The sequence below is a fragment of the Oncorhynchus tshawytscha genome, linkage group LG02 (genome assembly GCF_018296145.1).
Source record: "Oncorhynchus tshawytscha isolate Ot180627B linkage group LG02, Otsh_v2.0, whole genome shotgun sequence".
Taxonomy (NCBI): Eukaryota; Metazoa; Chordata; class Actinopteri; order Salmoniformes; family Salmonidae; genus Oncorhynchus; species Oncorhynchus tshawytscha.
In genome coordinates this window covers 33,396,305-33,455,317 of record NC_056430.1, presented here as the reverse complement: position 1 = coordinate 33,455,317, position 59,013 = coordinate 33,396,305, and the positions used below count along the sequence as shown (strand labels likewise).

Genomic DNA, 59,013 nt, shown 5'->3' with positions numbered 1-59,013 from the left:
TAAGGAAAAGACTGTGTGAGAGAGAGACAGACAGAGAGGGGAGGGGGGATAGAGTGGAGGACAGCTCTTGAACCCCATCAATAAAACTACCCTTTATTACAAAGCCTTGTTCTCCTGGTAATAATGGAAGGGACCTACTGACCCCACCAAATGGCATTTATTTGTCCACAATATGTTACCAGGGGATTTTAACATTACATTGATGGTTTTGAGTTGTTCTCTTTCAGAGCAGGAAATACTTACAATGAACCAGCCTTATAGAACAATTACGCGGGATGATTTTACAATAATCACCCTCTTGTAGGAACAGGTGTTATTTAGAGCCACTGAAAAACAATGAGAGCACAGTCCAACCAAGAGCCAGCAAAATCACTCCTTCACAGTTGGATTTCAGGCCATGCATCGAAGAGGCATATGAGCACGATGCTTGGTGTTCTGGCTTAGCTTAATCATACTATGCACAATGGTCTGATGCTGAAGTATTTCAGAGCTAACATATATGATAAAGTGGGGGAATCCCTCCACTGTGTGTGTGTGTATGTCTCCCTCAGCACTACACTCCATTGGCTGTCTGTCACCTTTCTGCATCACGCCATATTTTTTATTATTATTATTTATTTTTGTACCTTTATTTAACTAGGCAAGTCAGTTATTTTCAATGACGGCCTAGGAACAGTGGGTTAACTGCCTGTTCAGGGGCAGAATGACAGATTTGTACCTTGTCAGCTCAGGGATTTGAACTTGCAACCTTTCAGTTACTTGGCCAATGCTCTAACTACTAGGCTAGAAGAGGGAGAGGGTGCATACCTCTTCTTTCTCCTGCTCTGAGAGAAAACAATAACAATGTGTCTTAAAAAAAGAACTCCCTCTTGATATACTCTTTCCTGTGACTCTTTTCACATCTATCAGAAAAAAATGGCCAAGGATTGAGAGAGTGTACGGATTCCAAACTTGTAAACATATTTTCTTTATCTCTTCTTTCTCTTTTCATCTGAAACAATAGCTTTTGTACGTGTGATAGTTCTGGCCAGAGCAGTAATGTATTGGGTCCCTCAGTCTATGATATTACATATTAATTTCTAAATATTTGAAGTGTCACAAAGAAGTGCTAGTTATAAAAGAAAGATAACATCATGTACAGTGCTAACAACAAACTACTTCTGTTAAAAACCCTCTGACAAGTAGTTGATGTGGATTACACCAGCCCGTGATTCAACAGTAACTGTTTTGCAGGTGGGGACAAAAGTGTGTCAAGGGGTTGAAGTGTGTTCCTGTAAATACGCTTTTATCTGTCATCATATCTATTGTGTGAGCCTGGGAGTCTATTCAAATATTTTCCCACTGGGCCATGCTAACCATAAAATACAGTCACACTTTCGCAGTATTGAAAATGACAGAAAATATTTATGTAACAATGTAAGCAAACACTCATGCTCACACATAAATACAGACACCCACACAAACTGAATGAAAACATGTTTGTTCTACTTGAACTGTGCTCTTGGCTGGCACAGCTATGCTGAGTGTAGCATGGATGTGTGTCCTGTCAGGTTTACAGTGGGAATAGAAATGGTAGCATGGATGTGTGTCCTGTCAGGTTTACAGTGGGAATAGAAATGGTAGCATGGATGTGTGTCCTGTCAGGTTTACAGTGGGAATAGAAATGGTAGCATGGATGCGTGTCCTGTCAGGTTTACAGTGGGAATAGAAATGGTAGCATGGATGCGTGTCCTGTCAGGTTTACAGTGGGAATAGAAATGGTAGCATGGATGTCTGTCCTGTCAGGTTTACAGTGGGAATAGAAATGGTAGCATGGATGTCTGTCCTGTCAGGTTTACAGTGGGAATAGAAATGGTAGCATGGATATCTGTCCTGTCAGGTTTACAGTGGGAATAGAAATGGTAGCATGGATATCTGTCCTGTCAGGTTTACAGTGGGAATAGAAATGGTAGCATGGATGTCTGTCCTGTCAGCTTTACAGTGGGAATAGAAATGGTAGCATGGATATCTGTCCTGTCAGGTTTACAGTGGGAATAGAAATGGTAGCATGGATGTCTGTCCTGTCAGCTTTACAGTGGGAATAGAAATGGTAGCATGGATATCTGTCCTGTCAGGTTTACAGTGGGAATAGTAATGGTAGCATGGATATCTGTCCTGTCAGGTTTACAGTGGGAATAGAAATGGTAGCATGGATGTCTGTCCTGTCAGGTTTACAGTGGGAATAGAAATGGTAGCATGGATGTCTGTCCTGTCAGCTTTACAGTGGGAATAGAAATGGTAGCATGGATGTCTGTCCTGTCAGCTTTACAGTGGGAATAGAAATGGTAGCATGGATGTCTGTCCTGTCAGCTTTACAGTGGGAATAGAAATGGTAGCATGGATATCTGTCCTGTCAGGTTTACAGTGGGAATAGAAATGGTAGCATGGATGTCTGTCCTGTCAGCTTTACAGTGGGAATAGAAATGGTAGCATGGATATCTGTCCTGTCAGGTTTACAGTGGGAATAGTAATGGTAGCATGGATATCTGTCCTGTCAGGTTTACAGTGGGAATAGAAATGGTAGCATGGATGTCTGTCCTGTCAGCTTTACAGTGGGAATAGAAATGGTAGCATGGATGTCTGTCCTGTCAGCTTTACAGTGGGAATAGAAATGGTAGCATGGATGTCTGTCCTGTCAGCTTTACAGTGGGAATAGAAATGGTAGCATGGATGTCTGTCCTGTCAGGTTTACAGTGGGAATAGAAATGGTAGCATGGATGTCAGTCCTGTCAGCTTTACAGTGGGAATAGAAATGGTAGCATGGATGTCAGTCCTGTCAGCTTTACAGTGGGAATAGAAATGGTAGCATGGATGTCAGTCCTGTCAGCTTTACAGTGGGAATAGAAATGGTAGCATGGATGTCAGTCCTGTCAGCTGTGGGGAGAGTAAAGGGGTGCTGACTGAACTTCTAGTTGTGTCATGGTGGGCTAAATATAATTTCACATCACATCACAGGAAAATAAGGAAGAAAACACAGCTGGGTTGTTGTTGTTGTACTTCTGTAATACCTTCCTGACCTTCGTACAATGACCATGGGACATTCCCTTGCTCTCTTTCCTCTCTTTCTCTCTGGATTTTTCAGCAAATATGTCTTTTTTAATGTTCTGATTAAGCTACTGGTGAGAAAAACAGCTGCCTCAGAATAGTTTTTGATAAATATAACTTCATTGAATTACAGTGGACCCACTGACACATGGGTAAAAGGTATCAGGATTAGGTATCTTATCACAGATGAGAATGACACTTGATTTGAAGGGGCTTTGTTAAAGAAACAAGAAACCTTACAGAGACAATTTCCTGACCTATTAACATTGCTTACCCTCATAAATGACGATTATGGTGAAAACATACACATATGTCTGTCAGGCGCATTCTTCGAATTGCAAATTAATGTTAATTTTAAAGCTGTTTTAAAACGCTCCTGCACTAAATCATGGAAGGCAAACCAAATAGCATCAGGACAAGTAAAGTACAAAAATAGCAACCACAAAACAGCATGGTGTGCATGCAATTTCAACCCCTGAACAATAAACAATGGACTAAGAAAGGTCAAACTGTCTCTGTGTGTGTGTGTGTGTGTGGGGGGGGATGGAATGGTTTCTGTACTTGACCTGTCCTCTCATAACTGTTGTACAGGACCTGTCCTCTCATAAATGTTGTACAGGACCTGTCCTCTCATAAGTGTTGTACTGGACCTGTCCTCTCATAAGTGTTGTACTGGACCTGTCCTCTCATAAGTGTTGTACTGGACCTGTCCTCTCATAAGTGTTGTACTGGACCTGTCCTCTCATAAGTGTTGTACTGGACCTGTCCTCTCATATCATAAGTGTTGTACTGGACCTGTCCTCATAAGTGTTGTACTGGACCTGTCCTCTCATAAGTGTTGTACTGGACCTGTCCTCTCATAAGTGTTGTACTGGACCTGTCCTCTCATAAGTGTTGTACTGGACCTGTCCTCTCATAAGTGTTGTACTGGACCTGTCCTCTCATAAGTGTTGTACAGGACCTGTCCTCTCATAAGTGTTGTGGACCTGTCCTCTCATAAGTGTTGTAGGACCTGTCCTCTCATAAGTGTTGTACTGGACCTGTCCTCTCATAAGTGTTGTACTGGACCTGTCCTCTCATAAGTGTTGTACAGGACCTGTCCTCTCATAAGTGTTGTACTGGACCTGTCCTCTCATAAGTGTTGTACAGGACCTGTACTCTCATAAGTGTTGTACTGGACCTGTCCTCTCATAAGTGTTGTACAGGACCTGTACTCTCATAAGTGTTGTACTGGACCTGTCCTCTCATATCATAAGTGTTGTACTGGACCTGTCCTCTCATAAGTGTTGTACTGGACCTGTCCTCTCATAAGTGTTGTACTGGACCTGTCCTCTCATAAGTGTTGTACAGGACCTGTCCTCTCATAAGTGTTGTACTGGACCTGTCCTCTCATAAGTGCTGTACTGGACCTGTCCTGTCCCCTCATATCATAAGTGTTGTACTGGACCTGTCCTCTCATAAGTGTTATAGAGGACCTGTCCTCTCATAAGTGTTGTACAGGACCTGTCCTCTCATGAGTGTTGTACTGGACCTGTCCTCTCATAAGTGTTGTACTGGACCTGTCCTCTCATAAGTGTTGTACTGGACCTGTCCTCTCATAAGTGTTGTACTGGACCTGTGTACTGGACCCTCTCATAAGTGTTGTACTGGACCTGTCCCTCATATCATAAGTGTTGTACTGGACCTGTCCTCTCATAAGTGTTGTACAGGACCTGTCCTCTCATAAGTGTTGTATTGGACCTGTCCTCTCATAAGTGTTGTACTGGACCTGTCCTCTAAGTGTTGTACTGGATGTGTTGTACTGGACCTGTCCTCTCATAAGTGTTGTATTGGACCTGTCTCTCATAAGTGTTGTACTGGACCTGTCCTCTCATAAGTGTTGTACTGGACCTGTCCTCTCTGGACCTGTCCTCTCATAAGTGTTGTCATCCTCTCATAAGTGTTGTACTGGACCTGTCCTCTCATAAGTGTTGTACTGGACCTGTCCTCTCATAAGTGTTGTACTGGACCTGTCCTCTCATAAGTGTTGTACTGGACCTGTCCTCTCATAAGTGTTGTACTGGACCTGTCCTCTCATAAGTGTTGTACTGGACCTGTCCTCTCATATCATAAGTGTTGTACTGGACCTGTCCTCTCATAAGTGTTGTACTGGACCTGTCCTCTCATAAGTGTTGTACTGGACCTGTCCTCTCATAAGTGTTGTACTGGACCTGTCCTCTCATAAGTGTTGTACTGGACCTGTCCCTCTCATAAGTGTTGTACTGGACCTGTCCTCTCATAAGTGTTGTACTGGACCTGTCCTCTCATAAGTGTTGTACTGGACCTGTCCTCTCATAAGTGTTGTACATAAGTGTTGGACCTGTCCTCTCATAAGTGTTGTACTGGACCTGTCCTCTCATAAGTGTTGTACTGGACCTGTCCTCTCATATCATAGTGTTGTACTGGACCTGTCCTCTCATAAGTGTTGTACAGGACCTGTCCTCTCATAAGTGTTGTACTGGACCTGTCCTCTCATATCATAAGTGTTGTACTGGACCTGTCCTCTCATAAGTGTTGTACTGGACCTGTCCTCTCATAAGTGTTGTACTGGACCTGTCCTCTCATGTTGTACTGGACCTGTCCTCTCATAAGTGTTGTACTGGACCTGTCCTCTCATAAGTGTTGTACTGGACCTGTCCTCTCATACCTGTCCTCTCAGTGTTGTACTCATAAGTGTTGTACTGGACCTGTCCTCTCATAAGTGTTGTACTGGACCTGTCCTCTCATAAGTGTTGTACTGGACCTGTCCTCTCATAAGTGTTGTACTGGACCTGTCCTCTCATAAGTGTTGTACTGGACCTGTCCTCTCATAAGTGTTGTACTGGACCTGTCCTCTCATCAAGTGTTGTACTGGACCTGTCCTCTCATAGTCATAAGTGTTGTACTGGACCTGTCCTCTCATAAGTGTTGTACAGGACCTGTCCTCTCATAAGTGTTGTACAGGACCTGTCCTCTCATAAGTGTGTACTGGACCTGTCCTCTCATATCATAAGTGTTGTACTGGACCTGTCCTACTGGACCTCATATCATAAGTGTTGTACTGGACCTGTCCTCTCATAAGTGTTGTACAGGACCTGTCCTCTCATAAGTGTTGTACTGGACCTGTCCTCTCATAAGTGTTGTACTGGACCTGTCCTCTCATAAGTGTTGTACTGGACCTGTCCTCTCATAAGTGTTGTACTGGACCTGTCCCTGTGTTGTACAGGACCTGTCCTCTCATAAGTGTTGTACTGGACCTGTCCTCTCATAAGTGTTGTACTGGACCTGTCCTCTCATATCATATGTGTTGTACTGGACCTGTCCTCTCATAAGTGTTGTACAGGACCTGTCCTCTCATAAGTGTTGTACTGGACCTGTCCTCTCATAAGTGTTGTACAGGACCTGTCCTCTCATAAGTGTTGTACTGGACCTGTCCTCTCATAAGTGTTGTACTGAACCTGTCCTCTCATATCATAAGTGTTGTACTGGACCTGTCCTCTCATAAGTGTTGTACTGCCTGTCCTCTCTCATAGGTGTTGTACTGGACCTGTCCTCTCATAAGTGTTGTACTGGACCTGTCCTCTCATAACTGTTGTACAGGACCTGTCCTCTCATAAGTGTTGTACTGGACCTGTCCTCTCATAAGTGTTGTACTGGACCTGTCCTCTCATAAGTGTTGTACTGGACCTGTCCTCTCATAAGTGTTGTACTGGACCTGTCCTCTCATATCATAAGTGTTGTACTGGACCTGTCCTCTCATAAGTGTTGTACTGGACCTGTCCTTCTCATAAGTGTTGTACTGGACCTGTCCTCTCATAAGTGTTGTACTGGACCTGTCCTCTCATATCATAAGTGTTGTACTGGACCTGTCCTCTCAGTGTTGTAACTGACCTGTACATAAGTGGACCTGTCCTCTCATAAGTGTTGTACAGGACCTGTCCTCTCATAAGTGTTGTACTGGACCTGTCCTCTCATATCATAAGTGTTGTACTGGACCTGTCCTCTCATAAGTGTTGTACAGGACCTGTCCTCTCATAAGTGTTGTACTGGACCTGTCCTCTCATAAGTTGTACTGGACCTGTTGTACTGGACCTGTCCCCTCAGTGTTCATAAGTGTTGTACTGGACCTGTCCTCTCATAAGTGTTGTACTGGACCTGTCCTCTCATCATAAGTGTTGTACTGGACCTGTCCTCTCATAAGTGTTGTACTGGACCTGTCCTCTCATAAGTGTTGTACTGGACCTGTCCTCTCATAAGTGTTGTACTGGACCTGTCCTCTCATAAGTGTTGTACTGGACCTGTCCTCTCATATCATAAGTGTTGTACTGGACCTGTCCTCTCATAAGTGTTGTACTGGACCTGTCCTCTCATAAGTGTTGTACTGGACCTGTCCTCTCATAAGTGTTGTACTGGACCTGTCCTCTCATAAGTGTTGTACTGGACCTGTCCTCTCATATCATAAGTGTTGTACTGGACCTGTCCTCTCATAAGTGTTGTACTGGACCTGTCCTCTCATAAGTGTTGTATTGGACCTGTCCTCTCATAAGTGTTGTACTGGACCTGTCCTCTCATAAGTGTTGTACTGGACCTGTCCTCTCATATCATAAGTGTTGTACTGGACCTGTCCTCTCATAAGTGTTGTACAGGACCTGTCCTCTCATAAGTGTTGTACTGGACCTGTCCTCTCATAAGTGTTGTACTGGACCTGTCCTCTCATAAGTGTTGTACTGGACCTGTCCTCTCATAAGTGTTGTACTGGACCTGTCTCTCTCATAAGTGTTGTACTGGACCTGTCCTCTCTAAGTGTTGTACTGGATCATAAGTGTTGTACTGGACCTGTCCTCTCATAAGTGTTGTACTGGACCTGTCCTCTCATAAGTGTTGTACTGGACCTGTCCTCTCATAAGTGTTGTACTGGACCTGTCGTCTCATAAGTGTTGTATTGGACCTGTCCTCTCAAAAGTGTTGTACTGGACCTGTCCTCTCATAAGTGTTGTACTGGACCTGTCCTCTCATATCATAAGTGTTGTACTGGACCTGTCCTCTCATAAGTGTTGTACTGGACCTGTCCTCTCATAAGTGTTGTACTGGACCTGTCCTCTCATAAGTGTTGTACTGGACCTGTCCTCCCATATCATAAGTGTTGTTGGACCTGTACTGGACCTGTCCTCTCATAAGTGTTGTACAGGACCTGTCCTCTCATAAGTGTTGTACTGGACCTGTCCTCTCATAAGTGTTGTACTGGACCTGTCCTCTCATAAGTGTTGTACTGGACCTGTCCTCTCATAAGTGTTGTACAGGACCTGTCCTCTCATAAGTGTTGTACTGGACCTGTCCTCTCATAAGTGTTGTACTGGACCTGTCCTCCTCAAGTGTTGTACTGGACCTGTCCTCTCATAAGTGTTGTACTGGACCTGTCCTCTCATAAGTGTTGTACTGGACCTGTCCTCTCATAAGTGTTGTACAGGACCTGTCCTCTCATAAGTGTTGTACTGGACCTGTCCTCTCATAAGTGTTGTACTGGACCTGTCCTCTCATATCATAAGTGTTGTACTGGACCTGTCCTCTCATAAGTGTTGTACAGGACCTGTCCTCTCATAAGTGTTGTACTGGACCTGTCCTCTCATAAGTGTTGTACAGGACCTGTCCTCTCATAAGTGTTGTACTGGACCTGTCCTCTCATAAGTGTTGTACTGGACCTGTCCTCTCATAAGTGTTGTACTGGACCTGTCCTCTCATATCATAAGTGTTGTACTGGACCTGTCCTCTCATAAGTGTTGTATTGGACCTGTCCTCTCATAAGTGTTGTACTGGACCTGTCCTCTCATAAGTGTTGTACTGGACCTGTCCTCTCATAAGTGTTGTACTGGACCTGTCCTCTCATAAGTGTTGTACTGGACCTGTCCTCTCATAAGTGTTGTACTGGACCTGTCCTCTCATAAGTGTTGTACTGGACCTGTCCTCTCATAAGTGTTGTACTGGACCTGTCCTCTCATAAGTGTTGTACAGGACCTGTCCTCTCATAAGTGTTGTACTGGACCTGTCCTCTCATATCATAAGTGTTGTACTGGACCTGTCCTCTCATAAGTGTTGTACAGGACCTGTCCTCTCACAGGACCTGTCCTCTATAAGTGTTGTAATGGACCTGTCCTCTCATAAGGTGTTGTACAGGACCTGTCCTCTCATAAGTGTTGTACTGGACCTGTCCTCTCATAAGTGTTATACTGGACCTGTCCTCTCATAAGTGTTGTACTGGACCTGTCCTCTCCTGTCCTCTCATAAGTGTTGTACTGGACCTGTCCTCTCATAAGTGTTGTACTGGACCTGTCCTCTCATAAGTGTTGTACTGGACCTGTCCTCTCATAAGTGTTGTACTGGACCTGTCCTCTCATAAGTGTTGTACTGGACCTGTCCTCTCATAAGTGTTGTACAGGACCTGTCCTCTCATAAGTGTTGTACAGGACCTGTCCTCTCATAAGTGTTGTACTGGACCTGTCCTCTCATAAGTGTTGTACAGGACCTGTCCTCTCATAAGTGTTGTACTGGACCTGTCCTCTCATAAGTGTTGTACTGGACCTGTCCTCTCATAAGTGTTGTACTGGACCTGTCCTCTCATATCATAAGTGTTGTACTGGACCTGTCCTCTCATAAGTGTTGTACTGGACCTGTCCTCTCATAACTGTTGTACAGGACCTGTCCTCTCATAAGTGTTGTACTGGACCTGTCCTCTCATAAGTGTTGTACTGGACCTATCCTCTCATATCATATGTGTTGTACTGGACCTGTCCTCTCATAAGTGTTGTACAGGACCTGTCCTCTCATAAGTGTTGTACTGGACCTGTCCTCTCATAACTGTTGTACAGGACCTGTCCTCTCATAAGTGTTGTACTGGACCTGTCCTCTCATAAGTGTTGTACTGAACCTGTCCTCTCATATCATAAGTGTTGTACTAGACCTGTCCTCTCATAAGTGTTGTACTCGACCTGTCCTCTCATAGGTGTTGTACTGGACCTGTCCTCTCATAAGTGTTGTACTGGACCTGTCCTCTCATAACTGTTGTACAGGACCTGTCCTCTCATAAGTGTTGTACTGGACCTGTCCTCTCATTAGTGTTGTACTGGACCTGTCCTCTCATAAGTGTTGTACTGGACCTGTCCTCTCATGAGTGTTGTATTGGACCTGTCTTCTCATAAGTGTTGTACAGGACCTGTCCTCTCATAAGTGTTGTACTGGACCTGTCCTCTCATATCATAAGTGTTGTACTGGACCTGTCCTCTCATAAGTGTTGTACAGGACCTGTCCTCTCATAAGTGTTGTACTGGACCTGTCCTCTCATAAGTGTTGTACAGGACCTGTCCTCTCATAAGTGTTGTACTGGACCTGTCCTCTCATAAGTGTTGTACTGGACCTGTCCTCTCATATCATAAGTGTTGTACTGGACCTGTCCTCTCATAAGTGTTGTACTGGACCTGTCCTCTCATAAGTGTTGTACTGGACCTGTCCTCTCATAAGTGTTGTACAGGACCTGTCCTCTCATAAGTGTTGTACTGGACCTGTCCTCTCATAAGTGCTGTACTGGACCTGTCCTGTCCTCTCATATCATAAGTGTTGTACTGGACCTGTCCTCTCATAAGTGTTATAGAGGACCTGTCCTCTCATAAGTGTTGTACTGGACCTGTCCTCTCATAAGTGTTGTACAGGACCTGTCCTCTCATAAGTGTTGTACTGGACCTGTCCTCTCATAAGTGTTGTACTGGACCTGTCCTGTCCTCTCATAAGTGTTGTACTGGACCTGTCCTCTCATAACTGTTGTACAAGACCTGTCCTCTCATAAGTGTTGTACAGGACCTGTCCTCTCATAAGTGTTGTACAGGACCTGTCCTCTCATAAGTGTTGTACTGGACCTGTCCTCTCATAAGTGTTGTACAGGACCTGTCCTCTCATAAGTGTTGTACTGGACCTGTCCTCTCATAAGTGTTGTACTGGACCTGTCCTCTCATAAGTGTTGTACAGGACCTGTCCTCTCATAAGTGTTGTACAGGACCTGTCCTCTCATAAGTGTTGTACTGGACCTGTCCTCTCATAAGACCTGTTGTACAGGACCTGTCCTCTCATAAGTGTTGTACTGGACCTGTCCTCTCATAAGTGTTGTACTGGACCTGTCCTCTCATATCATAAGTGTTGTACTGGACCTGTCCTCTCATAAGTGTTGTACTACTGGACCTGTCCTCTCATAAGTGTTGTACTGGACCTGTCCTCTCATTAGTGTTGTACTGGACCTGTCCTCTCATAAGTGTTGTACTGGACCTGTCCTCTCATAAGTGTTGTACTGACCTGTCCTCTCATATCATATGTGTTGTACTGGACCTGTCCTCTCATAAGTGTTGTACTGGACCTGTCCTCTCATAAGTGTTGTACTGGACCTGTCCTCTCATAAGTGTTGTACTGGACCTGTCCTCTCATAAGTGTTGTACTGGACCTGTCCTCTCCTCTCATAAGTGTTGTACTGGACCTGTCCTCTCATAAGTGCTGTACTGGACCTGTCCTGTCCTCTCATATCATAAGTGTTGTACTGGACCTGTCCTCTCATAAGTGTTGTACAGGACCTGTCCTCTCATAAGTGTTGTATTGGACCTGTCCTCTCAAGTATTGTACAGGACCTGTCCTCTCATAAGTGTTGTACAGGACCTGTCCTCTCATAAGTGTGTTGTACTGGACCTGTCCTCTCATAAGTGTTGTACTGGACCTGTCCTCTCATAAGTGTTGTATCATAAGTGTTGTACTGGACCTGTCCTCTCATAAGTGTTGTACAGGACCTGTCCTCTCATAAGTGTTGTACTGGACCTGTCCTCTCATAAGTGTTGTACTGGACCTGTCCTCTCATAAGTGTTGTACTGGACCTGTCCTCTCATAAGTGTTGTACAGGACCTGTCCTCTCATAACCTGTACTGGACCTGTCCTCTCATAAGTGTTGTACTGGACCTGTCCTCTCATAGTGTTGTATGTTGTACTGGACCTGTCCTCTCATAAGTGTTGTACAGGACCTGTCCTCTCATAAGTGTTGTACTGGACCTGTCCTCTCATAAGTGTTGTACTGGACTTGTCCTCTCATAAGTGTTGTACTGGACCTGTCCTCTCATAAGTGTTGTACTGGACCTGTCCTCTCATAAGTGTTGTACAGGACCTGTCCTCTCATAAGTGTTGTACTGGACCTGTCCTCTCATAAGTGTTGTACTGGACCTGTCCTCTCTCATGGACCTGTCCTCTCATAAGTGTTGTACAGGACCTGTCCTCTCATAAGTGTTGTACTGGACCTGTCCTCTCATAAGTGTTGTATTGGACCTGTCCTCTCATAAGTGTTGTACAGGACCTGTCCTCTCATAACTGTTGTACTGGACTGGTCCTCTCATAAGTGTTGTACAGGACATGTCCTCTCATAAATGTTGTACTGGACCTGTCCTCTCATAAGTGTTGTACAGGACCTGTCCTCTCATAAGTGTTGTACTGGACCTGTCATCTCATAAGTGTTGTACTGGACCTGTCCTCTCATAAGTGTTGTACTGGACCTGTGGTGCTTGGCTGAGTGATGAACCTTCACCGGCGCCATCAACTCTCAACACACACAACAATTATCCCTGGTTAAAATACTAATTACATCTGCAGGTGAGACTATGGTAAAGGTTCTGCTTTAGAACACGAGGCCCTGGATCTTGTGACGAGGGTCATAACCTGGCATTGAGTATGATCTTCACAAGGGACATCACTTTTCAGTAATTCATCACAATTGATTTAAGTGACAACTCTTCATTTACACAATATGGCCTCTGACTTGAGCATGCTGTTGTGAGCAGCGGCCAATAAAACCTCAGTGGATTAACCTGAGCTAACCTTTCATCATATGTGTATGTACATGTGTGTGTGTATGAGTGTGTGCACGTGCATCTGAGTCTGTGTGCGTGTGTGTTTGGGATGCAGAGAGGTGGAGAAGTGCACCAAACAGTTATCACGCTGAAGTAATGGATGTCCAATCCAGGCGATAATCAGAATCCCAGCAGCTCCATAAGGACTATAGAGCCCAGCCTTTAAGTACAGCAGAGCGGCCAAAAGCAGTGGACAGGTGGGATTGATCCTGGCATAATCATGAAGTGAGTTCTACAAATTCTTTATCTCCAACGGAGGACACCATGGGGTTAGTTCCAAAGGTAGCCTATAGACCTACTGTTTTCCCATAGAGACCACAGAGACAAGATAATCAAACTGACTTTTAAATGCATTCATAGGCTTCCCTCACTGGCTTTATCACTGGAGGAGATAACCCCGTTGCCATGCTCGCCAGAGTCGTAGAATGCCATGACAGTGGGCTACGTTGGTAAGCCTAGAGAAATTGAGATCAATTGTGGTATGGGTTAGCTAGTGTGCTTCCTGGGTAAATTGAATCAGAGATGCCCTCTGTGCCAAGCAGAGGAGAACTCAGTACATTGGCAGATTATCTGCTGTTTCCAACCATTTACTCATTAGTTACCAACTTCACTTCACCATGAATGGTACCCAACGCAGTATGGGGCGGCAGGGTAGACTAGTGGTTAGAGCGTTGGACTAGTAACTGGAAGGTTGCAAGTTCAAATCCCTGAGCTGACAAGGTACAAATCTGTCGTTCTGCCCCTGAACAGGCAGTTAACCCACTGTTCCTAGGCCATCATTGAAAATAAGAATTTGTTCTTAACTGACTTGCCTAGTTAAATAAAGGGAAAAAAAATAAATAAGGAAAGTACTATTTCCATTTAAACTTCCTGCCATCAAATGCTTAAACTGTTTTCAATTGGTTCTGTCAGTGACATTCAAGTTGTTTTGACAATGAAAGGGAGATAGAGAGGTAAGAGCAGCAGGGAGTCCCAGTCAGTCTTGGTGCAACTGTTCATTATCATTATATTTGGTTGTTTGTTTCATAGAGGCACCATTAATCTCCCCCTGAAAGACACATTGAGACACAAACCACAGTAAAACTGCTTTCGGACTTCACAATCAATAATGGTTTTGGGCCTGTAGGAGCAACATCATCACTGCCATGAGGTGTTAGTCACGGATCCTCCTTATCTGCACCTCATTTGGGATTCTCCCTGGGAAAACCGTGTTGGAATGCCTTAATAAAGCCATGCAGGCTGGGAATAAAGAGCAGATCGATATCTGGGCTCCCATCCATCTGCCTGAGAGGGGAGAAACATGAGAGAGTGCCACTGTCTGGCATCTACATTGAGTATACCAAACATTAGGAGCACCTTCCAAATATTGAGTTGCTTAAAAACATTTCTTTAGCCTGTCTCCTCCCCTTCATCTACACTGATTGAAGTGGATTTAACAAGTGACATCAATAAGGGATCATAGCTTCACCTGGATTCACCTGGTCAGTCTGTCATTAAGAAGTACTCAGTGTATGTCACCATTAGACTAAACTCTGCTTTTATTTGTAGCACTAAATCTACATTCATGTCATTGGTGCAATTGAACATTCATCTATCAGTATTTGTCTTAAGTGCTTTTCACAGTACTGAGGCGAGCTGAGCCAAACCAAGCTGGCCTGGTTACACATCCACCATATCTGCTGGAACTGTGCCCAAAAAGACAATTGTTTAAAAAGAACATATCCAAGCCAGCACAGTTTGGTTTGGGTCGGCCCTGTAGTGTAAAAAGGATAATAGACCCTCCAGAATAGCCTAGCTGTTCAGGGTGCCATAAACATTCTAAGGTATCAGCAAGCCCAACACAGTATACTAAAACTTTCTTTAATCACACTCTAATGTTGTTGCAACATCAAATCCCTCATGTCATCTCAACACAGCTCATGTCTCCTCAACCAAGGTCTTAGCCTCTCCAGAAACACCAGCTGGCAGAGAGAGATCGTGCACTGATGGTTTTCTTCTTCTTCCCTCAACCCCTCCTCCTCTCTTTCTCTTTTCCTTTTTTCTTTTACGTCAGCAGAATTTACGAGTCCATTACGAGTGTGCATGCTGTGCCCACAGCGCTCAGCACTCTGCTAATCTCTTTATCTGCCAGCGTGAGGAACAGGCCACGAAGGACGACAGATACACCACCTGGAAGACAAACGGCCTGTCGACTTCCCATTTCAGCTGAACACAGAAGTATACAAACGCTCTTTCTGCAATTTGTTACATCTCAGTTTAAACACCTTAACTGCTCTCTTTTGGATAGATTTCCAGGTACTTAGGGGATCAATTGAAAACAGTTTTATTCTTGGAATCATCCTTACCATATCATCCACGAGGGCAGGATCTCATTTGTGGGCAACAAAGGTTTAAAAGGGCTAAAGTACTCACTTTTCCTTGCAAAGCCACAGTATAGGAATGGAAGGTCCTTGGCTAGTGCCTTGGTTGAGGAAGCCTGCTCCTCCTCACCACACAGAGGGAACAACAGAACCAGTGAGGAGAAATAAACCACTAGGAAATGTTTATCAAACTGTGAAGGCATTATTTACTACATGAATCCAGCAGCCTCACACTGTGAGTTGTATCATAGTCAAATGGATTCATCACATTATCCACAGGACCTCTTTTCTCTTTGCTCTCTGTCTCGCTCTGATCCATCTGCTACTGGGATGTACTGGGGAGACACCGCTGCAGATCTGCCATCAGCCCTACTGGTGCCAGCCTGCATTACATATGCTGATTTTAGGCTGCTTTACACAGCCAGGTCACCCATGGTACAAGTCATTATTCAACGTCCATTCATGTCTGAGGACGTTGGCAGATGAAACTGTCCACTAGGGGCAACAGTGAGCGATGTTACCTCCAGGTAGGTTTCAATTTAGCTAGGGTGTTGTGGATGGGATGGCGGATGGGCGTAAGCATCTGTCTCTGGTGCCAAAGGCTGCATCTCTGAATCCATCTGCCTCTGGTGCCAAAGGTTGCATCTCTGAATCCATCTGCCTCTGGTGCCAAAGGTTGCATCTCTGAATCCATCTGCCCCTGATACCAAAGGTTGCATCTCTGAATCAATCTGCCTCTGGTGCCAACGGTTGCATCTCTGAATCAATCTGCCTCTGGTGCCAAAGGTTGCATCTCTGAATTCATCTGCCTCTGGTGCCAAAGGTTGCATCTCTGAATCCATCTGCCTCTGATGCCAAAGGTTGCATCTCTGAATCAATCTGCCTCTGATGCCAAAGGTTGCATCTCTGAATCCATCTGCCTCTGGTACCAAAGGTTGCATGTTCAAATCTAGCAATAGAAAGTTGTTTTTGAGATTTTTACCTCAATCATTTGGAGTTAATACCTAACCTAAAGATTTCGGAGTTAATGCTTAAACTTAACCTTAAACACTTTGAAATTTGACATTTGAGAAACATGGATGAACGTCTAATTCTGATGTGAGACTGTGAGAGCTGGTTGGCTTTACACAACACAGCAGGAGAGTCTTTTTACGGTGAGCCTCCATACTGGCTGGAGAGTCACAGCGGTTGTGGGAGAATTAGCCTGTGTTGCGCTTTCTAACTCATTATGACTCTCTGTGCAGTGATGGAGGGACAGATCCTTAAGGTCTGGACCGCCTGCTGAACCAGTTATTAGAGGCCATGCAGTATGTACTGGGCACACCACACCATTTCAACGCGGATAATGGTGAAATATTAAGTTGAGACATTGATCAATGATATTTCAACCTATACTCACACACACAGCCAAAAGGTAGTTGAATGTCCAATGTGCTATCATTATGTTTTCAACCATCTACAGGCACAACCATATTCCAATGGAAAAAAAATGTCTGATTTTTGGTTTAGTTGTCACCCAAATGTCTATCACTGGGCTTTCAAAATATTTAAAAGCATAGCAAAGTTCAAATGAGAATACAATGTCAGATATTTTGTTTATTTATACAACAGATTGTTTTATTTCTGTGCTTCATCTAATAGCAGAACCAAATGACCTGGATTGCAGTTTAGAGTACATGGTGCTAGTGATCAATGCCGTTCGAGATTCTTCGCAGGTTATTACATCAATTGTGAAAATCTCCACAGACCTGCGACGACCTATGCATGCTATCTTGGACATGCACGCTTTATATGATTACATAAGAGAATATGTTTATCTTCTGGGTCATTCCACCTCAAAAAGCACAAGAAAGTGGTTTACGACACCAACCATCTCAGATGGTTCTGAAAATGTTTCCGTAATTAGTAACAGATACGATTAGCATTCCTGGAACATTATTTTGTTGATATTACATTTGATATATAATTGGAAATTAAGCTAATTAATTGCACCCAAATTGGCCATTTTAATTTATAGAATTCAGATGATATTCAATAAATAAAGTACTCAACATCCAATTTAGACCAAACTTCTTCGACTACCAATGAGTAAAAATAATTGTCAAAAGCCAACCACGGACCCCCCACAGCCCATGCCAATCAAACCCTAACAACCAGTATACCGTATTAATTCTCTATGTTTGACAAGTAGCATGAAGCTGTGACTTGGTGTATTGCATCTTCTCCATACGATGTCATGTATTCCCTATGAATCTGGTGATGTTTTTTCCCCCGGTTAGAGAAATCACTCATTGAAGTCACTTGCATTATTTAAAATAATATGGCCAATTTGCACAATTTGCTTAATTTCTCAGAGATCAAATAAAACGTAAACAAAATAATGTTTCAGGAATGCAAATCGTATCTATTTCTAACTACAAAAAACGATTTCCAAACCATCTGAGATGATGGGTGTCATGGCTTGCTGAATATATATATATATTTATTTGTTATAAAACCAAATATCAACATGTCAAGGAGATGTATCTTTTGCTTGCATAGTTCCATCTGTACCACTGACTTAGTCTATCACTAAATATTTTATTTATTTTATCTTTATTTAACTAGGCAAGTCAGTTAAGAACAAATTCTTATTTTCAATGACGGCCTAGGAACAGTGGGTTAACTGCCTGTTCAGGGGCAAAACGACAGACCTTCCGGTTACTAGTCCAACGCTCTGACCACTAGGCTACCCTGCCACCCCGGATTTCATTACATTTGAAATCAACTAGTGCTTGAAGTCCTAGGCCTATTGTATTGTCTATTTCTTGTTGAATTCTGGGTTGAACTGAAACAATAGCTGTTGATGACTTGCAAATGCTACATAGGCCTAAATGCCATCAAATCAATTTAAATGTTATTTGTCACATGACCCGAATACAACAGGTATGGCTACCCGAAACATTTGACCCAAGTTAAACAATTTAAAGGCAATGCTACCAAATACTAATTGAGTGTATGTAAACTTCTGACCCACTGGGAATGTGATTAAATAAATAAAAGTTGCAATAAATCATACTATTACTCTGACATTTCATATTCTTAAAATAAAGTGGTAATCCTAAATGACCTAAGACAGGGCATTTTTACTAGGATTAAATGTCAGGAATTGTGAAAAACTGAGTTTAAATGTATTTGGTTAAGGTGTATGTAAACTTCTGACTTCAACTGTACATGCAGGTAGGGTTGTTAAAGTGGCAATGCATAGATAATAAAAGAGAGTAGTAGCAGCGTGGGGGGGCAAATAGTCTGGGTAGCCATTTGATTAGCTGATCAGGAGTCTTATGGCTTGGGGGTAGATGCTGTTTAGAAGCCTCTTGGACCTAGACTTGGCGCTCCGGTACCGCTTGCTGTGCAGTAGCAGAGGGAGCAGTCTATGACTAGGATGGATGGAGACACCGTCTGGTATAGAGGTCCTGGATCGCAGGGAGCTTGGCCCTGGTGATGTTCTGGGCCGTACGCACTACCCTCTGTGGTGCCTTGCAGTCAGAGGCCGAGCAGTTGCCATACCAGGCAGTGATGAAACCTGTCAGGATGCTCTCGATGATGCAGCTGTAAAAATCTTTTGAGGATCTGTGGACCCATGCCAAATTCTTTCAGTCTCCCGAGAGGGAAATAGGTTTTGTCGTGCCCTCTTCATGACTGTCTTGGTGTGCTTGGACCATGTTAGTTTGTTGTTGATGTGGAGGCCAAGGAACTTGAAGCTCCCAACCTGCTCCACTACAGCCCCATCGAGTAGAATGGGGGCGTGCACAGTCCTCTTTTTCCTGTAGTCCACAATCATCTCCTTTGTCTTGATCACGTTGAGGGAGAGGTTGTTGTCCTTGCACCACATGGTCAAGTTTCTGACCTCCTTCCTATAGGATGTCTCATCCTTGTCGGTGATCAGGCCTACCATTGTTGTGTCATCAGCAAACTTAATGATGGTGTTGGAGTTGTGCCTGGCCGTGCAGTCATGAGTGAACAGCAGTACAGGAGGGGACTGAGCACGCACTCCTGAGGGGCCCCCATGTTGAGTATCAGCGTGGCGGATGTGTTGTTACCTACCCTTACCACCTGGGAGTGGCCTGTCAGGAAGTCTAGGATCCAGTTGCAGAGGGAGCTGTTTAGTCCCAGGGTCCTTAGCTTAGTGATGAGTTTTGAGGGCACTATGGTGTTGAGCTGAGCTGTAGTCAATGAATAGCATTCTCACATAGGTGTTCCTTTTGTCCAGGTGGGAAAGGGCAGTGTGGAGTGCAATAGAGATTTGTGGATCTGTTGGTGTGGTATGCAAATTGGAGTGGGTCTAGGGTTTCTGGGATAATGGTGTTGATGTGAGCCATGACCAGCCTTTGAAAGCATTTCATGGCTACATACATGAGTGCTACAGGTCTGTAGTCATTTAGGCAGGTTACCTTAGTGTTCTTGGGCACAGGGACTATGGTGGTCTGCTTGAAACATGTTGGTATTACAGACTCAGACAAGGAGAGGTGGAAAATGTCAGTGAAGACACTTTCCAGTTGGTCAGCGCATGCTTGGTGTACACGTCCTGGTAATCTGTCTGGCCCTGCGGCCTTCTGAATGTTGACCTGTTTAAAGGTCTTACTCACATCGGCTGCGGAGAGCGTGATCACACGGTAATCCGGAACAGTTGATGCTCTCATGCATGTTTCAGTGTTACTTGCCTCGAAGCGAGCATAGAAGTTATTTAGCTCGTCTGGTAGGCTCGTGTCACTGGGCAGCTCTTGGCTGTGCTTCCCTTTGTAGTCTGTAATAGTTTGCAAGCCCTGCTACATCCAACGAGCGTCGGAGCCATTGTAGTACAATTCGATCTTAGTCCTGTATTGATGCTTTGCCTGTTTGATGGTTCATTGCAGGGCATAGCGGGATTTCTTATAAGCTTCCGGGTTAGAGTCCCGCTCCTTGAAAGCGGCAGCGCTACCCTTTAGCTCAGTGCGAGTGTTGACTGTAATCCATGGCTTCTGGTTGGGGTATGTACGTACAGTCAGTGTGGGGACGACATCCTCAATGCACTTATTGATAAAGCCAGTGACTGATGTGGTGTACTCCTCAATTCCATCGGAAGAATCCCAGAACATATTCCAGTCTGTGCTAGCAAAACAGTCCTGTAGTTTAGCATCTGCTTCATCTGACCACTTTTTGTATAGACCGAGTCACTGGTGCTTCCTGCTTCAATGTTTGCTTGTAAGCAGGAATCAGGAGGATATAGTTATGGTCAGATTTGACAAATGGAGGACGAGCTTATCTGCAGCTTATTATAAGATACTCCACCTCATGCGAGCAAAACGTTGAGACTTCCTTAGATATCATGCACCAACTGTTGTTTACATAAATGCATAGGCCCCCGCCCCGTGTCTTACCAGAGGCTGCTGTAATTGCAAACAAAGGTTTCTGTACCAAATATTAAGTTCTGCTTTTCTGATGTATCAAATACTTATGTCATACAATAAAATGCAAATTAATTACTTAAAAATCATTTTGTTTTAGATTCCGTCTCTCACAGTTGAAGTGTACCTATGATAAAAATTACAGTCCTCTACGTAGAAAAACCTGCAAAATCAGCAGTGTATCAAATACTTGTTCTCCCCACTGTACGTGCCTTCAGTTCGTCCTATTTATATTCTAGCTATTGATTGTTAGCTAGCAGAACAGAGGGCAAGGGCAGATTAGCCACTCGCCGTCTGGTCCTCAAAAGGCACCCTGATCTTTTGCCTCTGAATCTCTGTTTCCTTCTCCAGCAAATCACGGAGATCGGGGCCTGGTCGGGTGTCAACAGTATATCCCTTGTGTCCGACTCATTGAAGAAAATCTCTTCATCCAGTTTAAGATGAGCAATCCTCGTTCTGATGTTTAGAAGCTCTTTTTGGTCATAGGAGATGGTAGCAGCAACATTATTGATGATATATGAGTGATAAAGTATGGTCACATTTCATTTGCTCTGTTAAACCTTCCCTTTGGAATGACTTCGATAGCAACAGTGAATCTATTTAGTTGGGGAAGTGGAGATCTTTCAACAATCATTCTCATGCTAGCACGTTGGTAATAGTCAATGACAAAACCCTGGGTGCAAGACCAAAAGGTAAAGCTGTAGATAGATCTATTTTCCAGTAGGAGGTGCTGCACAACCTATAGATTTTTGTCTGATAGTGAATATAATGTTGAAGAGTTGACGTTGTTTTAAAGGTAGAAATTCTACATATTTTATGCAATGTTTGTCTATATTGAAATTGGGTTACCATGATGACATAATCCTGTGCTTGAAATTTTCACCCTCAAAAAAAACAGTTAATTCATTATTTCAAATCCAATGTATTTTCCACGTAGATTCCACGCCACAATATATTGACAAATTACGTCGAAACAACATGGATTCAACCAGTTTGTGTTTAGTGGGACACGACTGGAATGAACATTTACATAAACTTTTGTGACAACACTTAAACTACTTTAGTAAAGCAACTCTTATCTGTAGTGATAAATACTGTTCTATTCCGCTCCTCTGTCCAAGGCTGATTGCCGCTGGCCGCGTGTTTGCGTTTTATGATGCCATGACTGTTTATGTAAGCGTGTGATGAATGGATGTGTGTGATTGGCAGGGTATGTGTAGGCATGTGTACATGCTTACATTTACATTTTTGTCATTTAGCAGACGCTCTTATCCAGAGCGACATACAGTAGTGAGTGCATACATATTTGTGCTATGTCGACTCACTGCCCTCCTGTCTGACTGACTGTTCCCATGGGGCATTCTCTGAAAAGGTCTGGTTTATACCCTGCATCGATTTGCATTCACCTTCTCTTTCTCCCTTTCTTTATCTCTCCTTTTCTCAGTGAGACATCAGTCCCCATTGTCCACCTGCTTATCATCTGATGATGTTCGCATGTCCAATGTCAGCAAGGATACCCTTCGGTTTATCTGAAAAGGTGGCACTAGATGATAACACTCTGAAATCCTCCCCTATGCCCTATAGTCTTTTCTAAGACACAGTAGATTTCAAATGGGTGTGACCTCAACCAGATGTATGGATGTTGGCATTGCCTGTCCACCTCATGACTTACTTGACTTAAGCTCTTGGCTTCTATGGAACATAGGACATTGACAAATGTCCTCCATCACACTCAGTTTGGGACAGGTTTTTCCAGGTCACACTAATTGAGGCCTCTCTTTCATTTCTGCCTGGACGTCTCTCCTCCAAGTGTTTCTGAATCACCCTCCTCGTGAGATAGGCTTATATGAGACAGGGAGCTAGGTTAGCTCCAAAGCTGTTGTAGCATTTAGCTTACAGTTCCCATTAAGGATTCAACTAGAGGTAACCACTGTTTCTGGTATGGAGATAATGACTGAAGAGTTACTATGCAGGAGTAGATCATTGAGGTTAATTAAAACACATCCTAACCAGCCAACTTTCAAAGGCATGCAAATATAATGGGAAATCTCACTAACACCATAACACTGGAGTGTTATGTCTCTGAGACTTTGACAGGATCCCATTCCATCCCTAGAAACCTAAAATTGGTTAGACACAGGGGTCTCTCTTTATGACCCATGTCCTTTGACCCACCCATGCCCCTCTATCAAAACATTGCAACATCAACCCGCATTAGCTTGTGGGAATTCCATCCTTGACATCAATTAAGTCAATCAAGGAAGTGATCCCTGTTGTGATAACATGGCCTACGGTGTGACTCTACTGACCTATGATGCGTTAGACACAAGGTCACACTGAAGACACACACCACCACTAACCCAGAGTGCCCCTGCTCCACTCGCCTTATCAATGCTAACCCTGGTTGGGGACTTATAAATGGTGTTGGAAAACCCATGGGCAAAACAAGGAAACGCTTAAGTCAGGTGGATCAATGCTGACATAATCCATCAGTCTCCAGGCTCTTTCATAGAATCTGCATTGCAGTAGAAGTCATCCCTCTATCTCTCTCTACCTCCAGCAGTCGCTGAGTGCATCAGGATACCTCTGGTCTTATCTGGGTGCTTTGACACTTACTTACAATTCAACCTTGTGTAGTGTTATGACATTACCTGCCAAATGTTCTTATGAATCTGTAGTATTGATAGTACCTGAGATGTGCCACAATATGAGGGGAGCGTCTGGGGCACCGTCGGGAGCATTATTTCAATAACAAGAGTAGGCAGTTGTATGCAATGGTGACATCATGTATAATTTTAGTGTGTATTTAATGTTTAATATGCACGTTATAGGTGACCTATAGTTTGAGCTATTCCCCCTTTCTTAAGAGCTGTGGAGACACTCCTTCAGGAAAAACACAATATGTCATGATCAGCCATTTTAGCTTTCACAGCATTTATTACGACTACCACCTCAGCCATTTTGGCTCCATGTACTTTCATATTGCTAGTTTTATTGCGTCTCATGCCTGTGAAATGGCATTCACGAGGAGCAGACATACCGGAAACATGTTCCATCTGCCCCCATCTTCTCTGCACCGCAATAAAGAGGCCATTGATCGTGGTCCCTGCTCAATGCTAGAGGACATAAGACAGGGGGATTACCAGGGTAGATGTGTCAGATACTGGCTGCCCTCTATCCCATCTCCATATATCCCCCACTCATAAAGACTCCATTAGCTCCTGTTGTGGTCCGGATGGGACAGACGTTAAAACAGACCGACTGTGACGAGTGTCTTCAATAAAGAGGTGCAAACCAACACCACGGTGCTCTTTGTGTGTGTGTGTGTGTGTGTGTGTGTGTGTTTGTGTGTGTGTGTGTGTGTGTGTGTGTGTGTTTGGTTTTACTATTGGATAGTAAAACAAGGAAAATTCTGACAAGTGTGGACATTTCGCCGGTCCCCAAAAAGAAAAAGGTTATTTTAGGCGGCTTAGGGGTTAGGGTTAGGGGTTAGGGTTTCAGGTTAAGCTTAGGGGTTAGGGTTTTTAAGCTTAGGGGTTAGGGTTTCAGGTTAAGTTTAGGGGTTAGGGTTTCAGGTTAAGTTTAGGGGTTAGGGTTTCAGGTTAAGCTTAGGGGTTAGGGTTTCAGGTTAAGTTTAGGGGTTAGGGTTTCAGGTTAAGTTTAGGGGTTAGGGTTTCAGGTTTTAGGGGTTAGGGTTTCAGGTTAGGGCAGGTTAAGTTTAGGGGTTAGGGTTTTAGGGGGGTTAGGGTTTCAGGTTAAGTTTAGGGGTTAGGGTTAGGGGGTTTCAGGTTAAGTTTAGGGGTTAGGGTTTCAGGTTAAGTTTAGGGGTTAGGGGGTTTCAGGTTAAGGGGTTTAGGGGTTAGGGTTTCAGGTTTTAGTTTAGGGGTTAGGGTTTCAGGTTAAGTTTAGGGGTTAGGGTTTCAGGTTAAGTTTAGGGTTAGGGTTTCAGGTTAAGTTTAGGGGTTAGGGGGTTAAGTTTAGGGGTTAGGGTTTCAGGTTAAGTTTAGGGGTTAGGGTTTAGGGTTAGGGTTTCAGGTTAAGTTAGGGGGGTTAGGGTTAGGGAAAATAGGATTTTGAATCGGAATCAATTGTTTGGTCCACACAAGGATAGTAAAACAAACAAGTGTGTGTGTGTGTGTGTGTGTGTGTGTGTGTGTGTGTGTGTGTGTGTGTGTGTGTGTGTGTGTGTGTGTGTGTGCGTTGTGTGTGTGCATGTGTGTGTGTGTGTGTGTGTGTGTGTGTGTGTGTGTGTGTGTGTGTGTGTGTGTGTGTGTGTGTGTTTCTTTACAGCAGATCAGGGAATGTTTTTTCTTGTAGTTGGAGCAGGAGGGTCCATCCCGATCTGATTCTGAGCAGGATACTTGGCTTCCCAGCCCCTGCATCACTCAAGCAGAGCTCAGTGACAAACTAAAACTACAGTCCACTTGAAGTCATTGGTCACAGGTCTGCTGGCTTTACAGGCCAACGGGAGGCTCTCGCATACTGTTTTCCATTTCATCCATCACAGCATTGATCTGAAACAGCCCAATCCTTATACACACTCAAACAAGCACACTGATACATCCATACTCAAACATATACACACTCTTTCTGATGCCAATACACGCTATCCTTTACGCTCCTGTTAATGCCTTTACTTTAAGAGCTGGAGAGTGTTATTGAGTTAACACGTGTCCATTTACCATGTGTGAATGTATTGATTTTATCGCAAAACATGTTAAATGATCACACTGACTGAGCCAAAAAATGTGAATCAAGTGTCATGTTAACATGCAGAATCTGGGACAGCCCTTGGCTGTTTGACCAGTCAATGAGCAAGGTGATGGGGTCCTATGTGGTTCTATGCCAGACACCCCAGTTTGTAGTCATGGGGCAGGAAGTTGTCCTTGGCATGGTCACTCTGTGTTTTGGCAATCTCCTTCAGGATGTTGGTCTTCCTGAATCTGTAGCTAATCAGAGCACCCACATTACTATAGAACACTACAGTACTAACTATAGAATTATCTAGTATACTGTAGAATACTATACTACACACTTTAGCATCTCTCTATCATGTGTAGTACATACTATATAATGTTGTAATATACTGTAGAATACTAGAGTAAATACTACAGTATCATACCCACAAAAAAGATTGCAGTAAATACTACAGTAATGTCCGCAAAAACACTACAGTACGCAAAAACACTACACTTTTTTAAATATACGAAATACTGTAATATTTCATTTGCATATACCCTTCCCATTCCCCTCCCCATATCCCAATCTGTGCCACCCGTAAGTGACAAACCTACATGCCAAGTATAGACCATATTGTGTTCCATACAGATTATAGACAAGATCTGAAGTGCTAAACTAGCTGTCCTACCTACCTATCGACCTAGCTACAGGTTATGGAAAATGTACTCTTTATATATTTGTCAAACATAATAAAACAAAACACTATAGTAAATACTACAGTATACTACAGTCTGTAAAAGCACTACAGTAAATCCTACAGTATACCACAGTAAAGTCTGCAAAAACAGAATACTATAGTATTTTTTTCATGTGGGTACTGTCTCAACGAAAATCTACTTTCCCGCTGTGTACAATTGTGGACACATGACCCATTGCACACATAGGGAGAGAAGACAGTAAAGTGTGTTAGGTTGGGACAGAGAAATAAAAATAGAGGAAAATTAAACATTTGAATATGGTTTTGGTTATTAACCACAACTTTAAGGCAAAATACTGAAAGTCTTATTACGTGGTCATCTAGTACATAATAGTACAGAGAAAGTCATTTCACTGTATATTTATCTATCTGCACAATAACATAGAAACACACCTTATTTACATGTCCCAAAAAATATATGGCTTGTTGTTTTTCATCTGAGCCCAGTGCGGTCATTGTGTGTGTCACTCTCTGCTCTTATTAGGTTGAATTATTCAGTCATAACCTTCATTAAGTGGCCTTTTCTTTATTGTTGTGTGCATTCTGCCCTGCACTGCATTATATTTTCATGAATGTGCATATTAAATTTCCCTGCATCACTCTGTGGGGTCCGGTCACCGCACCCCCCCCTCCCTCCGCTCTTTCTGAAATGTGCCCTGGCAGCAACCCATAAATCCAGCTTCATAAATGGGAGTGCAGACAAACACACACAGACAGTCACAGTCCCACACGCACACACACACAAACATTTGAAATTTGAGCCATTTAGCAGACTTACAGTTAGTAATTTTAAGATAGTTAGGTGGGACAAACACATATCACAGGCATAGTAAGTACACATTTCCTCAATAAAGTAGTTATCAACAAAGGCAGAGCTAGAAAGGGGGGGGGGTCAAGTGCAAGTGTTGTTTGCTGCAAACACACAAACAGTAACAAACATTACAAACACACACACACAGATGGTGACAGAGCTTTCACTGTCTAAGTGAGTGTTTCCCAGTCTGTTGGGCCGGTCTCACCAGAGGAAAATGGAAAAGAAGTGGGAAAACACATGGTCATGGTCACATGGGAGTCGGCCCTCAACCAGACCAGGAAGAGCCCCATACAGACGATACACAAAACACTCACAGAATGTGTCTCAATACTATAACACAGACTCATGTTCCTTGTCTCCTTTCCTTCATGAGAGAACTGGATAGGTTTTCACCATATTGTCTCCACCTTTCAAGTGTTGCCAGGTCAGTGATCATGGAGGACAGGACACAAGGAGAGAAAGTCAAAATTGTTAAGAGACAACTATAGCACCCTAGCCATCAGTAGGACAGTGATGTCATACACTGTCCCAACCATTATCAACTCCTTCCAAACCCCCTGTTCCTCCTTGTGCCCCACCCCTGTCGTATACCAGAAGTGTTCCGGGGCCCACGTCGTGCCTCTGGACCAGAACAAGAAGTGGTGTCTATGTCGTATTTCACCTGCCTGAACAGGTACTGAGAACTCTGTCACAAACATAATGAAGTGATAATGCCAGAGAAGCCGATGTCTGGAGGATGTGTTGGCACGGGTGTTGTTAAAAACCTTGATTTAACTAGACACATTTTTTAAACCTTTATTTAACTAGGCAAGTCAGTTAAAAACAAATTGTTATTTACAATGACGGCCTACCCAGGCTAAAACCTAACCCAGACAGCGCTGGGCCAATTGTGCGCTGCCCTATGGGACTCCCAATCACGACCGGTTGTGATACAGCCCAGGATCGAACCAGGGTCTGTAGTGACGCCTCTAGCACTGAGATGCAGTGCCTTAGACCACTGCACCACTCAGGAGCCCTAATGATGTCCAATCAATTGAATTTTCCACAGGTGGACTCCAATCAAGTTGTAGAAACATCTCAAGGAAAATCAATGGGAACAGGATGCACCTGAGCTCAATTTCGAGTCTCCTAGCAAAAGGTCTGAATACTTATGTAAATAAGGTATTCTGTTTTCGCTTTGTCATTATGGGGCATTGTGTGTAGATTGCTGAGGATTTGTATTTATTTACTCCATTTTAGAATATGGCTGTAACGTAACAAAATGTGGAAAAGTCAAGGGGTCTGAATATTTTCCGAAGGCACTGTACATTCAGAGTCACATTCCTGTAAAGCTTAGAGCGGATCTCATGTTAAATGAGACCATTCTCATTTAACCATTCGACACCATTCTGTATACTTCTGGCCCTTCTTTGGACACTGTGTTAACTAACCCCCAGATGAGCTTCAATGCCAATCAACTCTCCTTCCGTTGCCTCCAACTGCTCTTAAATGCTAGTAAAACTAAATACATGCTATTCAACCGAACGCTGCCCGCACCTGCCTGCCCGTCCAGCATCACTACTCTGGACGGTTCTGACTTAGAATATGTGGACAACTACAAATACCTAGGTGTCTGGTTAGACTGTAAACTCTCCTTCCAGACTTGCATTAAGCATCTCCAATCCAAAATCAAATCTAGAATCGGCTTCCTATTTCGCAACAAAGCATCCTTCATTCATGCTGCCAAACATACCCTCGTAGAACTGACTATCCTACCGATCCTCAACTTGTCATTATTTAACCAGGTAGGCCGGTTGAGAACCAGTTCTCAGTTAAAACTGCGACCTGGCCAAGATAAAGAAAAGCAGTGCGACACAAACAACAACACAGAGTTACACATGGAATAAACAAACATACAGTCAATAACACAATAGAAAAAATCGATATACAGTGTGTGCAAATGAGGTAAGATTAGGGATGTAAGGCAATAAATAGGCCATAGTGGTGAAGTAATTACAATTTAGCAATTAAACACTGGAGTGATAGATGTGCAGAAGATGAATGTGCAAGTAGAGATACTGGGGTGTAAAAGAGCAAAAAACTAAAATAACAATATGGGGATGAGGTAGTTGGATGGGTTATTTACAGATGGCTATGTACAGGTGCAATGATCTGTGAGCTGCTCTGATGGTCGGTGATCTGTTTCTTAACTTGGCTTCTGAAGACCTTAGAAAGGCAGGGTAGGATAGATATACAGTGGAGCAAAAAAGTATTTAGTCAGCCACCAATTGTGCAAGTTCTCCCACTTAAAAAGATGAGAGAGGCCTGTAATTTTCAGCATAGGTACACTTCAACTATGACAGACAAAATGAGAAAAGAAATCCAGAAAATCACATTGTAGGATTTTTTATGAATTTATTTGCAAATTATGGTGGAAAATAAGTATTGGTCTTTATTTATTTTTCCTTCCTTGGTCTTTGGGCTTTTCTGGGCTCTATGGCGCCATGTTGCTCCCTCGTTTGTTGAAACAACACTGAGCACAATATTAAGACAAAATGCATTTATTTGCAGTGGTGTAAAGTATTTAAGTAAAAAATAGTTTAATGTAATACTTAAGTAGTGTTTTGGGGTATCTGTACTTTACTAATCATATTTTTGACAACTTTTGTGATGTTGGGTGCGTTCTTAAATTCACTCTGGAGTGCCAGAACGCGCACTGTGTTGTTGTAGCGCTTCGCTTTGGGTGCAGAACGCACACTGGGCTGACCGAGGAGTAGGGTTGATCCGAGCGATCTGACCTCACAACGGCGGTCAAGGCACCCAAGCTAACTGGCTAACGTTGCCTAGCTTGCTAGCTACTTCCAGACACAATTTACAGAACACATCACTCTGACCATTTTACTCGCCCTAGCAGAGCTGGTTAGGCTGTTATCCAGAGCGTTGGTGACTGTAACTGTGCTGCTGGCAACAATTGAATTACACGTTTTTGTTGACGCTTACTGACAACGGGTGTTGAGCGTTCGTCAATTCATCAGTTAGTCTACGATCTGGCACACTCAGACAAGAGTGCTCTGAAATCGGAGTACACAGGCAGAGCGAATTTACGAATGCACCCATCATTGAAGAAAAGTCCTGTCTCTTGATGATGTCATTAGTGGCCTACCTGCTACTGCAATATGATTATTTTATTGTAACAACATAATTTCAATGAATTCTGAAATGATATTGGAACCATTTGCATCGATAACATTAAATTACTGATTGAAATGTAAAATATATTTTTAGGGTATTAAAATAATTGCCCTCAATTCATATTGGCAAACTGAAATTAAAGGAAGTACGTGTAAGCAGCAAGCACATATTACACTGCCTTTTAGTGGTAAGATATATAAACATATAAAAAGTTGGAGGGGGAAAAAAGGAAAAACAGTGGTGATTTTACCTGATCTACAGTACTTCAGAGGTGCATTCAAAACGGTTTAAACATGGAATAAGTGGTACACAATTGAGAGCCTTGTTGGTAAAGTTTATATGATTGTGATTATCTGTGTGTGTATATATATATATAAGTATTAACTCACATGGCATAAATAACTCTAATACAATCTAATAATCAGAAATATTAAAGTTCCCTTTCATTCTCTGTTTGAAGAAGCTAAACATGTTCCACGTCAGTGTCATTTCCCTGACCTGTCTTCCTGATGGGACAAACACACCTGCCTCCTTGTCAAGCGCTTGAAATGGACCAGAGGAGGTCATGCCAGGCCAGTGAGTACTCCGTTGGATTGAAAAACGTTTAAAACACTCAACATTACACATTCTGAACACACCTACAGAGTCTGGTGGCTCATAAAACAATGGTAAATGGGCACAGCGCCATCTAGAGCATGTCAGTCAAACCTTCCTCACCTAAAGCTATATCCCAACACTGAATATACACTGCTCAAAAAAATAAAGGGAACACTCAAATAACACATCCTAGATCTGAATGAATGAAATATTCTTATTAAATACTTTTTTCTTTACCTAGTTGAATCTGCTGACAACAAAATCACACAAAAATTATCAATGGAAATCAAATGTATCAACCCATGGAGGTCTGGATTTGGAGTCACACTCAAAATTAAAGTGGAAAACCACAGGCAGGCCACCCTCATGGAGTCTGTTTCTGACCGTTTGAGCAGACACATGCACATTTGTGGCCTGCTGGGGGTCATTTTGCAGGGCTCTGGCAGTGCTCCTCCTGCTCCTTCTTGCACAAAGGCAGAGGTAGCGGTCCTGCTGCTGGGTTGTTGCCCTCCTCCACGTCTCCTGATGTACTGGCCTGTCTCCTGGTAGCGCCTCCATGCTCTGGACACTACGCTGACAGACACAGCAAACCTTCTTGCCACAGCTCGCATTGATGTGCCATCCTGGATGAGCTGCACTACCTGAGCCACTTGTGTGGGTTGTAGACGCCGTCTCATGCTACCACTAGAGTGAAAGCACCACCAGCATTCAAAAGTGACCAAAACATCAGCCAGGAAGCATAGGAACTGAGAAGTGGTCTGTGGTCACCACCTGCAGAACCACTCCTTTATTGGGGGTGTCTTGCTAATTGCCTATAATTTACACCTGTTGTCTATTCCATTTGCACAACAGCATGTGAAATTTATTGTCAATCAGTGTTGCTTCCTAAGTGGACAGTTTGATTTCACAGAAGTGTGATTGACTTGGCGTTACATTGTGTTGTTTAAGTGTTCCCTTTATTTTTTTGAGCAGTGTATATTCCATAGATCCATTTAAATGATCACAGGTAATTGCATATGTTTGAATTTAATGACAAGCATCCAGAGACGTCTCAATGCCTGTACTTACCCAGAAAACAGTTATTACATCGTGGCTGATCCTCTGTATTGTCCTGTCACTCAAAACACACAATCACCACACATGTACTTCTACACAGGTGCTTCTACACCTGCATTGCTTGCTGTTTGGGGTTTTAGGCTGGGTTTCTGTACAGCACTTTGAGATATCAGTTGATGTATGAAGGGCTATATAAATAAATTTGATTTGATTTGATGTACAAGATCAGCAGTCTAAATCCAAGATCAGATTACGAAAACGGGTCCATCTCTTTGGTGCCCTCTGAGGGGTTTAAAGATCATGGTAACGTCACTATAGTCTAACACCCATTGACGTTGTTTGTGTGTTTGGGTTAGTTTAATACAGGTGTGTCTGTGAGTATCAAGCAGAGTTCTTGCTGAAGGACAGCATGTTATCCAGGCTCTGGGAAGGGAGCTGGGTCTGAGGCTGAGGGGGGCACTGGGGCTGAGTTTGGGGCTGCATACTGAAGTTGAGGAAGATACTGAAGGTGAAAGGGTGGAGGTACAAATCGGGACTGAAATGGGGAAGCAAACTGAGGGTATGTTGGTGGGGGTGGTGTGTATTGGGGTTGGGGCTGTTGGGAGGGTACTAAGGTGGGGGGTTGAGGGGGGCACTGAGGGGCTGGAGGTGCATTTTGGGGTTGGACAGTGTTTTGGTGCTGACCAGGGGATCAAATCAAATCAAAGTTTATTTGTCACGTGCGCCGAATACAACATACTTACAGGCTCGAACCAATAGTGCAAAAAAGTTGTTGGGTACACAACAGGTAAGTAAAGAAATAAAACAGTAAAAAAACAGGCTATATACAGTAGCGAGGCTATATACAGACACCAGTTAGTCAGGCTGATTGAGGTACCATGTACATGTAGATATGGTTAAAGTGACTATGCATATATGATGAACAGAGAGTAGCAGTAGCGTAAAAGAGGGGTTGGCAGGTGGCGGGACACAATGCAGATAGCACGGTTAGCCAATGTGTGGGAGCACTGGTTGGTCGGCCCAATTGAGGTAGTATGTACATGAATGTATAGTTAAAGTGACTATGCATATATGATAAACAGAGTAGCAGCAGTGTAAAAAGAGGGTTGGGGGGGGTGCACACAATGCAAATAGTCAGGGTAACCATTTGATTACATGTTCAGGAGTCTTATTGCTTGGGGGGAAAAAACTGTCGAGAAGCCTTTTTGTCCGAGACTTGGCACTCCGGTACCGCTTGCCATGAGGTAGTAGAGAGAACAGTCTATGACTGGGGTGGCTGGGGTCTTTGACCATTTTTAGAGCCTTCCTCTGACACTGCCTGGTGTAGAGGTCCTGGATGGCAGGCAGCTTAGCCCCAGTGATGTACTGGGCCATTCGCACTACCCTCTGTAGTTCCTTTGTGGCCAGAGGCCGGGCAATTGCCGTACCAGGCAGTGATGCAACCAGTGATGCTCTCGATGTTGCAGCTGTAGAACCTTTTGAGGATCTCAGGACCCATGCCAAATCTTTTTAGTTTCCTGAGGGGGAATAGGCTTTGTCGTGCCCTCTTCACGACTGTCTTAGTATGTTTGGACCATTCTAGTTTGTTGTTGATGTGGACACCGAGGAACTTGACGCTCTCAACCTGCTCCACTACAGCCCTGTAGATGAGAATGGGGGCGTGCTCGGTCCTCCTTTTTCTGTAGTCCACAATCATCTCCTTAGTCTTGGCTACGTTGAGGGATAGGTTGTTATTCTGGCACCACACGGCCAGGTCTCTGACCTCCTCCCTATAGGCTGTCTCGTTGTTGTCTTTGATCAGGCCTACCACTGATGTGTCGTCTGCAAACTTAATGATGGTGTTTGAGTCGTGCCTGGCCATGCAGTCATGGGTGAACAGGGAGTACAGGAGGGGACTGAGCACGCACCCCTGTGGAGCTAGTGTTGAGGATAAGCGTGGCAGATGTGTTGCTACCTACACTCACCACCTGGGGGCGGCCAGGCAGGAAGTCCAGGATCCAGTTCCAGAGGGAGCTATTTAGTCCCAGGATCCTTAGCTTAGTGATGAGTTTTGAGGGTACTATGGTGTTGAACGCTGAGCTGTAGTCAATGAATAGCATTGTGGGTTGAGAGGGTACAGGGGTACTTGACTGGGGCTGGGGTAAAGAACTACTTTTGGGCTTGGCCTGGGGTGGCTATGCCCTCCACCCTGCCCCTCTGACCACATGAAGGCCATTTTGGGTCTGTCCTGCTCCCGTTTGGCCCATTTCCCGTAGCCCTGTCTCTTATCGTCGCTGAAGTACACAGAGGGAGGAGTGAACTCTGACTCCCTATCATCCTGCCGCCGACTCGTCCACTTGCCAAAAAAGTCCACTAGGAAAGGAGTGTTGTCAAATTGAAAAAAGAGAAGACAGTTAGTTAATGATCTAACACTCCAGGCAGCATACAACTCTTTGGTGTCTCACTGGAGGAAATTACCAGAGATGATCTGACAGGCGTTGACTACAGCAAACAGTCCTTGGTTACACCTGGAACTTTCCTGCTCTACTTTGTCATGTTATACATGTTATGCCAGTGTGGTGGCAGTGATTCATCAATGATCACCATTCATTCTAAAAAAAGATCCATGCCAATCGTGTCAACCAGAAACAAGGAGTAGTGTTTACCTTTGCCCCTGTCCCACTCCCTGACGTGGGGTACTCCTGACTTGGTGTCTCTCCTCTCCTGGATCTCTACCTCCAACTTCTTCACTGCAGGGGCCTCCTCATGGGCTTCATCATCTTCTGAAGGAAGTAATATAAGAGACAACACTTACAACAGTATTCACTACAGTCAAAAGTATATACATAGAGCAGTATACAGTCATAGCCATACAATCTAGCCTGATCAGGTATCATTGTATCCAATGCTGTATAATTGTGGGAGGTTCCTCTAACCTTGTTTGGGTCCAGCTCCCTGGTCGTCCTGTGTTCCATCCAGCTTAGTCTTCATCTTCCTTTGCCTCACCTTGGCCAACTGAGCGTTCAGCAGAGCATTCCTGTTCTCCTTCAACTGCTCCCTCTTACTGCGCTGGTCTGTCGTCTGAGAGAAAGAGAGGGAGAGAAAAGGAGAGAGATAATTCATCTTTAAAAAAAATTGAATTAATATCGACAATATGCTTCAAACTCAGTCATTTAAATGAACTGATAAGTGATATAAGAATGTCTAATCTCAGGGGTTGCGGAGGCTGAGAGTAACTCACCTGGTGTCTGAGCATGTCCAGAGTATTTGTTTCCTGCGCTGCTCCTGAAATGTAAAGTAGCCCACACCCAGCTCATGGGCCTCTGACATGGACAGACAGTAAAAGAAGAGGGAGGAAAAATAGCAGTGTGAGAGATGGAGGAAGAGGCAAGAGATCAGAGAAGAGACAAGTCAATCCACAGAGAACACACCTCTCAGGGTTTGGTTAAAAAAGTACAGTAAATACAGTTTGATTACTGTATCTATGAAACCAGTGCCATGTCAACGTTGCTCCCCGATGTCCTCGTAGTGGATTCGTCCCACAGGACTGTTCATGGCCTCCTCCCTCTCCCAGACTTGCCTCTGCAGCTCTCTACGCATGTCCTCTGATAGTCGGTCCTTTTCAGCCGGGTCACGTCTGTGTACAAACATTAAAAAGAAGCTCAGAACAGTATTGTCACTAACATCTTCTTCTATGAACAAACTTACATTCACCTCCATGTTTGATCAGAGTAAAATATACCCTTTTCCCTGAAAGTCTTGGTCCGCATGATTCTCTCTCTTCTTGTCAATAATCTTCTGGGTGAAATCCACCAGGAAATGTCCCTCTGTCTCCTCATCTGACACAATGGAAAAGAGGACTGTAATTCAAATGCGAGAAATACAAATTGCATATGCAGGGCCTTCACATGTCAACCTTACATACAGAATATGACAGCATTTAAAGACCAGTGTAACGAATTACAAAACTATACCAGGACCAGTCGAGTTCAGCTTTGAGATCAACCAGCTGCAGAAAAATGAGTATAGTACAGTATCCTAGCTAGCCATCTATGCAATCTGAGTTGTAGATTGGTTGCCTTCCACTAGCTAGCTGGCTTTGAGCTGATATATCGAAATCTAACAACCATGGATAAAAATAATAAGCAATATGCAGTGACTGCTTCATCGTTGACTTGTTTACAATAATTAATATTGTTAATCATTCATATTTGGGTCACGTAATAATTTAAGGGTTGCTAGCTAAGTAGATTCAGGACTGCCACCTAGCGGTGTGGAGTAAGCAACTGGCAGTCAAAAAAAGATTGATGCTTTCAATGTTGGCATAATTCGTTTCTGGTTATAATGGATTTAGGCTCTTGAACATGCAGTTATGTAATATATGTATATCAGACCAAGTATAGACAGAGATTGTTCTTTTACTATGTCTCATGTATCAAATCAAATTTTATTTGTCACATGCTTCGTAAACAACAGGCGTAGACTAACAGTGAAATGCTTAACGTTACTCACTGATTATTTTCCAACAATGCAGAGTTAAAGATAAAAAAAATATATATATATATATATATATATTGTATAACCAGAAATATACCATTTCGATGCTTATAATGATGCACAACATTCTGCCCATTACAGCTGACAAAGAACAGAAAAAGTGAAAGTTGAGATAATGTGTTCTTGGCATATTTCAGTACATAGGACAGTGAATATGTATTTTGTAGACTCAGGAAATGCAGAATGTTTCTGTTGATGGACCAGCAAACAGTTGCTCAGGTATGAGTACACATTCTAAAAGGGTCTAAAGCCCACATGACAGTGTGGTGTCATCATAATAGTATGATTAAAGGTGATAATCAGCAAGAACATTTCTGTTATCAGGTTGCAACTGTGCTATTCTTGTTCTTTTATCTATTCAAACACTTGAAAAATCCATCTATTCCCAGTTCCATCAACCATGACTGTATTTGCTCTAATGTGCAAACATAGAAGCAAATATGTGTTTGGATTCCAAATGTTTCAGAGGTAAACATAAGAATAGGTATATAAGGTGAAAAGAGACTCTAGTCCAACCATATCAATGTCCAAGGTATATCTGGTGAGTATAACAATTTGTTTTCAATAAATAAGATATCAGAGGAGATTCTATTTAGGTTTGGTATCTCAATTCATTTATACACAAGTTAAAATGTATGTCGTATTGTGCCATAGGAATGCTTTGGGTAAAAGCATCACAATATACAGTGCTTTAAAATGTTGTTAATTTGTATTTGGTGAGTTCTCTCTACAAAGCGCAAACAGCCATCCATCATGCCACTGAAGAGAAACACAGGTCTCATGATACTGATGCTGTGTACTCTGGCTCTGTGGGCCAAGTCAGTCAGTGCTGGCTCCAGCTTCCTCAGCCCCTCCCAGAAACCACAGGTAAGACAGGTAAGGTGTAGCACACGTGTGTGTTTGTGAGTAAGGTTTACGAATTGTGTGTAAAATGTGTGTGAGTAATGTTATACTAAATGTGTGAATAAGGTAGTGTGTGACTCACTGTCACGGCCTGGCCCTGCAGGGTAAAGGGAAGCCCCCTCGGGTTGGTCGGCGAGACATTGAGAGCTTTGCTGAGCTGTTTGAGGGTCCCCTTCACCAGGAAGACAAACACAATACGGTAAGTGACACATGCACATGGATTTACCTCTTGAAAATAGCTCTACAAATCCAACACTGCTGCTGAACCCAAATCAACCCAATGCCCCTACCATCCACCCAGCCTAAGTCTCTCACTGTTGTTGCCTGTTATAGACCCCCCTCAGCTCCCAGCTGTGCCCTGGACACCATATGTGAATTGATTGCCCCTCATCTATCTTGAGTTCGTTCTGTTAGGTGACCTAAACTGGGATATGCTTAACACCCCGGCAGACCTACAATCTAAGCTAGACACCCTCAATCTCACACAAATGATCAAGGAACCCACCAGGTACAACCCAAACTCTGTAAACATGGGCACCCTCATAGATATTATCCTGAACAAATTGCCCTCCAAATACACCTATGCTGTTTTTAATCAGGATCTCAGCGATCACTGCCTCATTGCCTGGATCCACTATGTTTTTATTTACTTTTCTGCTCTTTTGCACACCAATATTTCTACTTGCACATCATCATCTGCACATCTATCACTCCAGTGTTAATTAGCTGAATTGTAATTACTTGCTACTATGGCCTATTTATTGCCTTACCTCCTCACGCCATTTGCACACACTGTATATTGTATAAACCACATAACATGCCAAGAGATGTTAAGGGCTAAGTTTAATTTGGATACTGATCAGCTCTGCCTGTTCTCAGATCAAGGCTCCTTTTGAGATGGGCATCACCATGAGTGAGGAGGAGTTCCAGGAGTATGGTGCCGTGCTGCAGAAGATCCTGCAGGACGTCCTGGGAGACACTGCCACTGCAGGTGCCCTGCGATGACATTTGAACTTACATACAGCACTACTACTCTAGTTGGATAGAGACCGTGGCGATTTTAGCATGTAAATCTTGGTGGGGCAAACTCAACTTTTTATTTAATGCATAGCAGCAAAGCCACAACACAACACTAAACAAGACATTAATTGCACTATAACGGTGACAAATGGTGCCCACAAACTGTTAGGGCCTACATAAAGCTGTCCCAACAGCAGTTCCAACACCTTACTACTGCTACACCTGGTTATCAGCTGAGCCTTGTCTGTCAGCGAAACAGTTAATTCAGCCTCATTTGCTACATATTTATAAAAAATATATATATATTTTTTTTTTAAAAGCTGATATGGTTGACTTGCTTATACAAATGTGGTTTCTACTGACAATCGAGATGTACATACTATTATACAAGGGAACGGATAAGAGATCATCCATAATTTCGATTAAGACATTAATGAGCGAGCTAAAACAGATGTAGTCAATATAACTATCTGTTCAGTATTTTTAAATGTACAGCACCAGAATTCAGAACAATTGTCCAGTGTCTGTGTTCTTTTGCTCATCTTAATATTTTATTGGCCAGTCTGAGATATGGCTTTTTCGTTGCAACTCTGCCTAGAAGGCCAGCATCACGGAGTTGCCTCTTCTTCACTGTTGATGTTGAGACTGGTGTTTTGCGGGTACTATTTAATGAAGCTGCCAGTTGAGGACTTGTGAGGCATCTGTTTCTCAAACTAGACACTGTAATGTACTTGTCCTCTTGCTCAGTTGTGCACCGGGGCCTCCCACTCCTCTTTCTATTCTGGTTAAAGTCAGTCTGCGCTGTTCTGTGAAGGGAGTAGTATACAGCATTGACCGAGATCTTCAGTTTCTTGGAAATTTCTCAAATGGAATAGCCTTAATTTCTCAGAAAAAAACAAGACATTTTGAGCCTGTAATCGAACCCATAAATGCTTATGCTCCAGATACTCAACTAGTCTAAAGAAGGCCAGTTTTATTGCTTCTTTAATCAGAACAGTTTTCAGCTGTGCTAACATAATTGCAAAAGGGTTTTCTAATGATCAATTAGCCTTTTAAAATTATGAACTTGGATTAGCTAATGCAACGTGCCATTAGAACACAGATGGTTGCTGATAATGTACGCCTATGTAGATATCCATTTTAAAAAATCTGCCATTTCCAGCTACAAGTCATTTATACATTTAACTGCCTAGACTGTATTTCTGATCATTTTGATGTTATTTTAATGGACAAAAAAATTGCTTGAACGGTGGTGTATGTACCTGCCCTGAATGACAGGTTGCCACTGGATAGCGATACACTGCCTGTTCATGATGGTAGCTATAACAACTCATTAGCACATATTTGGAGTTAACCATATTTGAAAGAACAGTCATCTGTCAAATCTAAACCATCAGACAGACAGCAGAGTGCATTAAATGTTCCAGAGCAGCATTGTTTAAAATCATGTTTTTGTGTTTCAGAATGATCACAACTTGGCATAGACACAGAATACAAAGAACCTCCATTTCCTGTTCTCCAACTTTCCTTTCTCAACTTGTCTTATACCTGATTTACTGTGTGAACATCATTTGAATTGTAAAAGATGAATAAAATAACACTGCTTCCTTACTCCGTGTCATTTTGGGTCTTTGAACAGATCTGTTATCCTTATCTTCAAAGAGTTCTCTAGTAAAAATACTTTCTTAGGTCGCGGCTCATAATGGCAAAACATCTGAATTTGAGTACCAGGAGAATATGAAACATCCCATCGATTGCACTAAATCTGCCAGAAATAATTATTCTTATAAATTCCCTCAGCTGTTTCCTGCAAGTATAACTCATTTGTTCTGGTCAGATTACAGTCACAGTGCAGTGAATTGGACGCTTGACATAATCCTGTGAAACATGCTAAATTATGACCATGTATTCATCGAAGGAAAGAACCCTCTCTTTGTGTCTTGTTTAATATCGGTTTCAGGTCAGCTGAAGAGGCTGCTACTCAGACCTGGGGAACTAGGGCACCTCTGGCAGTGCGCTGTGGGCCACGTGTTTTATTAGGTTGTATTAGAAGGCCTCGTCTCGAACTCCAGGCTGCCCTTCCAACAAGTGTACTCGCATATCCGGACCTATATACAACAGGCTCAAGTAGAACACAAAAACAGTTACATGGGAGACGTGTGCCCTTGAATAACTCAAAATCATAATTTTCCCTGGGTTCAGTAGAGGCACTTAGGTACCATTCACACATTGAACCCATTGTCCTAGCAGCTTTTCCACTTTGATCTGGTGTGATGGTAGTGTCTCTCTGGAGGTGTCACTGGGTGCTCCTGTCAATCATTCTCAAATGGAAGTGCTGAAGCTAAACTCTCTTTCTTAACCCATCTCTGACTGCTCACAGGAAGTGGCTAATGGACAGGCCACTCAGCCACTTCATGTCTCTATTAAATCTGGAAATAAAATCAACCTTATTTCTCCCTAACGGCAGAGACGTTCAGCCTGGTTTCCCCCCATACAAAACACTACAGAATTCTGTATAAGACAAGGCCCTATATGGACATTCTACTCAGTTGCCCTCTAGTCTATACAAACCCCTGCAACCCCTTTACACGCAAAACATCTTTCCTTAGTGTACCAGACTTGAAGCATACACAATTCCTTCCCATCAAACTACACATAAGGACTGAATTGACACCAGTGGAACTAAGGTATAACTTCAAAGAGTAAAGTATTAACCTTTAAAAAAATGCCTTCACACATAACAGGCTTGTTCTACCATTACCAACCACTGAGTACACCAGCACCCTCAGAGGTATTTACCTGTTGAGAGTAAATTGACCTAATGCAGCCTCCATGTTCTTGATAGGGGAGAGGAGTTTAATGAGGGGTGCTGGAGAGAAAGAGCTGTATTCAAAGGACCAAAGTGCTCATGTATCAATTCACACAAATCAGGAGAAAGTAAAAATAAGCTTTTAATTGAGTACATAACAGCCTTTGATAGTGAGGAAGGAACCAGGAAGGGAAGGAAGGCTTCTACATCGACTAGATCAAAACCAAACCATTTCACAAGTCAGCAAAGTAGAGTAAAATGATTACAAACACCAAACTTAAACAAATTAAAGCTTCCGTCAAATCGAATAAAAAAATAAAGGTAAAAATAAAATAAGATTTGGATTCCAGAGTGAGATCATAGTTGCTGAAACTATTGGGATCTTTTAGAACAGAGTGAAGCTCAAACTGAGCATTTCATGCTCCTAATGCCTGCTAGCCTCAGACTTAACTCCTAAAACTATGCAAGGGCTTGGGGCCAGCTAAAACAAAGCTTGACAACTACATCCTTTTTTCTCTTATCTTATATACATTTTTCTGCAATGCGTTAACTACCAAAAATATATTTTCAGACGTTAAATGCCACAGGCTGCAAACAAAACCAGTTTGGAAAACATAGTTGATTTATTCTATATGTAGTTTAACAATTATTCTTTAATGTGAACCTTCGATAACACAATTCTCTCCTCCATGAGGCTGCCTATGTTTGAGGAGAGCAAGTGTGTGTCAGGTCACTACGACAGCTACACCTTGTACTTTCCATGCCTACAAGGGTGGTAGTCATGGCCTCCGTGGTGACCTTCCCTGTCGTCGTGGTCATATGCCGTAGAGCTGGGTGGTGTTGCGTCGGATCGTGGTGAGCACCGTGGTGATGCTTTCTCCCTTCAGAAGGCTGATCTCACGCAGGGTGTGTATACCCATGCCTGGGTGGGCAAACCTACAGACATCTTTACTAACCTACCGGTACACAGAGAACCAAAACGATTTACATACATGCACTGTCAACCTTAAACTTTCACCTGTATACGCCTAGCTTGTGAATCGGTGCCCGTCTAACCACCCTCCCAAATGTGTGTTGTCGTGTGGTGTTTGTGTGTACCTGTCGGGGCAGGAAATAGGGTGCGTCTGTCTCCAGGAGGATGCGGTCGAGGGGGATTTTGCGGACCGCGTCACGGGCCTCGTATGCGCTAGGGTAGGTGATGAGAGCCGTGAAGCCCACACACAGGTTGGGAAACTCCTTCAGGAAGGGCTCGATCACCGGGTAACTGTTGGTGAAACAGTGTCTGTGGAAAAGAAAGGCAAATGTAAGTCTAAGTTTAAGAAACATTGCCTTGTAATTCTGTTACCAAAAACAAATGTTTTAAGACATGCTCCAGTACTTTGGCGACTAGTAAGTATATATATAGTTTTTTACCTCCCGCTTTAGGCTGGATGTTACAATGTGTAGTTCATACATGCATAATCTATGAGCAGAATTACTGACTTACCTCTATTAGCCACAAAATCCTTAGTTTGAAAGTGACTGTTTTCTGGAAGCTGTGTTGCACCACTTCCCCTACATTTCCCCCCCATGTGGACCAGCCCCTAGCAATTTGAGTTCCAGCCAATGAGATTCAGCCCCTCACCATTTGAGTGACAGCTAGCAAGAATCACACACAGTAGAGCGAGAAAGAGAGCAATGACATGGTGCACAGATTTTTTTTCAGGGACCACTTTTGGCTCGTGGGTGCTACTTTCAGAACTACTGGCTAAAAAGAACACAAAAGTACTGGAGAATCCCTTTAAGATATTTTCTTATTTCTCTCCCTCATGAGGGAAGATAATAAAAGTTCACAGACTTATAACAAGTAATGGTAGACCTACCAATTAGATTTACTGATATCAAATTCTCTTGTGAATTATTACGTGATTAAAACTCGTCATTCTGTTAGTAACAGAATTACCAAAACAGTAATGGAAATACAGAACTGAATTGGCTACAATGGGAAATCATAGCAGCCACAAACAACAAGTTGTGTCACCTGCTACTGTTTTCCCTTCCACTGGCATACTGTTATGTTCAGCTCAAAACTGTTTGGTTTATGGCTGCTTTGTGTTAAACCAAGTGTTAAAACAGTCCGTCTCGACAACCACTCCCTCTCCAGTTAATGTCACCTCCCCCAGCTCCTACCGACACCAACACATGAGCCCCCTCTTTTTCCATTTACTGTTACCAGCGTCTGTTACCAGCACTGACCGACACCAGTCGTCCATTGACGTTGAAAAGTAGTTGAAATTTGGTCAGTTAATGTTAACGTCCACAAATGGACCGGACCAAATCTGAACCTATCATAGATATGTTTCACAAGTTTGGACAGCATAGTACAGTGAGAGCACAGTAGAGTACAATCCAATACATTAGTACAATACAGTATATTGTAATGTACTAAATTATACTGTAATCCACTCTACTGTACTATATTGTACTGCACTCTTACTCTACTCTGCTGCAATATCTAAACTTGTGAAACATGGAGAATGACATTCATATGCATTTCTGTGTAGTACAGATCAGGCACCTATGATGTAAATCCATTTCACTTACTGTAGTTAAAAAACAAAGCAGATATTTAAGTTTTTGGAAAAGGTGGTCGCATAAAACACTGAAGAACATTTTACCATAATTCTGTTAGCAAAGTTATCATCTGCACAGTTCTTCCACTAAATTTGTTTTTGTAGATTTTTCTGTGGAAGTTGTCTTCCAAGGACTACTTTGAACGTGTTGGTTGTTTAGCAACAAAACCGACGTGTGCGCGACTATGGGGCAAAACAGACGAGGTTGGCTTAGACTGTTGACAACATGTAAACTATAGTTAGTCCCCAATGTTTATTGAAACATACATTTGCGGAATGAGCACTTCTCAAATACATTGCTAGTTGTTGCTCATCTAGCTAGAAAATTGTTTTTCCATATTAGCGTAGATGTGACATCAGTCAAAACAAGACATGGTATCAAGAACAAGAAACCTACAATTCCCCACATGGCAGCTCCTTGACATTGTTGATAGCCATCTGGCCATCCAGAATCACTACACAGGCTTCTGCCCCATTGAAGCGTGCGCATTGTTTTCCTGATGCTAACCCTATAGAGTTGTATGGATTATTAAACTTTGAAATCAATGGTTTTTGTTCGGCACACATTTTAAAAGTGAAACAAAAAAACAGTCAAATTGTAATTCTGTTACTTCGAATTCCCCCATGAACAGTATCAGTCACACACACACGCAGACACTGACCTGTGGATTTTGTAGTCCTGGGGCACACACTTCTTCATGATGAGCAGCAGGTCATCATCTGCATCCCTGCAGTGGATCACCAGAGGCTTGTTCATAGCCACAGCCAGTTTCAGCTGACGTTCAAACACCTATAGGGGGCGCCAAACACACAACACCATCACTACCTCAACCAAGCAGCAGGTTATTAACTACTTCAAATAGGTCAGTTGAATGAGAGGGAGAAAATTAAGTTCTGACCATACCTCTTTCTGCCTGGATGTGTTGGTGGAGTTCTTGTGGGAGTAGTCCAGGCCAATCTCGCCAAAGGCTATAGCTTTAGGGTGTCGCATGGCCATTAGAATGCTACGCTCGTGGACCTCAGAGTACTCCTTGGCGAAGTGGGGGTGGCACCCGAACGCCCCCCAGACCAGCTCCTCCGCCAGCAGGCCCTCCCACAGTGCTTCCCGCACCATGATCCGAGGGTTGCAGAAGTCAGCAATGCAGCCGTGAAAATCAGTCGGGAAGCTGCTCTGGTGCAGGCTGCGGAAGCGGGCAAAGGTGCCCCGGAAGCCCAGCTTGCCCCACAGCATGTCCAGGTGGCAGTGGGTGTCCACGAAGCCATGTTGGCTCACCCTCCGCTGGGAGGGGTCGCATGCCCAGATAGGCTCCACCCCCACTGACATTCTCCTGGTGTTGGTGCTGTTGTCATGGCACCTGGAGGGGGAGGAAGAGGGAAAGGAGTGGCCTCCGTCAGAGTACCTTCGGAAGGTCTGTTCACAGGGGCGGTAGGGGCTGGAGAACAGGGGGTGGATTTTGTGTGTAGCAGGCGAAGTGTTGCTGGAGCAAATAGCAGGCTCCCACAGAGCAAAGGGGTCCGGGGAGGAGGAGACACTGCTGGGGGAGCCCCCCATGCCAGTCCTGGGTGTCCCGGGGGCAGGCGGCTGTGCACTGTTTGGCTTCTCTTGGGGGATTTGCTTGGAGGAAATGAACACCGTCCTCCATAACTGAGGGAAGGGCTGAGCTGGGCTCTCACTGGGTGGCTGAACAACACCATTCGGTCTGTTTGTAGAGGGCGAGGTGAGAGAGGGCGCTGTAATGCTACCACTCTGAGCATTCACAGCAGGAAAGTTGAGTTTCCAGGTGTCTGGGTGGTATGTTTGAGGCTTCGTGAAGTAAAGTAGAGAGTTAGGAATGTAGTCCAGAGCAGGTAAGGACGAGTCACTGCTGCTGACCTCTCTCTTGGGCTCCACCTTGGCAGTGGAATGCGATGGAGACTCCTCCTGGGAGAAGGTCTCCACCACCACAGGGTCCTCAACATCTGACCAATCGGGGGAGTTATCCCTTTTCAGCACCACACTCTGAGGTGGAAAAGGAGAGAATAGGGCGATATCTCTATTGAATAATAATATAGGTTCAGGAACAAAATATTTCTCTTAATTGAACCCCCCCCAACCAATTATCCATACTAAACATGTAAATTCCTGCTAACCAACCTTCGGAACCTTTTTTTCCTGTGACTCACCCGTGTGTCTTTTTTGAGACCAGTGTTCTCATCCTGTGTCCCTGTTTTCTCAAACACCATTGGGCGGAAATAGTAGTCTCCGCCCTCGAGGGGAGCCATGTCCTCTGACTCGCTCTCTGACTGGGCTGAGCAGCAGTCCAAGTCAAGAGCCGCGCAGTCGTCTGGTTCCAAACTGGGCATGTTGTCATTGGCTGTGTCCAAAGACTGGTTCTTTTTTGTGGACTTCTTCTTCGCGAAAGAAGGGCTTTTCTCGGCAGTCGCTTTGGCCGGGAACTGCTTCTCTCCTCTTCCCCTGATAGCGGCGGTCAAAGCCTTCAGGTAAATGGCCTTCGACCCCTCCTGTGGGGTCCGGTCTTTCCTCTTCAGACCACAGGCTGAAGGTGTAGGTGAGGAGACACGGCTTTCTGACTGGGATGTTGTGTCCTTGAGTACCGCCTAAGGAAAAAACAAAATTGACAAAGATATATCCAATGGAAGCAACACCAGTAAATGACATGTAACACTGGCCATCTGAGTTCATGTAGGAGAAGAGGCAAAGAAAGATGACATTTGGGATTTGGCATTTGATTTACCTTGGACTCAGAGGGAGTTAGATCTTTCAGACATTTTCTGGAGAGATTCCTGAGCCCCTTGATTTTCCCTGTGAAGGGGTTGCTCCCGCTGGGGTCGTCTGACGAGGTGACCTCCTTTCTCTTGGGTGTGTCTAGGCAGATGCCCTCCAGCTCTCCCAGGCCAGCCGACACGTTCAGATCAGGGGCAGTTAAAACCTCACTGGGCGACACACTCCAGCGGATGGGCTTGGGTGCGCCACCATTGCTCTTGCGGAACTTTGTAGGTGAGCAGAGTGTTGTCTGTAGCCAGTCAAACTTTACCTTCTCTCTGTTGTTGCTGTCCATCTCAGACACCCTAGTCAAAAATACAAGCAAAAGAGATGTCTGCATTATTAGTCACTAAGGTCAAACAATACCTTCCAATTGTCTTCAGAACAAGCACGAGGTTCAGTGATTTGTATCTTCCCAATGTATCAGACACATCACAATTTGAAAAACACCAATGGACAACAATTTGTTAAAGTTCAGTTTTACCCTGCAGAGCTGTTTCTTCCAAACGAATTATGTTATTTTCTGTAGAAACAGACCTTAAACTTTGTTCTCCATTTGTCTTTCCAAGAGGGTGAGCACAGAGGCATCATTTCTCCCTAATGAAATCACAGAAGGAAAAAAGATGGATAACAAAGTTTCCGTTCTGTTTTAAGATGTGAAGTTTTCGACTACAGACAGGCTTGTTAGCTAGCTAGCTAACTAACGTTAACCTTCACAAATCAACATGGGTTTCTTTCTCACATCTCTGGACTGGATACTGTGGCTAGTAAAACTCGGTCTGACATGTAAATTGCAGGGTTCTGCTACCATGCGTTAACTCAGTTGCTACCTAACCTAGCTAGCTAATGTTACCTTCCTAGATACCTAGCTTAATATGTTAGCTCGGATCACATCACTTTGTTATCATCAAAATGGGTACATTACCTAATATAACATCTGATATAAGACTGATCAAATATTAAAACATTTATTCGAAGTGCAATTCAATCGGAGACTATATAGCTAGCTAGTTTAACAACTTTACCTTCTATTAGAATTCTGATGACAGAAAGTATCTAACCGTAAAACAGCCACGTGCGCACTGATGAGCAAATCCACGTGACTGATTTGACGTCAAAGTGACATTTGTGATTGATTCATTGGTTGGGGTCTTTGCTGATGAGAAAAAATGTATGTTAAGCTAATATTCTTCAAGGCACCCCAAAATCAAGGGCACATTTTGGGGGGAGGATGACTGACCCTACAAACTGATCTAAGGTCAGATCTTGCGTCGTTTCCTAGTTGTTTCTGGAAAAGTAAACTGATTCTAGATCTGTCAATTTGCGAGTTCATATGAAATCTTTCAATCCCTGCTATTTTGCAAGACTCCACTTGACAGTGTTGTTACTACTCGGATGAATGAATAAATGCATGAATATTCTTTGCACAGATTTAATTAGTCATGGTTGTAACAGTCTAGTGTAGGTCGTAGGAGTCAATAAATGATCATATCTTAGCCCACTATGTTGTCAGTCTGGTTGGTATCAGGTATAACAATTATTAAAGATATAGCTATGTATGCCATCCATCTAATTCTCAAGGTTAATTGGACAGATCTAGAGACCACACCCACCATACAGCTGAAACATTACATTTTAGTTTCATATGACTGAATTCTAGTAAAACAATTGAACTGAACTGATTTGAACAAAGAACTGATTCAGTTCTGAGAGGTTAAGAGGGTCAACATAGATAAGCCTGTTTGTACTACTGTCCCCCAATCCTCTCTCCTTTGACTTTGTATCAGTCATCGGTAGTGGTGTACTACAATGTAATTACAAGAGACCCAATACAAATAAGCCAATATTTGGGTCAGATAAGGCAAGCTCAAGGTGTCCACATGCTCTTGATGGAAGAAACATATCAGATTGTTCATAGGTGAGATACTTAGCTATTGCCAAGATTGTATGATTGACAAGATAAGTTGGTTACAATTAGTGTGTATAATTCAACTGTCTCCTAACGGTTGATAAATGGGAATAAAACCTGAAAAAATGGTACTTGGAAGTTTACAATCTTGGCAATGTCATGTATAGTGATTGACAGCTTCAGAATATGATTTCTGGGGAAACTTAATAAACCTCTCAATAATAGAATCTACCTTTGAAGTCCTTTAATATTATTAATAATTTCTCATCTACAAACACTGTTTCATTCAACCATCAGAGTACATAATTCATACTTGGTCAGTAATAGTATTTAAAATTACTGACAGAAAAAATCAAATGTATGAGCACAGCAGTGGTGTAACGTACTTAAGTAAAAAATACTTTAAAGTTCTACTTAGGAAGTTTTGGGGTTATCTGTCCTTTACTATTTATATTTTTGACGACTTTTACTTCACCATAAATTTTCCCTGACACCCAAAAGTACTCGTTACATTTTGAATGCTTAGAAGGACAGGAAACTGGTCCAATTCACACACATATCAAAAGAACATCCCTGGTCATCCGTACTGCCGCTGATTTGGCGGACTCACAAACACAACTGCTTCGTTTGTTAATGATGTCCGAGTGCCTCTGGTGATCCATAAATGTAAAAAAAAAAAAATTAAAAAAAATGGTGAAGGAAGTGATAATGCCGCTGGAGGGGATGGCTGCCCTTTTACGAGCTCCTAACCAAATGTGCTATTTTTGGGCCAAGCTTCCTGCCATCCAGGACTTACAGTTGAAGTAGGAAGTTTACATACACTTAGGTTGGAGTCATTAAAACTCATTTTCAACCACTCCACACATTTCTTGTTAACAATGTATAGTTTTGGTAAGTCGGTTAGGACATCTACTTTGTGCATGACACTAGTCATTTTCCCAACAATTGTTTACAGACAGATTATTTCACTTATAATTCCCTGTATCACAATTCCAGTGGGTCAGAAATGTACATACAGTAAGTTGACTGTGCCTTTAAACAGCTTGGAAAATTCCAGAAAATTATGTCATAGCTTTAGAAGCTTCTGATAGGGTAATTGATATCATTTTAGTCAATTGGTGGTGTACCTGTGGATGTATTTCAAGGCCTACCTTCAAACTCTGTGCCTCTTTGCTTGACATCATGGGAAAAACAAAAGAAATCAGCCAAGACCTCAGAAGAAAATTGTAGACCTCCACAATTCTGGTTTATCCATGGGAGCAATTTCCAAACTCCTGAAGGTACCACATTCATCTGTATAAACAATAGTACGCAAGTATAAACACCATGGGACCACGCAGCCGTCATACCGCTCAGGAAGCAGATGCGTTCTGTCTCCTAGAGATGAACGTACTTTGGTGTAAAAAGTGCAAAACAATCCCAGAGCAACAGCAAATGACCTTGTGAAGATGCTGCAGGAAACAGGTACAAAAGTATCTATATCCACAGTAAAACGAGTCCTATATCGACATTACCTGAAAGGCTGCTCAGCAAGGAAGAAGCCACTGCTTCAAAACCGCCCAGAAAAAGCAAGACTACGGTTTGCAACTGCACATGGGGACAAAGATCGTACTCTTTGGAGAAATGTCCTCTGGTCTGATGAAACAAAAATAGAGCTGTTTGGCCATAATGACCATCGTTATGTTTGGAGGAAAAAGGGGGAGGCTTGCAAGCCAAAGAACACCATCTCAACCGTGAAGCACGGGGAGGGGGGCAGCATCATGTTGTGGGGGTGATTTGCTGCAGGAGGGCCTGGTGCACTTCACAAAATAGATGGCATCATGAGGTAGGAAAATGATTTGGATATATTGAAGCAACATCTCAAGACATCAGTCAGGAAGTTAACGCTTGGTCACAAATGTGTCTTCCAAATGGACAATGACCCCAAGCATACTTCCAAAGTTGTGGCAAAATGGCTTAAGGACAACAAAGTCAAGGTATTGGAGTGGCAATCGCAAAGCCCTGAACTTAAGCCCATAGAAAATTTGTAGAACTGAAAAAGCGTGTGCAAGCAAGGAGGCCTACAAACATGACTCAGTTACACCAGCTCTGTCAGGAGGAATGGGCCAAAATTCACCCACCTTATTGTGGGAAGCTTGTGGAAGGCTACCCGAAACGTTTGACCCAAGTTAAACAATTTAAAGGCAATGCTACCAAATATTAATTGAGTGTATGTAAACTTCTGACCCACTGGGAATGTGATGAAATAAATAAAAGATGAAATAATTCATTCTCTTTTCTATTACTCTGATATTTCACATTCTTAAAATAATGTGGTTAAATGACCTCTTAAATGACCTAAAACAGGGAATTTTTACTAGGATTAAATGTCAGGAATTGTGAAAAACTGAGTTTAAATTATTTTGGTTAAGGTGTATGTAAACCTCTGACTTCAACTGTACATTTGCAAAATAAAAAATAAAAACTGTTTGCACTTTCTCGTTATGGGCTATTGTGTGATGATGAGTAAAAAATTATTTAATCAATTTTAGAATAAGGCTGTAACTTAACAAAATGTGTAAAAAGGGTAGGCGTCTGAATACTTTCTGAATGCACCGTAAGCATTTTTTAAATGAAACACTTTTAGACTTTTACTCAAGTAGCATTCTATTGGGTGACTTTCACTTTTACACAAGTCATTTTCTATTAAGGTACTTTACTTTTACTCAAGTATGACAATTGGGTACTTTTTCCACCACTGGATCACAGTAGCAAGAATACATGAAAGACAAGAACGATTTAGCAAACTTCAAACATTGAAATTAGCAACAGATTCTCCTTCTTCAGACTATTGGTAATCCCAGGGTTTTTTTGGCTCCAAATCTGTGTCCATGACCTAGAACATTTTGAGATACATCATCACCAGTCACCTGGGTAGGTGATAAGGTCAACATCATCTCCAGGGAGGCAATGTATTCTATCATAATTTAGAGTCATGCTGTTACTCTAAAATATAGGCACTGCTTTGGGTCTCTCAGTGAATCAGTCAGAAACACTTTTATGGAGACACCAATCAAATCCCCTGCAAAGTAGGCAGGTCAGAGAAGATAGTATTCCTATCAAGCTGTATGTTAGCTGACATTTCGATGTGTAGGCAGTAATACTGTATTTCCTGTAGTGTTAAACCCTGGCATGCACTCACTAACCCGACACGAGTCAGATGAATTTAGACAAGAGGTCTCAGAGGAGCAAATGCAGAGGGATTAAGGAGTCTGGAGCAGAGGGAAAGGATGGGTCTCAACTCTGTGGAGCAGAGGGAAAGGATGGGTCTCAACTCTGTGGAACAGAGGGAAAGGATGGGTCTCAACTTTGTGGAGCAGAGGGAAAGGATGGGTCTCAACTCTGTGGAGCAGAGGGAAAGGATGGGTCTCAACTCTGTGGAGCAGACGGAAAGGATGGGTCTCAACTCTGTGGAGCAGAGGGAAAGGATGGGTCTCAACTCTGTGGAACAGAGGGAAAGGATGGGTCTCAACTCTGTGGAGCAGAGGGAAAGGATGGGTCTCAACTCTGTGGAGCAGAGGGAAAGGATGGGTCTCAACTCTGTGGAACAGAGGGAAAGGATGGGTCTCAACTCTGTGGAGCAGAGGGAAAGGATGGGTCTCAACTCTGTGGAACAGAGGGAAAGGATGGGTCTCAACTTTGTGGAGCAGGGGGAAAGGATGGGTCTCAACTCTGTGGAGCAGAGGGAAAGGATGGGTCTCAACTCTGTGGAGCAGACGGAAAGGATGGGTCTCAACTCTATGGAGCAGAGGGAAAGGATGGGTCTCAACTCTGTGGAGCAGAGGGAAAGGATGGGTCTCAACTCCGTGGAGCAGAGGGAAAGGATGGGTCTCAACTCCGTGGAGCAGACAGAGGGATGGGTCTCAACACTGTGGAGCAGACAGAGGGATGGGTCTCAACACTGTGGAGCAGACAGAGGGATGGGTCTCAACACTATAGAGCAGAAAGAGGGATGGGTCTCAACACTGAGGAGCAGACAGAGGGATGGGTCACAACACTGTGGAGCTGACAGAGGGATGGGTCTCAACACTGTGGAGCAGACAGAGGGATGGGTTTCAACACTATAGAGCAGAAAGAGGGATGGGTCTCAACACTGTGGAGCAGACAGAGGGATGGGTTTCAACACTATAGAGCAGAAAGAGGGATGGGTCTCAACACTGTGGAGCAGACAGAGGGATGGGTCACAACACTGTGGAGCAGACAGAGGGATGAGTCTCAACACTGTGGAGCAGACAGAGGGATGGGTCACAACACTGTGGAGCAGACAGAGGGATGAGTCTCAACACTGTGGAGCAGACAGAGGGATGGGTCACAACACTGTGGAGCAGACAGAGGGATGAGTCTCAACACTGTGGAGCAGACAGAGGGATGGGTCACAACACTGTGGAGCAGACAGAGGGATGGGTCACAACACTGTGGAGCAGACAGAGGGATGAGTCTCAACACTGTGGAGCAGACAGAGGGATGGGTCACAACACTATAGAGCAGACAGAGGGATGAGTCTCAACACTGTGGAGCAGACAGAGGGATGGGTCTCAACACTGTGGAGCAGAAAGAGGGATGGGTCTCAACACTGTGGAGCAGACAGAGGGATGGGTCACAACACTGTGGAGCAGACAGAGGGATGGGTCACAACACTGTGGAGCTGACAGAGGGATGAGTCTCAACACTATAGAGCAGAAAGAGGGATGGGTCACAACACTGTAGAGCTGACAGAGGGATGGGTCTCAACACTGTGGAGCTGACAGAGGGATGGGTCTCAACACTGTAGAGCAGACAGAGGGATGGGATAGATTGCACAGCTGGATCTGAAATAAAAGAGACTTAAGGAGAGATGTCACTCCCCTCTCTGATATGTGAATGTGAATGTCACACAGTCCACATGTCATATACAGTGAGCTTCAAAAGAATTGGGACAGTGACAAATGTTTTGTTGTTTTGGCTCTTTACTCCAGGAGTATGGAATTGAAATGATACAATGACTATGAAGTTAAAGTGCAGACTGTCATCTTTAATTTCAGTGTATTTTCATCCATATCGGGTGAACCATTTAGAAATTTTAGGGGAATTTTAGGGTACAAATTCACTTAAATGTGTATTAAACTAGTAACATTTGTAGTATTTGTTCCCATATTCCAAGCATGCTGTCACGCCCTGACCATAGTTTGCTTTGTATGTTTGTATGTTTTGTTTGGTCAGGGTGTGATCTGAGTGGGCATTCTATGTTGGATGTCTAGTTTGTCTGTTTCTGTGTTTGGCCTGATATGGTTCTCAATCAGAGGCAGGTGTTAGTCGTGTCTCTGATTGGGAACCATATTTAGGTAGCCTGTTTTGTCATTGTGGGTTGTGGGTGATTGTCTATGTTAGTTGCTTGTGTCAGCACGGTTGTTATTATAGCGTCACGGTTGTTATTATAGCTTCACGGTTGTTATTATAGCTTCACGGTTGTTATTATAGCTTCATGGTTATTATAGCTTCACTGTGGTTATTTGTTTATTGTTTTGTATAGTTTGTTCAAGTGTTCTCTGTTCATTAAATTCACAATGAGCACATACCACGCTGCATTTTGGTCCTCCGATCCTTCCAACTACTCCTCCTCAGACGAGGAGGAGGACGACGATCGTGACACACGCTGTGATTACATCAAGCTTTTGACTCTACAAACTTGTTGGATGCATTTGCTGTTTGTTTTGGTTGTTTCAGATTATTTTGTGCCCAATAGAAAATAATGGTAAATAATGTATTGTGACATTTTGGAGTCACTTTTATTGTGAATGAGAAGAGACTATGTTTCCAAACATTTCTACATTCATGTGGTCATTACTGGGATTATTGATAGTCCTGAATGAATCATGAATAATGATGAGTAAAAAAGTAACATACGCACAAGTGTCATAACCCCAAGCCATGCTAACCTCTCGCCATTACAATAACATGAGAGTTTAGCATTTTGGGGGTCTGTAACTCTCCCAATACTTTTGTAGCTCACTGTAGGTTGCAGAAATTGTTGTGTGACCAGGGAGACATAAGAGGGGGGGGGCAAATGTCTGTTTACAAGACGTACACATTTAGGGGTCTTCTTAGCGGAAACCCCTCTTGGTGTGGTTGTTGTACTTGTTCCCATACTGGGGCTGGTTTTGGAGAGAGGTGTTACCCCCCCAGAGTACTATGGGACTCACCTAGAGGGAAACACAACAGCATGACATGAGGAAAATATGCCCCCCAAAAACCCCAGCCTGAGCTCAGTTTGATCATAGCTTTGACCTCATTCATTATTTATCGCCAACAGATCATAAAAATAAATAGAAACCCCGGAAAGGACTTACCTTGTGCCTTAGCATGTGCCAGATCATTTAGGTGAAGCCTCAGACATGTCTTGAGTCAGGGGAGGAAAATGATGGTCGTGCGCGGGCTCTAAACCAGCTGGACACATCCCATACAAATGAGGATCTAGGGACAAGGGCAGGGACGAACAATGTTTTTAATGGAATAGATTATCTTTATGTTTTTAGGGAACTCACCTCAGTCCCCAGCACAGTAGAGCCTTATTTCAACCTGCTGTACCAAGCTACTAACACACTGGACCCCAATACCCAGTCTAGCAAGAATACCTACTGTAAGAAATACCAGTCACCAAAAACTAGACAAACCTACATACTATACAAACCTACAAGCTGCAGAAAGAGACTAATATATCAAGCAGAGCAACAGCTGTCAGCTCAGAGACAGTCAGTACACAGTAAAAGTGAGTTTGAAAAGAGTCTCTGCCACGCTTCTAGTCAGAGGACCTTGAGGTAAAGACAAAAGTAGTTGAAGTTTAAAGAAGTATTCACAAAACCTGTCCTCTGGGCTCTTGTCGTCAAACAGCAACATAAGAGAAAGGCCTAAAATAACCACAGTCAGTGTCATTAGAGCCAATTTAATTAAAGTAGAGATTTCTCTTCAAACATCCACCTATTACCTTTTGGAGAGACTGGACAATGACTCCAGATGTAGTGTCTGAACAGAGGATAGTATGCTAATGTAATTCAAATCTTATATAAGATGGACTGTGTTAATGAGATGTATTTATTGAATGTTATTTGATGATTGCTGGCATGAACAGTTATGAGAAAATCTTGTCATATGTTTAGTTAGTTTGCTCAGGGGTACAGTACAATTCTGTGTCACCATGGCAGCTGGCATTGAGAGCAGATAGGTGGGTACCTTCATGAATATAACATTGTGATTTACAAATCATTCTAAGGGATGAGTTTCTATGATTGTTTTACTCAATTATTCATGTAGGACCAAGAGATTTACAAACAAAAATGTTGAAGTAAACCAGAACTGCATCAGTGTGTTATGAAACAGTCTAATCTTTACTAATGGGATAAATGCACAAATTCACATGACATATGCATGCAAGACTGAAAGCCTGCAGGAAACCGTTCATCTTCTATTCTATATCTGATTGACGTCATTGGTAATCTACAAATGGTCGCCAGGGTTTTTAAAAGGTGGAAATCAAGATAGGAGGCAGATAAACATCCACCACAAAGCGAGAACTCGATCTTTGTCTGTGATGCTGGGTTTTTGTGTTGTTTACCCACGTAAAGGACTTGGTGGCATAAGATATTTCCACATTTTCACCCATGAGATACAGACTTTCGGAAGTGCCTCCCTACAGAAAAGTGCATGCATGTATAAACGACAGCTATTTTGGTATGAGAATCACTATTAAAACATTACCAATGTAGCCGTACCTAATCTAGCTGTGTCTACATATAACCCTGTGGTAGATTATTTTATCCACACTTGGTACATGTCAGGCAGATTAGCTGTGGCATTGCGATAAGACTGAAATGGTCCAATAGTGAAGGAAAGAAGAGAGATGATTGGACTCCCTGTTGTCATCTGACGTGACTGGGGTCCCAAGTGTTCTTCCTTTTATCCTCTGCCTGCATGTTTCTGCAACTCTTCTCACAAAGACAGGTACAGATTGTGTTTCTTCGTAGCCTAGTAACAGGTCCTCCTCTATAATTTAATATCTGTAGCACAGGTTTCATATCTTCTGATGTGAAGCTGCATAGAATGCACACATACACGCACACACCTATAGACACTATAGAAAGGTACATACCTAACATACATGAATGGAACATCCATAGATCTGAACATAAAAAACATAATGGTTTGTCCTTAGTAGAAGAAAACTGTCGTATATAATCCACAAGAGGTTGGTGGCACCTTAATTGGGGAGAGTGGGCTCGTGGTAATGACTGGAGCGGCACCAGTGGAATGGTGTCAAACACATGGTTTCCATGGTTCCCAGGTGTTTGATGCCAGTCCATTTACACTGTTATGAGCTGTTCTCACATCAGCAGCCTCCACTGATATAATCACTATGCTTTTTTGCATTTATCAGGAAGCTTTTTTATATTACCACCTAAAAGGAATGTATCAGGTGTGTTATTATAAGTTCTGGTACTTAGTGTTGGTAGGTAGAAGCTGGTGCAGAAACAGTGAGCAACGGGGAGTGCAGTACGAACCGACACAGGAGAGGAGTAATAAGAGGGGGGATAAACTAGGCAACAGAGATCCAGCACTGAGAAATCTTACATTCAAATTACATTTTGAGTGGTATTGTTTCAGCAAACCCCATCTGAATGCTGAGGCCATAGAATTATACACTGAACAAAAATATAAATGCAACATGTAAAGTGTTGGTTCCATGTTTCATGTGCTGAAATAAAAGATCCCAGAAATGTTTCATACGCACAAAAAAATTAAATCTCTCAAGTTTTGTGCACAAATTTGTTTACATCCCTGTTAGTGAACATTTCTCCTTTGCGGAGTTAATCTAACCACTTGACAGGTGTGGCATATCAAGAAACTGATTAAACAGCATGATCACTACACAGGTGCACCTTGTGCTGGAGATAATAAAAGGCCACTCTAAACTTTGCAGTTTTGTCTCACAACACAATGTCACAGATGTCTCAAGTTTTGAGGGAGCGTGCAATCGGCATGCTGACTGCACAAATGTCCACTAGAGCTGTTGCCAGATAATGTAATGTTAATATCTCTACCGTAAGCTTCCTCCAAGTAGTTTTAGAGAATTTGGCAGTGCGCCCAACCGGCCTCACAACCGCAGACCACGTGTAAGACATAAGCTACAGACAACGAACACAACTGCATTTTATTGATGGCAATTTGAATGCACAGATACCGTGACGAGATCCCGAGTCCCATTCTCATGTTATTCGTCCGCAGCCATCACCTCATGTTTCAGCATGATAATGCACGGCCCCATGTCGCAAGGATCTGTACACAAGTACTGGAAGCAGAAAATGTACTAGTTCTTCCATGGCCTGCATATTCACCAGAAATGTCACCCACTGAACATGTTTGGGATGCTCTGGATTGACATGTACGACAGCATGTTTAGGTTCCCGCCAATATCCAGCAACTTCACACAGCTATTGAAGAGGAGTGGGACAATATTCCATAGGCCACAATCAACAGCCTGATCAATTTTATGCGAAGGAGATGTGCTGGCTTTATAAGGCAAATGGTGGTCACACCAGATACTGACTGGTTTTCTAATCCACACCCCTACCTTTTTTAAGGGTATCTGTGACCAACAGATGCCTATCTGTATTCCTAGTCATGTGAAATCATATTTTAGGGCCTAATTTGTTTATTTAAATTGACTGATTTCCTTATATGAACTTTAACTCAGTAAAATCTCTGAAATTGTTGCATGTTACATTTATTTTTATCATTCTACTGTATTTCTGTGGTGGAGACATGGACCAGCTGTGTAATGGTAGGGATTTACGTCCATTAGTCCATACATTACTATTCCCTTGAACTGTGAAACTTACTGTCTTAAGAAAAATTGGAACAGGCCAAGAACATAAACATTTATTAGGTTGATTTATCAGTCTTTTGCATATGTGGAATATATTACAAATAGAAAACATTGCAAAAAAAACAGGCACGTAGGTACACACAGTATGTATTTTTCACAAAGCCTCAAAGGTTGTTTGCAATATACACTGGGTGTACAAAACATTATGAACACCTGCTCCATGAGCCTGACCAGCTGAAAGTTATGATCCCTTATTGATGTCACTTGTTAAATCCACTTCAATTAGTGTAAACAAAGGGGCGGAGAGAGGTTAAAGAAGTATTTTTGAGACATGGATTGTGTATGTGCCATTTGGAGGGTGAATGGGCAAGACAAAAAAAATGTAAGTGCCTTTGAACAGGGTATGGTAGTAGGTGACAGGCACACTATTTTGTGTCAAGAACTGCAATGCTGCTTGGTTTTTCATGCTCAACAGGTTCCCGTATGTATCAAGAATGGTCCACCAACAAAAGGGGGTGCAACTCAATATTAGGAAGATGTTATTAATGTTTTGTACACTCAGTATATATTCCTATACTTAAGCAGGCACAAGGGGGTGTGGTATATGGCCAATATACCACGACTAAGAGCTGTTCGTAGGCACGACGCATCGCAACCCTTAGCTGTGGTATATTGGCCATAT

The 59,013-nt window shown here is 43.1% G+C and overlaps 3 protein-coding genes across 7 annotated transcripts; 1 reads left to right on the top strand and 2 right to left on the bottom strand.

The window, feature by feature from the left end:
* Positions 1-32,264: 32,264 nt before the first annotated feature.
* ccdc174 (coiled-coil domain containing 174) lies at positions 32,265-37,171 on the bottom strand. Its single transcript, XM_042305164.1, is given in 9 exon segments — positions 32,265-32,418; positions 34,085-34,235; positions 34,529-34,645; positions 34,799-34,943; positions 35,104-35,129; positions 35,132-35,185; positions 35,369-35,499; positions 35,605-35,701; positions 37,162-37,171. Coding segments are annotated over 9 exon segments (885 nt in total).
* Positions 36,943-39,953, top strand: ghrl (ghrelin/obestatin prepropeptide). 2 transcript variants are annotated; one of them, XM_024437924.1, is made up of 5 exons: positions 36,943-36,960; positions 37,141-37,286; positions 37,426-37,521; positions 38,202-38,313; positions 39,806-39,953. In XM_024437924.1, exons 2-5 carry the CDS (start codon positions 37,173-37,175, stop codon positions 39,808-39,810), a joined length of 327 nt encoding a protein of 108 aa, XP_024293692.1. In that variant the 5' UTR covers positions 36,943-36,960; positions 37,141-37,172; the 3' UTR covers positions 39,811-39,953. The 2 variants fall into 2 exon arrangements, with proteins under 2 accessions (XP_024293692.1, XP_024293688.1); XM_024437920.1 differs by having other exon boundaries at positions 37,141-37,295.
* Positions 39,954-41,275: 1,322 nt separating this feature from the next.
* Positions 41,276-47,659, bottom strand: tatdn2 (TatD DNase domain containing 2). 4 transcript variants are annotated; one of them, XM_024377713.2, is made up of 8 exons: positions 47,553-47,648; positions 47,012-47,124; positions 46,499-46,832; positions 45,927-46,361; positions 44,668-45,762; positions 44,426-44,553; positions 42,250-42,433; positions 41,276-42,107 (listed from the first exon to the last, which is right to left on the bottom strand). In XM_024377713.2, the coding sequence occupies exons 3-8, from the start codon at positions 46,820-46,822 to the stop codon at positions 41,967-41,969; spliced, it is 2,307 nt and encodes a 768-aa protein (XP_024233481.1). In that variant the 5' UTR covers positions 46,823-46,832; positions 47,012-47,124; positions 47,553-47,648; the 3' UTR covers positions 41,276-41,966. The 4 variants fall into 4 exon arrangements, with proteins under 4 accessions (XP_024233481.1, XP_042153011.1, XP_024233466.1 ...); XM_042297077.1 differs by having other exon boundaries at positions 47,065-47,124; XM_024377698.2 differs by lacking the exon at positions 47,012-47,124 and having other exon boundaries at positions 47,553-47,659.
* Positions 47,660-59,013: the final 11,354 nt, after the last annotated feature.

Bases quoted from the DNA above. Each gene is read 5' to 3' on its own strand.
- ghrl (XM_024437920.1), top strand. From the start codon at position 37,173: ATGCCACTGAAGAGAAACACAGGTCTCATGATACTGATGCTGTGTACT. The intron at 37,296-37,425 runs GTAAGGTGTAGC...CTGGCCCTGCAG, and splicing joins AGAAACCACAGGTAAGACAG to GGTAAAGGGAAGCCCCCTCG. The intron at 37,522-38,201 runs GTAAGTGACACA...GCCTGTTCTCAG, and splicing joins AGGAAGACAAACACAATACG to ATCAAGGCTCCTTTTGAGAT.
- tatdn2 (XM_024377698.2), bottom strand. From the start codon at position 46,822: ATGGACAGCAACAACAGAGAGAAGGTAAAGTTTGACTGGCTACAGACA. The intron at 46,362-46,498 runs GTAAATCAAATG...TTTTTTCCTTAG, and splicing joins TAACTCCCTCTGAGTCCAAG to GCGGTACTCAAGGACACAAC. The intron at 45,763-45,926 runs GTGAGTCACAGG...TTTCCACCTCAG, and splicing joins GTCTCAAAAAAGACACACGG to AGTGTGGTGCTGAAAAGGGA.